The 72,089-nt window shown below is 44.2% G+C and overlaps 2 protein-coding genes across 2 annotated transcripts; both read right to left on the bottom strand.

Moving 5' to 3' along the window:
• Nucleotides 1–4,161: 4,161 nt before the first annotated feature.
• On the bottom strand, nucleotides 4,162–5,933 carry HOXB13 (homeobox B13; the record flags this gene model as incomplete). The annotated part of the gene is made up of 2 exons (XM_081272782.1): nucleotides 4,162–4,415; nucleotides 5,333–5,933. 2 exons carry the CDS (start codon nucleotides 5,931–5,933, stop codon nucleotides 4,162–4,164), a joined length of 855 nt encoding a protein of 284 aa, XP_081128908.1.
• Nucleotides 5,934–36,249: 30,316 nt separating this feature from the next.
• On the bottom strand, nucleotides 36,250–70,477 carry TTLL6 (tubulin tyrosine ligase like 6; the record flags this gene model as incomplete). The annotated part of the gene is made up of 14 exons (XM_081272564.1): nucleotides 36,250–36,361; nucleotides 38,602–38,870; nucleotides 39,655–40,024; nucleotides 54,597–54,875; nucleotides 55,830–56,007; nucleotides 56,902–57,090; nucleotides 59,427–59,602; nucleotides 60,900–61,125; nucleotides 65,299–65,384; nucleotides 66,006–66,149; nucleotides 66,951–67,107; nucleotides 68,604–68,734; nucleotides 69,158–69,269; nucleotides 70,362–70,477. The coding sequence occupies 13 exons, from the start codon at nucleotides 70,475–70,477 to the stop codon at nucleotides 38,602–38,604; spliced, it is 2,433 nt and encodes an 810-aa protein (XP_081128690.1). The 3' UTR covers nucleotides 36,250–36,361.
• Nucleotides 70,478–72,089: the final 1,612 nt, after the last annotated feature.

Genomic DNA, 72,089 nt, shown 5'->3' with positions numbered 1-72,089 from the left:
ACTGGAATCGGAGATAGAAAGAAAAGTTGGCATCGATTCTCCTTTGGATGTTTTAAATCTCTCCAGGCCCAGACCAGCGTCTGGGGAGAGGTACCCGGTGTCCTGCCCTTGGGCAGGAGGCCGAGGGCCGATCCAGTAATTTCTCCCTTCGTGAAAATAGAGAGCAACTGTTCAGGTGGGTGAAAATATCATATAAATTTCTTTCAAAAACGACGAAACCTCCTCCTTTCACCCCTTCCACAGCAGTCGCCTCCATGCTTTATGGCACGTTTACGGGAACGAGTTCATTTATTTAATTCGCGATTGTAGCTCTGGGGTTTCTGTTCGACAGGACGGAGGTGGGGCACAGAGCTTTCCCTGAAGGAACCCTAATTAAAGTCCAGCACTTAGGATCTTGAATAAAATTTTAATGAAAGGGAGGAGGGGAGCTCGGGACCGAAAGGGTTGCTCTGGATTGGGGGAGGGGAGCCGGCGTCGCTCCCCAGAACTAAGGGACTCGATGGTTTGCCTTTTTTTTTTTTTTTTTTTTTTTTTTTTTTTTTTAAATTTCTTGCTGCTAGGGCAGATTTCCAGCCCGGAACAACACCCAGTAGTGGTACCGGTGGAGGGGATTCAGGGCAGATTCCAGGCCGCTGTGGCCCCGCTGAGCGGTGGACGGCGGGAAGCGTTTCTCTGCAGCGGAGAGAAAGGCCCTAACCACGGAGCCTCGCAATCGTTCTCCGCTTTGCCGTGGCCGAAATCTAGATTCAGAAAGAGCTCCCGGAGGTCGAGACCACACATTTCACCACCACCGCTATTTATCGTCCTCTGTGAGGCCTAATAAAATCTACCTGGTTTGGAATTAGAAATGATTTTGGTCTTGGAGCCCAGGTAGATGCGGTGTTTCGTTCCTTGCTGAAAGTCTCGCCTGGAGGAGCACCTTTGACTCAGAAGGAGGGGAAGAGTGTGGAGGGGCGCTCAAAAGGAATTATGCCTTGTTGGTGAAAAGGCGTATTTTCCAGAGTTCAGGTGTGTGCCTCTGCGTCTACTTGTCCTTGAGAACGTCTGAAGTTACCTATTTTTGAATGCTGTGCTCACGCGTTTGTCTAAGTAATTTAAATAAAACCACGATTGTAGCTTAAATAGTACTTATTTAAAGGAAATAGCTGCAGGCGAGTGATTGAGTAGATTTTGTGAATGAGTAGATTTTGTTGTGATTTATGTAGCTTTTGCGTTGTGTGTGTATGGCGGCGGGGTGTTAAATTCAAGCCCTCGTTCTTGCTAGGCAAGCAAGCGCTCTGCCACTGAGCCCTGATGTGATTTGGACACAATAAGAGTTTCACCAGTCGGTGGTGGGTGGATATAATTCACTTTGGGAATAAAGTGGGTGTTTGGAAAATGATTCCATAAAAAGGTTTAATAAAAAACGAAATTGATATTTTTTTGCACAGGTTCTATACAAATCAGTCAGAAAAAAAAGGGGTCACCGTGAATTACTATGGGAGGAAGGTGAATATATTATTCCCGTGGAAGGAAGACGTGGACCAAAGGCAGATGGCGCCGCCGCCTTATTCTGAGTTCTGACCACCCTGTTCTTTTATTCGCATTGCCCCGTGCTGGCTCTCCTTGTTCTCCTCCTGGGCCTCACAGAGACTGACTTTATACATGAACCGACAGATCTGCGGATGGACTGACTAAATTGCAGGCAACTCCTGGTCCTGGAGCTCTTTACACGCAACGCAGGACCCTCCAACCCTGCAGGCTGGAAGCGACTGTAAGCCTGAAGCTCAGCTGGGCGGCCGACGGGTTCCCTTGAAATTTCGAACATCTGCCGGAAGGGGGCGCCCTTGTCTTCTTTATAGTCTAATCACACTGGTTAGCAGAATAAATCTCTTAAACCCTCAAATCTTTTGTTTGCTCTGAAATTACTGTGAGAAAAAAAATAGGGCCCCGAAAATTCAAGTCCCTGGCAGAAGAATGGAGGAGTTAGAGTCCTGGAAGTCTAGAAGCCCCTCATCGTCCACAGGCCTCTACCTGGGTCATCTCCATCAACTGAGGAAGCAGTCCATCTTGTGGCCTTTACCCCTCCCCATGTGAGGAGCATTCGCCATGATGCTCCCCTCATTGATCTTACACCCTTTCCTCGTGCCCATCGGCGCTGAAGTCTCGCCACTTCTGAAGTTAGCAAGGGAGAGATTTGCTAGCATTTGGTCTCTTTGGTCAGGTTTGGGTTGTATAGTGACAGAAATAAGAACCTGTAACATGAAAAGCTGCCCACACGTTGCTTCACTTGAAGGAGAATGTGGAAGGCAGAAAGTGATCTCCTCTGACCAGGGTGTGTAACCAAGGAGCTTAGACTAGACCACAGAGCTTGGAAGGAATTTTTCAGTCAGGAAGGGGAGGTCTCATTCTCCTCCTACCCATATCCCCTGCACACAAAATCTGAGACCCAGGGAGGGAGGCTGACCTCCAGCCTTCTGTCTTTTCCCTCATTCCTGGTTTTTCTGGTAAATTAATGTAAAAGAATCAGTGCTGCTTCCCTTCTCATTCTTTTCCCAGGAGACAAGCCAGGGCTGGGATCCTACCCAACCACGGCCAGACACTTTTGAATCCCTTGGCTGGGGCAGCCACCCTGGAGTTTCCTCAGGAACTGTGAGCCCGCTTGGAAAGAGAAAGCCCCCTGAAATGGAGGCTTCTGCCAGCCACTGCTCACCATCCACCCACCCACCATTGGAAATTTAGGTCCAGAGGGCTCTCCCTACTTTAGGGTCTGTGCACTGTATCCAGGGACCCCCACCAAACCAGAACTCAGGAAGGCCCAGGTTGGCGGTCCCATCAGCCACTGGGCTCATGTACAAGACATCAGGGAACCATTACAGAGGTGGAAACCAATGTCTCTCTCAAGGTGCCGGCTCTGCAAAAAAAGAAAAAAGTCTACTCCAAGTTTCCAGAATTTTGCACTATGTATCCCAACCTGGAAAACAAGGTTGAGATACATAGTGCAAACATTGGTGCCACTCTGCCTTCCACCCACCCAGGATTCAAAGTATGTGGACTGAGCTAGTGAAAAGGAAAGGAAGTCTGAGGCCAGTGGGATATTGGCCACCTGGAATTCCTCCACCCTGAGTCCTGGTCTTTACACCTCTACAGTCAGTAGTTCTTTCACCCACAAAGACCTGCACATCTTCCCAGCCTGAGGCTCCAAATTTCCTCTGGGTGTCTCAGAAAGACAAAGGAGAAAATGGGTGGTTTCTGCTCCTGCTGAGCTATCCCAGCATGCTTGGGACTGGCATAAGGGTAGCGTAGATTACTACTCTCTCTTCCATAACTACTGTGTCTGATAAGCACGCTCTACAATGCCACAAATATCTACTTCATGTGGCTCCTAAATGCCCAATAAACCATGGCCTACTTGGGTCAGAACCACCAGGGACTTTGAGGGCAGACTTGGTGAATTTGGGGGAGGAAGTGAGAAGCTTTGAATTACCCAGGCACTTCCTCAAACTCTGTTTCTCTGGAAGAAGGACAGACTAGAGCAGCCTGTGGCTTCATTTTCATGCAACTGAAAAACTGAAGAGTTAGAAATGGAGCTTCCCAATGGGCACGACCTAGAGGGTAGGTAGGGACATCCTGCACAGCTGTCATCTTAGGAAAATTCTGGATGAGCATCACTTCCACAGAGGAATCTGCCTTTTCGCCTCTCCCCTGCTTTCCTGATGTCACTGGAATATGGGGGAGGGGTGGAATGAAAATAGAAGTGGGTCTGAGAGGAAGCTGCCCTGCAAAGGGATCTCCTTCCAAGTTTATTCATAATCAGTTCAACTCATGAAAGCAGTTTCTAAAGTGCTCTACAGAGCTCTAGATAGAAAATATGAGACTAATTATCATGGCAACTAGTACTGGTTATCATGATTATCACCACTGTTAGAATGAATGATTATGACTGGGATGGATTCTTTAGGAACCCTGGCAGAGAGAACTGTAAGTCTAAACCTCACTCTCCTGGCACATACAGGATGCCCAGGCTGCACCTGAGGAATAGTCCAGGAGCCGGTGGACTGCAAAGAATGTCATCTCTGGGGGCCCCTCACGGAGTCCTTTGCCCAGTCAGGCCCTGGCAAGTCTTCTGGTCTCCTCAGGACACCCCACCTTCCCCTGCCCCCACTCAGCCAGGAAAATCCCTCACGGGGTAGCGCTGGTCTTGACCTTGGCGAGAACCTTCTTTTCCTTGACCCTGCGGTTCTGAAACCAGATGGTAATCTGGCGCTCCGAGAGACTGGTGGCTGCTGAGATCTTGCGCCTCTTGTCCTTGGTGATGAACTTGTTAGCCGCATACTCGCGCTCCAGCTCGCGCAATTGCCCCTTGCTATAGGGAATGCGTTTCTTGCGGCCACGGCGGAAGGCACAGCCTTCGGAAGGGTGCTGCGCGCTGGAGTCTGTGTGTCAGGAAAGGGAGGGAGGAAAAGCACTCTCAGACCCCCACCTAGCGCCAACCTAACTGCAGACCCTGGCCCCAAAAGCTCCGAGGCTACGTCATCTTGCAGGCGCATCCAGATCATCCCACTGGCGCATGTGCGCTCATACTCCCCCAAAGCACACTGGGGCACTCCCTGGATTATGGCTGGGTCTCTGATCACTTCTCAGCCTCTCCTCCCGCAGGCCACCCTCACCCATCACTGCCCTCCCACCCAGGAGTCTACAAACACACCCACCACACACAATCAGGCCTTTTACCCACCATCACATCCATCCACCCCCACAAGAATTTTCACTCTCGGTCACTTATAGATTCTACAAGCAAATTCTGTACAGGAGTAAACACGTTTCTACTTACACACTCACACACACACACCAATGCACACACCTTAGGTGGCAGGAAAAGTAAATTTTCTTTTGGAAATTGAAAACTTGCCCAAGAGAAAGTGAGATTAATATTCTCTAAATAATACTCAATGCCTCCTTTCCTCCTCTACCACCCTCACACTCACTGAATTGTTAGTCTTTGTGTAGAATTAGGCTGGGATTGTGTTGGGTAGGAAATCCTGGCCCCAACTCCCAGCAAAGGATTCCAAGGCTCTCTGACATATTGAAGAGCTAGTTCCAGGGCTTCCTGGGGGAAGTGAGGGAGGCTGGCTGACCTCAGGCTTCAGATAACATCCAGCTCAGGTCCCTCACATTGACCCTCTGGAGCCTCCACCCAGGCCCTCCAACAGGACCCTCCTTTAGAATCCTAATAAGTCACGAAGCTCCTCCTCATCAGCCCCAAGTATCCCTCCTCTCCTTCCTCCTCCCAGGCAAGTGCCAGCGTAGCCCACTCTCAAGAGCCAAGGGGACCCAGGGTAGTGGAAGTTACCTGCAAATGCCGCCTTCCAAAAGGGACCCGGTGGGTTCTGTTCACCCTGGCAACACATCTGGCTGTTCCAGCCACTGGCCAGGGCCCAAGGCTGGTAACTGTCCACAGGCAGCAGGGAGTCATGGCGAGGCTCCCCAGGGGCACCGAGGGTCTGCACCACCGACACATCCAGGTAACTGGCCATAGGCTGGTAGGGTCCCGGATACCCCGGATAGAAGGCAAACTCGGTGGGGCGACTAGGGTACTCCTCTCCAGCTGCAGGAGTCTCCGTGGGGTAGGCAGCCAGAGTGGCCGCCTGGGCACAAGGTTTCAGCGAGCTCCGGGACACCCGGCAGGAGTAGTACCCGCCTCCAAAGTAGCCATAAGGTACTGGAGCTGGGGATGCCCCCTGGGGCACCCCAGGACACGGGTGGCATTGCTTTGGTGGCTCTGCAGAGCCTGGCAGATCCAGAGGGCCATAGTTGACAGCGGGCATCAGTGTAGGAGCCGCTGGATGGCTGGGCAGTGGGGAGTGGGCGACTAGATTCCGACCCCCTCCTGCTCCCAGCAAGCCTTCGATATCCTTGGCCCCATCCAAGGTGGCATAATTGCCAGGCTCCATGGGGCCGAGGGTCCGCTCATGGGGCGCTGGGGGTGGGGGATGTAGAGGGTACCCAGCTCGCTCTCCCCACCCAGGCCCGGGGAATCCAAAGCGTTTTAAATCTATCCCAGCTCGCACGGCGCCTGCATTCGCCCTGTCCGGCGGTCTTGACGCAGGAGACGCAGGGACCCAGGCACGCGCGTTGATTGGCTGCGGCTTGGGGGAGAGAAGCTCATAAAATCCTCCCGGCAGAAATTGCGGAGAGAGAGGGGACGAGGAGCAGGGCCCCACCTCCGTCTACTCCTCTCTCTCCCTGGCTCTCTGTCTCCTGCGCTTTGGCAGGTTTAACGAGAGAATAAAAAGCTCTCCCAATAAAGTGTCCATCTCCTGGGGGGGGGGGGAGTCGGGGGGGGGGGGGCTGGGAGGCCGCTCCCGGCCTCAAAGGAGAACCCGGGAATGCGCCTAAGAGGAAGCTGGGAAATGAGGGTACTTCGGAAGCCCTTTGCTTTGGGGCCTGGGTACCATTCCAGTTCACTCCAGATGCCCCTCCCGTCCTGGATGCTCTGAAATGAGCTCCTCTGATGCCCAGAGAAGTGCCTGGGACACCCCTTCCCCAGGGACCCTAACTCCTGCCCAGAAGGCTCTGGTGGCCCCAATCCCGGGTGAGGCGGAGCAAGGGGGCGGGAGACACGAATTCAACCCAAGAACGCAGCGTCCAGGCCTGAAGGGGAAATGGGGCCTCTACATGTTGCCTGTGAAAGGGGGGGTCTGGATTTCCGTTTAAGGGTGGAGAGAGACAGACTCACAAGATATGACAGGAGGGAGGAAAGATGGGGGAGGGAGGGAGGGAGAAGGAGAAAGAGTGTGAGAGAGAAAGAGACATTCAGGGATTGCAGCACGAAGGGTGCTATCTTATAAAATCCTGAAGTGCCAGTTGGAAAAGAGAATCTTTTCTCACCCTCCTTCCCCTTTGCTTCTGGGGAATCAAAGCTTGGCTAACTGGTCATGAACCAAGTTTAGGGATCCTGGATCTCGAGAATTCGAGAGGCTGTCTTGACTGTGTGGAATTGCCAGCCCAGCCACTCTGCCCCGCGGTCCTCTCCCTGTGATCCAGGAGGGCCAGCAAATTGTCCCTAGAGCCAGGACACTTTCACTTCAGCTGAATGCCCAAAAAGCCCAGCACCACATCTGCTTTCTCTAGACTTTAAACTTCCTTAGAAGAAGAAGGGGAGCCCCAACCGCTGGCAGTATTGCTTGAGGCCCCTCTCTTGGGGCCTATTGAGCAGTTCATTCCAAAAGATTCAGTTTCATTTACAAATCTGTCTTTAGAGGTTTTCTGTTTTCCTTCACTATCCCTCCCAAATCAAATCCTTTTATCTGCTTTTTCTAGAGTCCCCTTCATCTCCCCAGTTTTTCTGAAGAAAAACAGGAACTTTTCTAGTCTACACTAGGGTCTTGGCAGTTACTACCCTGAGTTCTGACTGAGTTCAGCCACAACCTCTCACCAACCTGAACTTGAACTTTAGCTACCTGGTGGGAAAGGGCCCATGCAAGATGGAGTTACTTGGGAGTTGTAGGGTTGCAGTGTAATGTAGTTTGCTTTCAATGAATATTACTAATAATTGAGGACACCAAACATGGAATCCTAGCAAGATTTTACCACATTTGAATTCAACAGGAAAGGAGGGAAATGTCTCCTTAATGATTTTCAAATTCTCATCAAAGAATTTTACTTGTCTATGAAAGACAAAAAAATACCAGGATTTTTTCCTAAAGACTGATAAATGTCCAATGATTTTTATTTGATAGTTTAGGGATACATAGGAGGATTCCACAATTTCAGCATCCAGTAAGCAAACATATATACATGTACATACGTGTATGTGGAGGATAAAGCTTCCATGTGTAAATTTATTCATGGCTACACAGTACAGGCATAAATAGATTCTTAAATTTAAATCATATTTGTACTCTAAAACCCAAACTTTCTGGGCATAAACCCAACAAAAAACGAAAATTATTGTCTATCAGAAGGCATGTTTTAGAGCCTGCTTCTGCAGCACATGTGCTAAAATTGGAATGATACAGAGAAGATTAGGATGGTCCCTGTGCGAGGATAACATGCAAATTTGTGAAATGTTTAATATTTTAAAAAGGAAAAGATGAAGGAGGAGGAGAAAGAGTGAGACAAAACAGCAGAGGTGGTGTGTATTAGAAGATACATGAAACTAGAAACAACCCAAATGTCCATCAACAATAGGATAGGTAAAGAAATCAAGCTGGAATTAAACAATAGAGTATTATACAGGAATTTAAAAACAGAACAAACCACAGCCATACACAGCATGAATGCATTTCATAAATATGTGGGATAAAGAAGCCAGCCACAAAAAAATAATTTTTTGTATGATTTCATTTTTACACAGTTCAAGAACAACCAGAAAGCCAACCTCAGTGACACATTCCCATAATCCCAGCTACTTTAGAGGCTGAGGCATGAGGATGGGAAAAGTTCAAGGTCATCCTGGGTAACTTAGTGAGTTCTTGTTAAAAAATAAAAAATGAAAAGGGCTGGAAATACAGCTTGGTGGTAAAGTGTGAGCGGCCCTGGATTCAATCCCCTATAGAAGAGGGAGTAAGGAGGGCATGTGAAGGACCAACAAAATTAGTGTGTGATACCAGAGGTCACAATAAAAATTATCCTAGGGGGATTGCTAACAAAAAGGGGACACAAACAAGCCTGTGGGGTGCTGGAAATGTTCTCTATCTCAGTCTGCATGTGCTAGAGTTACATGGGTATGTCCGTTTTGTGAAAATTGCACAATTCTTATAAAAATTGAAAATTGTATGCTTGGAATTTTAATACTTAGGTATATCAGTTTTACCTCATTTTTAAAAGAAAAAATAATTAGAACAAAAAAATAAAAATTCATAGTAGCAGGGTTAGGGTGTAGTTCAGTGGTAAAGCACATGCCTAGTATGTATAAGACCCTGAGTTAGAGCCCTAGCACTGAAAAAAAATTATAGAAGAATTGTCTGCAACTAAGCTATTTTGGAGATACTATGTTTATACCCATGTCCATGGAAATAAGCATTAAAGTGCATATAACTCTGAATTGTTGTGGGATGAAGACAAACTTTGTCACAGAGACACTCACCAGCTGTGCTAGAGACTCTCACACAAACAGATACATTTCAATACAAATAATACTATGGGTTTTGTCTTGGTTATAATTCATTTAGCATCTACTATAGATTTGGGGGAACAGTTCTGGATCTCATATTTATTAGCACCTGGTTATGTGCTCCTATTTCCTGTGCTTGTCTATAGAGATATGTGCATCTATCCTATTGTATATGTCAGTTGGAGTCAGATAAGGTAGGATTATGCCTCCTTATCTGTAAAAATTGTGATAATAATTCCCACTTCACAGGAATGTTGTGACAATTTAATGAGATTTTTCACCTGAAAGCATTTCATAAACTGAATAAACATGACTTCGGCTTGTATTCCTATATATTTTTCTAACGAAGCCACCTGCTTTTATTTTAAAAGGACCGTTGTCCTAGAGAGTACCAGTCACTTGTCACTTACTGCTACGTAAGCCTGAATTTTCACATAGAGAAGCTAAGGCTCAGCCCCTCCAAGCCCTCTCTGAGACTACATGAGTTCAGCACCCAAATCCCTGCACAAATCAGGTGTCCTGGTCACCCAACCTGCCTGGGCAGAGCCTACCCTTCCCCCATCCCCAGAGAGGCCTTTGTGTCCTGCTGGGAGCCTTCAGGCAGATCCTCCGGGAGGAACCCAGAACCTCTCAGCCCCGTTTACTGACCCATCCAAACGCGCTGAAAGCCTCAGCATGCTCCTTTACATACCCGCCAGACACTTCCAGGAAGGTCAAGGCCAAGTTGAAAGTTAAGAGTCTGTTTACCTCCGGGAGCCCATTCAGTGCAGCCGGGCAGACCGCCTGTGACCTTTACAGCCCGGCCTTTGAGCGTGGCCGCCGCGCTCCCAGGGGTTCCGGCCACGGGGACTTGGCACCTCCGTGTCAGCTCCCGCCCCCCGCCGGGGCTTGAGACCCGCCAAGGAGGGGGAGGGGTCGAGAGTCGCCCACCCGCCCCGCTTAGGGGCATTTGTTAAATTATGTTTTATGTTTTGTGAAGTGAGCGCCCGGTGCCTTCCTTCTAACTGGAGCAATGTATGTGGTGGCGACGATGGCGGCCCTCAGGTCGGTCATGATGAAGAACCAGGGTTTATTTTGCGCTTCCTCCTCTGGAAAGAGCCGGGCTCCACTGTCCCGCCAGACTGAGTGGGCCTGGCCGAACAGCTTGGGGTCGCTTAGCTTCTCCCGCTTTTATGAAAATCATCTAACTTGGGTGCGCTCTTTCCTTTCTTTTCTCTTCGGTCCTTACCTTCCTTCTGTATTTTTTCTGCTTTTGGTATCTTTATTTTCCTTTTGTAATTGTGTTTTTCAGCCTTCAGTTTCAGAAATCTTATTTTTGCATGTTCTTTCATGATTTCTTTCTTTTTCTCTTTATCCCTTACTTTCTGGCGCCCCTGCCCCTTGCCTTATTTTTATTTTTTCCCTTTGTTTCCTTTCTGGCTGTTGTCACATATACTCTTTTTCTCTATTTGCTTCTCTTTCTCTCGTTTTTCCCCCTTTTGTTCGTTTTCTCTTTTTTTCCCTTCGTTCCATTTGGATCTTCCTTTCTCATCTGTTTCTTTTTCTTTCTTTCTTTCTTTCTTTCTTTCTTTCTTTCTTTCTTTCTTTCTTTCTTTCTTTCTTTTTTTCTTCTCTTGACTCTGTTTTACTTTACCCCAACACACATGTTTTTCCTTTTCTGGCCTTCTTGCATAATTTCTCATTGTTCTTCTCCAAATTCTGGAAAGGACCTGCTGGGCGACAACCCTCGGAGGCTGGGAGCCTGCACGGCACAGGGGGCAATCTGGTAGGGAAGACTGGAGCAGGGTGGCGGTTCTCAGGCCTGCAGAGCTGAGTTAGGCTAGATTGTCACAGCCTGGCTGGAGGTGAGGAAAATCTTTTGGACAATTTGATGGAAGGGTCTGAGAGCCGGGAGAGCCCAGAAGGTGGAAGCATGGCGGGTAAGGGAGGAAGCCACTGTGATCTGCACCATTCCCTCCCCAACCTGGGCATCCCTGAAACGTCCTCGGTATTAGGACCCTCTCAGGACAACCATAAGTGCTTCTGAGGCCAGGGTTGAGGATCCCAGCTATGAAATTAAAGCCAATGATGGCCTCAAAACATGGAATAAGTGGATCTGAGGAGGAGAAATCAACGCATGGGCTGCTGAGGGAAGAGGCTATGGTTGGAATCACACAGTAGCTGCTGCTGCTGCTGAGCACTCTGATGGCACCTGAAAATACAGGAGCGCTTAGCCCAGCCCTGGGAACGGTGAGTGGGGTTCCAAGCAGGTGGAGGGAGGAAGGGAGACACAAAACTGAGGTCCCCTGAAAAGAGACCAAGAGACTCCTGTTTTCCTGTCCTGTAGCTCCAACCTAACAATCAGCGTTCTTTGCCTGTCACACTGGCTCACTAGAATCCCCAGTCCCCTTCTTCAACCCTGAGCTTTATTGGGGTCAGACCAGTCACCTATCCTTGATCCCCAAAATAGAGAAATCCAGCCTGGACCTGGATCAAACCATTAGAAATTCTGGGCCTAGATGGTCTCACCACAGACTGAAAGTCTCATGCAGGGTTCAATTCTAGCTAGTGTGGACACTTGCATGAAGGATAGGAGGTCATTTCCCCTCCCTGTGCCTCACTTTTCCTATCTGAACTCTGTAAAAAGAAATGGGCAGGACTCATTTCCTTTTGAGTTCCCAACAGGGTTTACTTTGGGCCCTACAGCAGACACAGGCAAGAGAGAAGGCAGCTTTGCTGGAGGGAGAGGACATCTATGTGGAGGAAAACTGCAGAGGGAGCCATTAAAAACCCACTGATTTTTCCACGAGGGTTTAGGGAAGTACCCAGTTATTTGGGGCCTTAATGGAACCCAGCTCTGTCATCTAGCCCTTGTGGAGCAACCGTCTTGGACTGACTCAGTTGGAACAATGAGTCCCAGGGTGTAAATTCTGCAATAGTTCATTAAATGACACCAAATTGGCAGGGAAAATCTCCTCCATGCTTATCCTAATTCCCTGAAAAGTCCAGAGACAGATGGAAGTGGAGTAACAGGACAAGGAGCCACAAATGGGGCTCATGATCAGTGTCTTCAGGGTTTGCTAGAACTTTCAGGGGCCTGGAAGATTGGAATTCCTTTGTTTCAATTCCTGGGATTCTAGATGGAACTCAAGGATGAAGAATATTATCAAAAAACTTGCCTGTAGAACAAAACAAAACAAAAAAAGCCTACCTGCAAATTCAAGAAAACAATTTGAGTTGCTTACAACCCACCACCCACCATTTTCACCTTGTTTTTCCCTTCAGGGAATGTGGGTATGAGTGATAATTTCTAGGAAAGCACTGGCTATCTTTACTCCTTAAATCAAGAGGAATGGCTTGGCCCTTGAAGTCCTAAGCCCACTCCTGTAACTTGAGGTGGAGCTGTAGATTTGAGGTTTAAGAGAAAGTACAATTTGAAAGATTCTATTTGTTGCTCTGATTTGCATGTTTCCTTTGCAGAGAGTCCTGGTACCTTTGCAAATGCCCAGAATTTGACCATCAGAGACTCACCTCCCTCCTCTTGGTCCCCATCCCATAGCAAAATCTTATCCCTTCTCTTCTCTGTTTAAAGAAACAAAGTTGGACTGGGGTTGTGGCTCAGTGGTAGAATGCTCGTGGAGCATGCTTGAGGCACTGAGTTCGATCCTCAGCACCGCATAAGTGTAAAATAAAGATAATGTGTTCACTTAAAACTGAAAAATAAATATTTTTTTTTAAAAAGAAAGTTGAGAAAGGAGAAAGCTGGGCATTTTTTCTCACACACACATACACAGTGGAAGAAAGAAAAATGACCCATGAGCCATCCCTATTAATGTCTGTTCTGTACATGGTACTTACTACTCATGGATCCCTGCCCTTGAGTTCTGAAAAGGACTAACTCCATGGGCTTCAATAAAGACTTGAAAATAAACACCTGCCTCCAATAGTCTGTGTGAATATGAGATACTCCCCACCCCCACTTGCATTTCTGAATTTCAGCCTTAGCTTGAGATGAACATTGGGTAGTTCCTGGTTACTGCCCTGCAGACTCTGACCTGGGAGAAAGTCCATCTTAACCAAGTCCCTGAGGTTCTGAGCCAACCATTTATCCTACACCCTGACCTTCTGAAACCGGAGACAGGCTGATTGTACCCTGTGTGCACTGACCCTACTAGTTCAAAGCTGATCTTAGGCCATACACATGGGATCCTTTCATCAAAATGGAATTTAGGGTTGGATCAGAACTCTTATTCTGCTTTGTCTCTGGATCACATGGGTTTAAACCAGTCCTTCTTCCCCTATACCTCCTGCAGGTGGTTTCAGGAGTTCCAAGAGGGCAGGTAAAATGCTTTTCACTTTAAATTGTAAAATAACTTTTTTTTTCTATTTGGTACTGAATAGTCCCTAGCTTTGTCCATGATTAGAGAGGATTATAGCCACTATGGACCCCTGACTCTAGGAATCTTTCTAAAGAAACCTGCAGATCTTTACTGTCTTTTTGAGTTGCTTATATGACCAATCTTGGGAGCTACTATGCAGAAACTAACACCAGAGGCTAAGGATATAGAAACATAACAGAAACATAGACGTTTCTTTTAGGAAATCATTATTTAGGGTTATCTCTGACAGTGGAGCTCCCCCTCTTTCCCTTCTTAAAGAAGAGAAAGTTCCAAATTCCTTAGATACCCAAAGTAGTCAGTTAATATTTGGGGCTGAGAGAATCTTTATGGATTATTCAGTTCTATCCAGCTATTTGCTCCAGTGGCTGGATAGCAAATACCTACAGAAGGAAGCTGCTTTTCCCCATATCAGAGAGAACTGACCTCAGAAACTAGTGACCAACCCTGGTGCAGTGGTGCATGCCTGAGATCCCAGCTACTTGGGAGGCTGAACACAGGAGGCTCACAAGTTCAAGACCAATCTGGGTCACTTATGAAGACCCTGTCTCAAAATAAAAATGACCAAGGGCAGGGCTGGGGATGTAACTCAGTGGTAGAGTGTCTCTGAGTTCAATTCCTAATACTGAAAAAAAGAAGAGAAAAAAAATAGTGGTCAGTTCTGTAGTTCCTGGAAGCTCTGAGCTGCCACACTAGGAATAAGAGAAAGAATGAGGAACACAACAGACAAAGGCAGACAGCTCTTGCAACTGGATTCAATTTTTGGAGCTTCCAGTGATGCCCTGGCTGTGTTCCAGGCCTGCCCTAGGGAAGTCCAAAGAGTCAGGAAAAATGGTAGGTGATTATGTAGAAACCCACATGTTTGGGATCACTTTCTGGTCCCAGCTCTATGTCCACCAGGTCCTAAGGAGCCAAAGGTTGGTCTCAAGGAGACCTCTTCCCAGGTTGAGAACTGTTGTTCTGTACAGTTCAGCTGTATTAGGAAAAGTCAGGTCTCTTGGTTTCTTACTCTGACATCATCCTGGACACTTTCCAGAGAAACCTGTCCTAATCATGAGGCTGGGGGTGGAGTGTGGGCAAGAACAATGGGAAGCAGACCCCTATCTCTCCATCCTCAGCATCCACTCAATAACCCCTGGATGGTACAGAGCCAACCCGGATCTTTACCTGCTTGTGTGTGCATATGGGGAGAGCAAATGCAGTTAGACATTGGGGTGCTGTCCTTGAATTGGAATCCCCCACATCAGCCTACCCGAAGTTTCTGCCTTCTTTGTCCCCGATCCTCAGGAATTAATTGCCTGCTTCAGGAGTGCAGGCCAAGCCCTGGACCTGGGAAGACACAGACAAACTGTAGATCAGTCATCCTGGGTCCTGCTTGGCCCAATATCCATGCATGTCAGATGAGCAAGGTGGCTCATTTGCAGGTGGGAGAATTCATAGGAACCAAGGGGAACACTGCTACCTCTCCATCAATACTAGGGGTCAGCCTCAGGATTTGTTCCCCTTTTGAAAACAGATTTGCCTTCCCTCCACGTATGTAAAAACCTAGTCTTAGAGACTTTTGTGTGTGTGTGGGGGGGGGAGGTGCGCTGGGGATTGAACCCAGGGCCTAGTGCGTGTGAGGCAAGCACTCTACCAACTGAGCTATATCCCCAGCCCCTGGTCTTGGAGACTTCTTGGTAATGAAACTGAAGTCAAGGCATCAGCAGATTTACTCGCCTAATCTTGGATGGCAAAGCAGCCTGTTTGGCTGGTAAACTCTCTAAACTGAGAAAGCACAGCTGGAAGACGGGAGCCTTCACCCAGTTCCTTCCCTCTATCCACTGAGACACCTTCTCTCTATCCACAGGTGCACCTGCTCTCTGTGGATCACTCATTCTGATGCCAATGGTCTACCTTAAGACACTGCCGAGTATTCAAGCGTTGCACATTGCTGCCTGCCTGACCCAAGATTAAGACACCGCATTCCCTGACACTTTGACCAGCATTTCAAACCAACAGAACTTTTTGTCCCAAACCCACAGAACTTTACGTCCCTGTCCCACTGCCCTCCTTGGGACAGACTCTTCAGAATCCTCATCATTGTCACATGCCCTTGTGTCAGTGGGGTGTCTTAAATGCCCGGTAAGTATCTTTCATTTAATCCTCATAACAATAGAAATGGGATGGGTAAGTGTTACTCCTGTTTTTTATAAACTAGAAAACTGAGGTTTAGGAAATTAATTCATCCAATTTCTAGAGGATAAATACCGATGAAGACTGGAATCCAAACAGAGTTTTTTATGGCACCAATTCCCGACTGGCAATTTCACTTCTCTATATTCTTCTATTCATCTATCTTTTCTTCCTTTCCTTTTCTTTCCCCACCCCTCTTTTTTCTTTTCTTTTTTTTTAATTTTTTTATTTTATTATTATTATTTTTTTTAATTTAGTAAATCGCTTTTTTTTTATTTTTTTTTAGTTCTCGGCGGACACAACATCTTTGTTGGTATGTGGTGCTGAGGATTGAACCTGGGCCGCACGCTTGCCAGGCGAGCGCGCTACCGCTTGAGCCACATCCCCAGCCCCTTTTCTTTTCTTTTTTTTCTTTTTTTTAAGACACAGTTCCTATGTTACCTGTGCTCAAATTATCCTCCTACCCAGCTTCCCCCAGGATCTGGGATTATAAATGCATATCACAGCAGTTGGCTTCTTCCCTATTCAAATGCCAAGTCCTTGACCATTTTTAAAAAGGAAAAAAAAAAAACCTCATTTGTATCTTGAAATGATACAAAAAATAGACCTAAGTTATATGGGGAAATTACTAAAGGAAAAGGGGAAAATGATTTGTAAAATATCAAAACATTGACTCCCCTTTAACATTCAGTAATTTTCGCCCAGTGCTCCTCAGGACTTCTAAAACCACAAAGGTAAGTGATAAATTCTGCTCTCTTATCCCAACCTACTTTCCTGCCATCCTTCAGAAGCTTTCACTTCAGAAACTCAGTCCATATGAGCAACTAATGAACTCTGCCTGGAAATTTTCACCTCTAGTTGAATTGTGGGATACCCAAATTCGAATGGCCCTGTTGCCCATGCCTGCAGCACCACAGAGAAAAAAAAAAAAGCTTGGTTGAGTCAACCTGGTGCCAAAACATCTTTTAATTTTTTCCTTTCCATGGGGCAAAATGACATTTGGTGGGCACCAAGGATTTAAACATGATTCCACAGATGCTCTCAAAGGTCCACCCCTTAAATCTGAGAAAGTTAGTATGCACATGTGGTTTTCGGGGATATGGGTCCACAACTTTAGTGATTGTTTCCTAATGCCAAATTTCACATTTACAAAAAAGTACACTGCGAAGTATAATGAAATTTCTTATAGCCAGCGTCCTGCTTCAACAATGATCAACTCATAACCAACTTGAAATTTTTCCAAACGTGTTTTAAAGCAAATACTAAGATATCATTTCACTTTCAAAATACTTCATTTTGAATCTTTAACAGATAAGGAATTCTTTCTTCTCCTCCTCTTCCACCTTTCATTCTCTTGCTCTTTCTTTTTGCATAGCCTCCATGTAATTATCTCACAAAACAAACAGTACTTCCTTAATAATATTCATGATAGAATTTCCTCAGTGGCCCCCAAATGTCTTTTCATTGGTTTGTTCAATCAGAATCTAAACAAGTTCCACATATTACATTTGTTTGATCTCTCTGTCTCTCTGTCTCTCTGTCTCTCTCTCTCTGTCTCTGTGTGTGTGTGTGTGTGTGTGTGTGTGTGTGTGTGTGTATGACAGAGAGAGAGAGAGAGAGAGAGAGAGAGGGAGGTATGTGCTGGGGATCCAACCAGGGAAGCCACCAAAGAACTTTTTCTTACAAGTTTCTGCCCTGCTTGTCCCTAAAAGTGGTGCTAGGCCAGGCAATGTCCTATCCAGCCCACTAAGCTGCTAGCTGACTCCCTCTTGATCTTGTTTTTAGATTGGGGGGAACTTCTTTCTCTCTCCCAGCCAAAAATGGGATCCTTTGATGAGTCTTTGGATTATGTAGGTTTCAAGGAGTGTTGAAAACTGGAATAACTTATATGTCTGCTCTGGCTTGGTTGCCAGCTGTGTGTCCTTGAGCTGGTCATCTCTTGTCTCTGACACTCAGTCTTCTCATCTGTAAAATGGAAGTGATCATCTCCATCTACCCTTTCTCACAGGGTTGTTTGGAGACAAACAAGATGAGGGAAGTGAAGACTGCAAAGCCTATAAAGGATTGTTTCTCTCATAGTTGATGTCGAGAAGAAAGTATAGATTTCTGCAAGAGGAAGAGGAACCAGCTTACAGAAAATCGTGTTCTAATCACATGTCTATGGAGAAGCCTCACCCCCACACTACCTCTGCTTAATAGTGCCCAGCCTGTGTGACCTGCTAGCTTGGAGAAGACTGCCAAGATGCCCACTCCTCTTTCTCAGGATCTGCTAAGCAGCCTACATCTCAAGGCTGAGAAATACCCCACTGCCCTTTTCTTCTTTCCAGCTATCTCAGCTTTGGGACATAAGCCACCCTGAAACCCCAACTTCTGTTTCAAAAAACACTGGTTGGCACAATTACAGAAGCTGAATGAAGTCCAACTCACTGTAGTAAATTCATTCTACCTTTTGAAGCCAAAATCTCTCCTTACCCCAACTTTGCTCTCCAGGAACTGATGGGGAGGGTTCCCTGGAGTGCAGAATGCAAAGCAGACATAAGGAGGATCCTTACATTTTTCATTTCCAAACTACACCTCGCTCATAAAAAGCCAGTGAATATAATAAAGTCTCCCCTGCAGGACATGGTTTTAATTAATTATTGAGTTGTTCAAGGTGACTCATGTGTGAAACACAATTTGCAGCCATAAACCGAATCTCACATAATCCATTCTGAGTAACCGGTGTTTGCTATCCTCTCTGGAGACTTACACAAAATTAATATTCACCCTTTGAGGGTCTTGGGGTGAAATATAAATGAGACTTTAACCTAAAGAAAGCTCACTCAGCCAGTTCAGGGTACTAAGAGATTGGGTCTTATTTTTTTAACTCCTGAATTGACAAATTTTCTTTCTTAGAAAATCTGGTTTTGTGTGCGCACACACATACACACACACACACACAATTCACTTTGTTTTCCAGTATCTGCAAAGGACATGTGGAACCATCTAATTGCAGAATAGAAATTTATGCTGAGTTTTGCTTCCGCTGGTCCGACAGTTGCAGCTCCTCTTACTGTTGAGGCCTCCGAAATTCAGTCTTTATCACCCAAGATCCACATTTACCTCACATCTGGAGGTCTTTACTGTGCAGCATGCAATTGCTTTGTCTGAGATTTTACTTCTTTCTGTCTAACTTTAAAAGTCCTTTACTCCAGGATCCCATCTACAAATCTGGTTGCTGCCAGAATGGGTGTGGAATTCCCTGTAGGGCTGTTAGCACTGTGGGGCCTTGTAGTCCCCAACATTCAGGAATCTACATTTTAATTTAAAAACTCTTGGGGATGATGGTAGGATTGGAGAGTCGAAGCTGTTCACTTAAACAGAATCTGGAAATAAAGAGGTAGGTTACTATTCTGGGCAGTGCCACCTGTTTGCCAGCTCCACTGGACCAAACAATGCCAAGTGAGTGGGGGTGAGGTGGGGTGGGAGGGTTGGAGAAGGGAAAGGTCCAGGGAAAACTTTGAACTCTCCACCCAGAGTTCAACCAAAGGAGTGGAGGACTCTAGCATTGAACCTGGGGTCTGGCCCCAGAGAAGAAGGTTGGTTATTGGTAGGGGTGGGGAAAGAAGAAGAAGAAATTAAAGGAAAAACAGCAGAATGACTTATTTTCTCTTAGCCTTTGTCTGATTCCTGAGCTGGGGCCCTGAACGGAGCCAATTCTGAGCTGAGGAAAGTTCCATCAACTTTTTCTTGATTTTCTTTTCCCTTTTGCCTCCTTTAATTTCTTTTCTTGACCAGGAAGCCAGATTTTTTTTTTTCTGAAGTAAAAAATAGAGGCTGTACCCTGGGTTCTATCTGTAGCATCACAAAAAAGGAGAGGACTGAGTTCCAAACCCCCCACCGTTCCCTCTAGACCCCAGAACTCTGACCCGGCTGATCTCAGAAGTTCCCATAGGAATTTCCAAACATTGGGTAAAGTCTGTGTCTAGCTGAAGTCTTGACTTGGAATTTTTTCCCCCACTCACAGCCATGCCAAGGAGATTCCAAACTGAAACAAAATAAAATCCTCTTTCTCTCTCTAGACTATTTGAATGTTCAGCTTGAGGAGATAAATTTGATGTAGTTTCAAAGAATGCAGCAATTTTGAAAATGAAGATGGTGGACTGTCTCCTTCCCCAGGAAGATAAATTTGTCTGCTCTGCAAGGCATCCCCAACAGTGGCAATAAGCACTGGCCTTTCAAAGGACAGACTGATGGAACACGGCACAGCTGCTGTGTCCTCACCTGCAGACGATCTGACCCAGGCTTTGAATAAGCCAATTAACCAGTAACCAGTTAATCCCTTCACCAGACCTGGTGACCACAAAACCAGACCTGAATATAAAAGGTACTGAATATAAAAGAAATTCCCTAGGGAAATGGATGTTATCTGTGACATACAGACAGTGAGAGGAACCAAAGGGAGCACGCAGAGAAGGGTGACAGAAAAACTGGAGTTAAAAAGATCAGGGAATTTGCCAAGTGTGGCGGTGCACCACCCGTAATTCCTGTTACTTGGGAGGCAGGCTGAAGCAGGAGGATGGAAATTCAAAGGGGAGGCCAACCTGGGCAACTTAAGGAGACCCTGTCTTAAAATAAAAAGGATTGGGGATACAGCAGCTTAGTATTAAGCAAGCCGAACACTTGCGCAGCATTGCAAGGTCCTGCAACTAATCCCCAGGACTAAGAGAGAAATACAGAGCATAGAGTGGAGGGAAAGTCTTGAGGAGCTGGACAGAAGGACAGTAGGGGAGTAAGATTGTCCAGAACTCATCTGAGGCAGATATAAACCCACGCAGCTCAGCACCCACTATGTTGGCCAAAAAACCAGTCAGCAGGCCAGTTCCTGAAGAAATCAGCCAAAACCTTTCTTGGCTTTTCTTCAACTTGAGAATAGTTGCCTGGAATTTTTACCTTTCCTATGTTGTAGCTCCAGTGGGAGCTGCTCAGGGGCCCATGCCCTTATCTAGGATAGATTCCCACCTAGCTCTTCTCTCTATCCAAGCAAAAACCTTCCTGTAAAGATGGAGGGGGGTGGTTCTTTTGCTTTCATTTCTAATCGGGTTTTCAAGGGAAAGTGTTGTAACTTATTGCTTATAAACAAAATAACCTAGAGTAATACGGAAGGTTTATCAACTCTGATCTTGTCTCCTTTCCTTGAGTGAAGCCCAGAAAAGGGGGAGGGTGAGTCCCACTGGGGATGAAACTCTGGGCTTCACACCTGCTAGGCAAGTGTTCTACCCCTCGCCCACAATTTTAAAGTCCTAAAAAGCTAAAAAGTTCTTATTTTTATTATTAGTCTTATTCTTAGTCTTCTCTGTCTTGAACAGAGCCCTAGGTTCATTTACGACAAAACTGGAGGATTTGGGCAAATACTTAGATTCCAAGCTCCCTCCTTCACCTTCATTTAGCCACATCAGTCAAATGGGGTCAGGGAGTAGGATAAAGAGAGAAACAGATTCCAAGAGTCCTGAATGGGCTGACTCTGATTTTCCTTCATTTAGCAGTTTCTTTGGAGGGGACTGACAACGGGAGCAGAATCCACAGAAAGGGAGTGGAGGAGGTAGAGAAGTGCTATTAGAGGAAAGGAGAAAGAAGCAAAGAGTGGAAGCTGCTGGTTTGGGAGAGAAATTCAGCCAATCTATAATTGCTGAACTGTTGGATCATTTTAGTTTCAGTGGGGCTGCTTCTGAAGGAGACATCAGGAACCTGGGAGGATGGCTGGCTGGTTCTCAAGTCACAGTCCCTATTCCCAGGGCTCCTCCTGGCTCTGGGAGGGCAGGATCCCATGTCCAACATGCAGATGCCCTCCTGGCCCTGAGCCCACTCTTCCTAATCAGTATATCATTACCTGTCTGTTTCCCTTCCCAGAATTCATCCTTCAGGGTTGCAGAGGATCCTGGTGACCACAAAACCATCCCCAACGTGCCTTTCTTAATGGATTTCAGCATATCTTTTGAATCTTGCTATGCTTCAGTTTCCCTTTATTTTTAGTCAGGAGGCAGCAGAAACAATTGCCTAGGTAGCAAAGGGGAGGATTTGGGCAAAAGTGGGGAGAAGATTAGATCCCACACCCACGTTTCTCCTGCACAGGGTGGAATGGTTTCTGGTGGCTCCTGGGAGAACAAGCTCTAAGAGTCGCCTTCCCCAAGCTGGACCCACAGATGCTCCAGCCCTCCCTACACAACATTTTTCCCGGGACTCCAACATTTGCAACATTTTTCCCCCCGGACTCCAAGCTAGGGCAAGGAGCTTGAGAATCTCCCGCTGGCAGCCTGGCTTCCTCACCAAATTCTCGATAGCAGCCCTTTGTGCCGCCTGCGGTCTTTTGAATAATGAATGGGAGCCAGTCCAACTGGGTGAAATGACCCGAAGCTGGGCCCCCCGGTGATCCAGGCGGGTGGAGAGAGCAGGGGCTCCGGGTTTCCTCTCTCTGGCTGCTTGGATCCGGGAATCGCAGAGAGGAGCTGAGGGAGGCATTGCTCTCAAGGAGTATTTCTTCCCATCAGGGGTATGCATATACGATGAGCTCCACATCCGCCCATTCTCCATTCCCAGGTCCGTTTCTATTCCTCGAAGCATCCATTCGAACGACAGCCCCAGATTCCCTGGGTTGACTCCCACACCAAGTTGCCTTCTACTCAAAATAGTATCTCCTTGAGTGGGCTCCAGGGTCCCCGGGTGAAAAACTGAAGATCTACACAGCCAAGATGACCTGGAGTACTGGGGAAACCCAGAAATAACAAATAGATTTAAGCTTGAAAACAAACTGTTAGAATCTGTCTTTTTTTTTTTTTTAATCTTAATGGTACAAATATTTGCTCCCCTTCACTCTTTAGTTAGAGGTCTGAGCTGTACATACCTGGACTGGGAGGTAAAAAGGAATTAGTATCTACTCCCCGGCACCCAAATAAAATCATTTTACCCAAACTACCAGTTTAAGCATTCTTCTTATTGAAGCAAAGTTGTCTCAGAAAAAAGTTTTGCTTTTATTTTTTTAAAACGAATTATCAAGTAAACGGCCTGATTTTTATTAGTTATAATTCTATGACAAAAGTCTATGTTTTCATTGTTATAAGGATTGTGTAGATCAGAACTTTATAAACAGAAATGTAATTAATTATAATTTTTCTATATTTTATAAGTTGTCCATAATGTTTTCTATTAAGGACATAAATATTACTAAAATAGTAATTTCTTGATTTTAGTTTATCTTTAAAAAATGGGCAACGAATGTATGCTAAAGAAAAAAATTCAAAAGTTACAATGGTTCACACATTTAAAAGGAAAGTAAGCTAGGTAAGGTGGCACTCACCTGTAATCCCAGCAACTCAGGAGGCTAAGGTCGGAGCAGAAGTTCCAGATCAGCCTCAGCAATTTATGAAGACCCTGTTTCCAAAAAGAAGAAAGAAAGAAAGAAAGAAAGAAAGAAAGAAAGAAAGAAAGAAAGAAAGAAAGAAAGAAAGAAAGAAAGGAGGGAGGGAGGGAAGAGAAAAGAAAAGAAAAAAAAAAGAAAAGCTGGGGACATAGTAATAGAGCAGCACTGGGTTCAATCCCCAGTACTGGGTGGGGGCAGGGAATATATCTTCCTCCCATCTCCTCTCTCAGTTCCCCTTCCAGATCATCACCACAGAGGTGTGTGTAAATGTAGCATTTTAACACGAATGGCAGCATATCATATTCAAAGCTTTATGTTTTTACTTTTACTCCCACCACCACCACCACAATCCTGAGGATTGAACCCAAGGCTGCATCCCTAGCCATTCTTTTTTCTTTTTAAGATGTTGATGGACTTTTATTTTATTCATTTTATTTGTATGTGGTGCTGAGAGTCAAACCCAGTGCCTCTCACATGCTAGGCAAGCACTCTACCACTGAGCCACAACTCCAGCTGCTAGCCATTCTTATTCTTATTTATTTTGAGACAAGATCTCCATTTCCCAAATTGGCCTCCTGCTCCAATTTGTGATCTTCCTTGCCCCAGCCTCCTGAGTTGCTGGAATTACCGGAGTGCGGGACCACAACCAGCTTGGGCTTGACTTTCATTATTATTACTGGAGACTGAACCCAGAGGCACTTTGCCACTGAGTTATACCCCCAGTTGCTTCAGGCCTCACTAAGTTGCTAACCTTGAATTTGCAGTCCTCCTGCCTCAGAACTTTTATTTTAAAACTTCACGTGCTTAAAACTTAATTCCTCTTTTTTAATGGCTCCAGTTTATTGTATAGATGTGCCGTTATTTAATTAGATGAGAGAGATTTAATTATTGAGAGATGTTTAGATTATTTCCAATTTTCCTTTCCTCTTTTTTTTCTGCTGATGCACACCATATACACTATTCTGTGTATATGTACACTTCTCTATGATGTATTCTTATTAAATGAGCAATATTTTTTAAATTGTGGGGTTTTTTGTTTGTTTGTTTTCTAGCAGTACTGGGGATTAAGCTCAGGGCCTCCTGCAGATTAGCCAAGTGCTCTAGCACTCTACCACTGAGCTATCTCCCCGGTCCTTTGTAAAAAAAAATAATTAAAAAAATTTTTGAGACAGGGTCTCACTAAACTGTCCAGGCTGGCCTCAAACTTTCAGTCCTTCTGCCTCGGCTCATGATAAGTAGGGTTATAGGCATGTCCACTGATCCCGGCTAAGGTTGTACATTTCTAATTTTCATAGAAGTTGAACACATAGTATTTTCATAGTGTTAAAATAAATTTGTGTGCTGGGGATGTAGCTCAGTGTTCCCAGGGTCCACTGCAAACTCAGTGGTTAGAATGCTTGCCTTGATGTGTGAGGTCCTGGATTCAAAACCCATTGTGTGTATGGGGGAGGTTGTATGACCTTTTTTGGAGAGCTATTTGTGTCCTATTTTTTTTATTTTTTATTTTTTACATTCAAATTGTTACTAACTTGTTTTATGATATTTTGCTAAAATGTGAAATTGTGGTTTGGTTACTAAAGTTCATACTTGCTGTAGATGTAAAATTTTCTCCATGTTACATGTATTGGAGTTTTCCCGACAATTGCTCCAGAGAGGTTAAGGACAGAAAGAAAGGAATAGACAACTGCCCACTTGGATTCTCTCTCCCTGGTGGAATTCTGGTTTATGGGGAAATTAGGAGAGGTTTGTTTTTCGTTAACAGTTCTCCTCTCCTCTCTCTTTAAATGAAAAGACACAGAAAAGTCCCACGTTGAACTGTGAATGAAAAAGACTTTGTACAGAATCCAGTCTTTAGCTCCCTCACCCACCCTCAGCGCCTGTGCTCTAAACCTCCTCATCCCAGGGCAAACTCCCCTCCACAGGTCTCTAAATTCTCGCCCAGAAGCCTCAGGTTAACCCGCTGGAAGGAAATGAGGATAAGGTCTAAGATATGGCCCCTCAGGAACCAGGCAGAGGGGCTTTTCCAGATTCCACTTCCAGCAGGGGAAGGGGGGCGTCTTGGCCTCTAGTTACCAGTGAACTGAAAGCAGCCTGCCTCCCCTCGCGAAACCAGGACCTAGAGATCATCACCAACCTATTTACATTCTCGAAGGACAGCAAGGACTGGGTCTGAGGGATCCGCGGGGCTGGAGTTGCCTGTGAGGTAGGAAATTGAAAGGTCGGAGGGATGCCATCCCAGGGATCCCAGAGGCTCTGCCAGCTTCTGGGACCCGGTGTTCAGCGAACCGTCCCCAGAATTCCAGGAGAGAGATCCCTGTTCCCAGGGTCCACCGCAAAGTCAGGCTTTTTCAAAGGCACCGGATTTTCCACTAACAAGGAGTTGTTCCAGAACTTTGCGGGGGTTTATGCCTCAATCCCACATTCCCACCACTTTCAGAAATTCTCTGGAAGACAAAATGCTTTGTGTTGTTTATTCTACCCACCTGGCCATCATGAGAAACAGGGCAAAAACACACGAAGGCAAGTTTTTAGAAGGCAGGTCAAGGGAGAATTGCAGTCTTACAGTGTTCCGTGGGTCAAAGAGGGTTTCTCCAGGTGAGGAGAGGAGAGGAAGTCACTAACATTTTCTGAGCAGGTAGAGCAACTTGCTAACACTCTACACCAAATATCTCCTCAACAGTGCTTGAAGTTTGAAACACATTTATACTTTCCCCAAGATTTTGTTAAATTTTACCCCTTAGAATTGTTGGAAGTGAAATGTGGATTTATTTTTTTAATACCTTTATTTTATTTATTTATTTTATGTGGTGCTGAGAATCGAACCCAGTGCCTCAGACGTGCTAGGTAAGCACTTTACCACTGAGCCACAACCTGGAAATGTGGATTTAGTAAATTAAATTCTAAAGTTTTTGTTTAAAAATTTTTCAGATGATAATCATCATCATTATTATTGCCAGAAGACATCTACCAGAAATGGCCTGAAGGGCTAATTTCTGAAAAATGACATTTAATTTTTTTGGTCAAGTCACTGCAAGTGAGAAAATGTTCCAATCTGTCTAAACAATTGTTCGAATTCATATAAACGGCTAAAGGCGTCTGCTCTTGTCTAGAAAGGGAAGTGGAAGGAGAAGGTCTGCAGGCCCACTCTGGGGACCATTTTTCTCTTCCCTGTGGGTGCCACTGTCCTTGGGTATGCCGTGGATGCCCCTTCCCAATGCGCCTGCCCTGACCCTGGGCAGAGTCTGTCTTCCAGAGGGTCTCTCCAGGACCCTTCCCTTAACCCATCCCTGAAGTGTGGGGCCAACGGAGGGTAAGTGGAAAAAGAATCTGCCTGAGAGTAGAACCAGTGAGTGTTATAGGGGTGACAGAGTGGGGACCCCTGAAGCGAGCAGCTGTAGTGAAAGACCAGATTTCTAATGACAGTTCCCTTCACACTGGACAGATAATCTTAGAACCTGGGACCTTGACCTACACAGGCACTGTCTACACTTCATGATGCCAGGGGGAAAACATGATTATCCTGCTGTTGCCTAGCAACAGTTGCTTCAAGTGTAGACTCTCTCTCTCTCTCATCAGTCGGATCCTCATTTGATTGTGAACAAAACCAGAAGAAGCAAAGAAAAATGACTTGAGAACATCATTTGGCTCTTCAGTCTCAGTGGGCAGTTCAATCCTTCCCCCCAACACCCCCATAGTCAGGGTTGGATTGAGAGAGATTTTAAGCTTCAGTTTCTGAAACCTTTGTTGACATTCTCTGACATCAATTTCTCCTTTCTGTCTCTTAGTTTTTACTGTTTCCTGAAGCTACTCAGAGGCAGTGTCCACATGGGCAAGGTGAGTTATGGTGGAGAAGATGGTGAGGGGGCCCTATTTTAGCACAATTAGGTGATCCAGAAATTTGGTTCCCGGGGCAGAAACTGAAGAGGGGGAGTAAAATGGAGAGCAGGGGGCCAAAGGCAGAAAGTTGTATTGGCCAAAGAGAGCACTATGGTATACTGGAGTCCAGCGGCCTAGGAAAGTACAGAGACACCCCAGGCGACCCCCGGCCCAGGGGTCGGGGAAGGGACAAGCAGAGAAGTCTAGAAAGGCAAAGAAGTTAACGATGTTTGGTCGTCTGGGGGCTTATCAGTGCGCCGGGGTCAGACTGGGGCCGAGCCGACGCGCTGCAACAGGCGTCGGCCAGGGTTGGGGTTGTGAGGGCAGGGAGGGGCTGCCCAATCCGCTCAACTGACTCCACCTGGGACCTCAGAGCATCTGGGCTCCGAGCCCCAGGTGGAAGAAAAGGGAAGAGGGTAGCTGTTGAATTATTAATCCTGTCGTGGTTCTGAGGGTAGGGGGGCCCTCGCTACAAAACACGGATGGAAAGAGGGGGAGACTGAACTTCCCTTTCTTCCATGCTCACTTCCAAGCCCCTTGAACCCCAACTCCTGGCTGGTGGGACACAGCATGTATCTTGGTTTTCTCTGTCTCCTGCTTTTTCCTCCTCAAGAGTGGGGTAAAGGGGGCCTGCGGGGGCAGGGAATGCTCCAGAACGGGCTCCTACAAGCCTTATTATGCAAACCACCTTCTCCTCCCCAGCCCTGAACCTCGATCCCGGACAGACGGTGGCAGTGACAGGGCGGGGTTGGGTGCCGGGAGCACCCAGTGTCCCCTCGGAGGAGTTCTACTTGGAGGGGAGCCTTTGGGAGAGACAGCGGGGTCACAGTAGGGATGCCTGGGAGGCGGGGGCATTTCTTGGCCGGCAGGGTAGGGTTTCTGAGCCTCGGTCTCCACCCTCCGCAGAGCTTGGGCCGCTGGAGGCCGGACTCGGGTGTCTCCCGGTAGTGAATCAGGCTTCTGACCTCAGCGCCATCCCGGCCTCTCTCCGCAGGGTAAACATCCTCTGCACTTTGGAAACTGGTGGGACGAGAAAGTCCAGGGGGTGACAAAGAGAGGGAGGGAGTAAAGGCGGGATTCTGGAAGGAGGGGAGGTCCCGAAATCCAATCCCCCCACCCCATCCCCCTGGAAACCAGCACTGGCCTTCCATTAGGCTGCCTTGCTGCCCACTTGAGGCGGAAAAAGGAACATCCCAAGGGATGTTGTTTGTGGAAACCTTACAATGGAAATGGTGAGTAAGTATGAAAGGAGGAGGGGAGCAAAAAGGGCAGGTTCCCATTTTTTAAAGAATCATTGTAAAAAAAACGTTTCTCTGAAGGGAGACCAGGCATATTTGGAGGGTTAAGGGTAGGAGCAGTGAGTTTCCCCTAGGACAAGAGTGGAAATCTGCACTCTTTAAGAAGGGGCCTAAACATATGCCTATAATCCCAGAGGCTCACTCATGAGGCTGAAGCAAGAGGATCGGAAGTTCAAAACAGCCTTAGTAATTTAGCAAAACCCAGTCTCAAAATAATAAAAAGGGCTGGAGATGTGGCTTAGAGGTAAAATGTCCCTGGATTCAATCCCCAGTAAATCCACCCCCCACAAATAAGAAACTTAGTTACTAAACTTTAAGAGAATGGTTGCTGCCGCCATCCTTCTTGATGTTGAAAACATTGTGAGGAACCGGTTTTGACTCCCATTGCCAAACCATTTTTGTGTCACTGGCCAGCAGAGCAGAGAGAAGGAGCTATGAGGTTGGGTAAACTGAATATAGACCCCCTCTGATCCCACATCCTGCCAGTTTCAGGCTCCAGCAAGTGTCTTTATCTCCCTGAGAATAGTATCCCCATGAATATAAGAACAACTACGGAGTTGATGCCAGATTCAAATCAACGCAGTGGCATGCCTACCACAACACAGCCTAGCACTTAGTGGAAAAAAAAAAAAGTTCTGCCTGCCTCAGCTTCTTCTTAGATCTTGCCAAGACTAAACTGTCTGTTACCCAGAAAAACCATGGTCATTTAACACATTCTCAGTCCTAGCCAAGGGACTAGAGTCTGAGAAGTTCATTAAAGGAAAGAATCACACCCAACCAGCTCTTCTTCACAAACCCCTGAGTGGGAAGAATGGGGGTAGGTAGGAGGAAGCAAGGAAGGGAGGGAGGGAGAGAAGGCCGGAGAAAGGGAAAGAGCTCAGTGCCCTTTTCCAGCAAATAGCTCTCCACACGAAGAGATTAAACTGCTCTGAGTAGAGGTAGATCAGAGTGAAGCCTCCTTGTGTGGGCCGCCATGCTCCTAACAACAGCCCGTTTCAACATTCCATTTCCTCTGCAGATGGAATTTCAGAGGAAGAGCAGAAAACTCAGATGTCCCTGGATTTGCGACTCAGAAGTTGCAAATCTTTGGAGCTGTCTTCTGTATTAGCTATGAGCTGGACTTCACCGAGCCACAGTTTCCTATACTGAAAAGTGATCGCTGGAAGTCCTAATGGGAGCAGGGACAGAATGGGGATGACCACGCTGGAATGTGCAGCTCTGCTCCCCTGCATGGCTACACTGATGTACATATTAGAAATGAATTCTGTGTCTTCAGGTCAACTTCAAACAACTGTGGTCAGGGAAGGGCGGGTGGCGAAATCACCCTCTCGCTTCAAACACATTCTGGCTTACACTATCTCTTGGGGGCAATTTTTTCATCTGTAAATGGGGCTGGTGTATCCCTTATAAGGTGTTTGGAGGATAACAAGACTCCCTTAAGCGCTTTGCTCCAGTGCTTAGCACATAATACGCGCCACGTAAGCAGCAGGGGCGCGGGTTCCTAAGCCCATTTTGTGCTCTTTGCGGCTTTGGGCATTCCAGTGCGATAATTCTGGGGACGAGTGGTCAGAGGGAAGCTTCGCTTGGTAACCCATTGTCTGACCCTTCCCTGAGCATTTCTACTGGGACTACTGTCCTACTTCTTCCAGTCTGGCCGACCCGGCTGGGGCGAAAGCGGAGCTCCCTGGGGACGCCCTTTGGCCCCGCGATGCCTGCAGCCACCTTGCGGTGCCAGACAGTAGGTTTTAGCTGGAAAACTCCAGCAGACGGCCGCCGGGACCCTGCCTGGAGGGACCCTCTGCCTGCAAGGCACAGCGTCCTGTACGTTCTCAGAAAGTAGCTGCCCACACGGAGTCTTTCTCTAACTGGAGCGCGGAGGCACAGCATCCCGGGTCAGCCGTATTCCTTGGAACAGCAATGTGGACGCGGGGAGACGTACCCCCACGACCCCCTCCATGAAGCCTTTTTTTCCTCTGTGCGTCCTGATCTCCAATTCTGAGAAAATAGTCAGGCTGAGTTTTTCGGAAGCATGCCTTCTCTAACAGAACCTCTGAGGCAACCCCACATAGACCTCTGAGCTGTTTTTTGGGAAGCCCCGACGACCCACAAGTCACCTAAGTCCGCCCCATCTACATTTTCCCACTATTAAGGAATGGCATTTTCCCTAGAAGCAGAGCAAATGAAAACCCTGGGGGCGGGGAGGTACTAATTAATTGACACTGAATCCAGTGAATGATTTTTCTTTCCTGTTCTTCCCTCTCTTCAATCCGAATCTCAAATAATCATTTTCGCTTAGCAGAAGCCCAGGCCTTCCACTAGATATGAATATAGCTACTGTGCATCTCCTCATTAAAGTTCCTAACCAGGTGGCAAGGAGTTTGACTTTTCATAGGCACATTGCACCCTAGAGACAGCGAGGGGCTGCAGGTCATAAAGGGGGCCTGTTCAAGCTATGTCAAAACAGTCAAGTTATGACATGAAAACTGGAGGTATTGATTCAGATCTTTCATGTTTAAATAAACAGGGAGACGTACTATTGAAATATCCAAAGAAATTTTTTTTTAATTGTAAACATTCTTCTCTCTGGGGCTCTATTTGTATTGGAGGTGTGGTAGACAAAATTAGGGATCTCAACTAGCTGTTTCCTGGTTTAAAAACAAAAATAACTGCCCCTCCTTAAGTTTCTGCTTCTCAGCTATGAAATAGAAAAAAAGAACTCAAGTCCCACTCAGACTGGAGGACCTCTGCCTGTGAAGGGACTGTGGGAATTGACAGAATTTGGGGTGGAGAGGTGAAGGGATAGAGGGATTGAGAAATGGAGCAGACACGGAGTTAGAGGCCCAAGACCAAGGTCTGCCTCTGTATCCTTATGTTCCCAAGCCTCAGTTTCTGCTTCTGTAAAATGGGATAATATTGATCTCACAGAACTGCTTGGAAGAATAAATAACATGTGGAAATGGTTTATCATTATTAGCTTTTCTTTGGCATGGGCCAAACTGAAAGGAGTCCTCAGCAAGGAGGGCAGGGGTCCAGCTTGGAGTCCAGCCCTAGAATGGGTATGAGAATCCCCATGGCCACTGGATTTCTTGACAAGTGAGTTTAGCTGGCTCATTCTAACTCTTGGCAGCATCCAAGGGGAAGTGAGAGTCCACCGCAGCAAGGCTGTCTCAGTCCCTGTTTGCTTTGGCCACATTGTGATGGCCTTGCTGGTCTTGCTGGCTTTGCAAACAGGATTTTGGTGTTTGCTCTCCCGCTTGGCATGACTGCTGAGGCAGCTGGCATTCTGCTCCTGATTACCAGGATTCTGGTCCTGATTACTAGAACCAGAACACCAGACTGGCTCCAAGCTGGTGTTGCTCCAGGCAAGAAGAACATCTCAGTGCTGCCTGCTTCCTCCAACATCCTGCTACTTCTGCCCCTTTCTCAGATGAACAGGTCCCATTTCATTATTGTAATGACTCCTAGGCTTGTGTAAGTAGGACAGAGGAGGGGTACCCTCAGTCTTTCCTTGTTTTTTTTTTTTTTTTGTTTGTTTTCTGCAGTATTAGAAATTGAACCCAGGGCCTCATGCATGCTAGGCAAATATTCTACCACTGAGCTACATCCCCAACTACAGCATTTCCCCCTTTAAAATGGCTGCCCAAGGAGTACAGAACCAAGCACTAAGAGGAATCAGGAAGTAAGCCAAGAAAAGAAATGAGATAGAGAAACCAGGCACTGATCCGTGATCTTAAAAGGATTTGCTTTGCTTTCCCACATTTCTTTTCTCATGTTTTCTGGGGTCAATGATAGATATGGGAGCAAAGAGGAAGGGAGGTTCTTAGGTCACCTCAGACCAGTCAGAATTCTCATGGGGAAGAGCTGTGGTGGGAGCATGATTGGCAGGAAGAACATGTGCTGAGATCATCCTCTCCCACCCTGAGGCAACTCCTGGAGCCACCAGTCCCTCCCCAGCACACAGTGTGCATCCAAGAGACGTGAAATACCCTCCACATGACACATTGCCTGTTTGGCTTTCCCAGGCTGCTAGTTAATAACTTAGAATCATGGCTGGAGAGAGCGAAATAATTGAAAGTAATGCTTAGTCAATTGCAGTTTCAAGGTCTTCATTGCCTTCCTAACAATTTGCAAAACCCATTTTATTGCATTTTTAGATTCCTCAAGTTGAAATACCACTGTGTGCTGTAATTAAGCTAAGTGACATGCCAGCTGTAAAGACAAGGGCTGTGAATGATTACATTCAGTTCATGTAATCATCCAGTATGGGTGGGGGAGGACATTTGGAACAGCTGCCAATCTGCCAGACTTATACTCCCTGCCAGGGTAGAAGGAAAACTGGAATTTGCAATCACCCTTTTAAGGCTAACAGAAGTTACCCGGCCTGTTTGAAGTGGGTTGGGGTTATCCAGTGTGGGGTGAGCCATGCATCAGAATCCCCTGGAGAAGATTTATTTATATTTATTTAGGTGTTGTGGATTGAACCAAAGGACCCACTCAAGCTAAGCACCTCCTCTACCATGGGTCTATACTCCCAGTCCAAGTAACTTCCTCTCCTCCAAATTGGTTCATCTGATTAGGGAGAACCACATGTCTTGAGAGCTGCCCAGCTAGTTCTGAGTCTAGAGATCAGGAAAACCTGTCCAGTCCAAAATAGATAGTTTTAATAACTTGGTCTTCAGGAACATCACTTTTGTTCTTGGAAACTTTTCCATCAGTGGTGCTCTTTTAAATCCATCTGGGGATTGGAATTCGTTCAACTGCTTTATGAAACAAATAACCCTGATCTCTATCCCTCAAAAGTTCCTTCTCCCAAAGTTCTTGTTTTCTTTCAGGGGGCTCCATTCTTTTGGAGCCCTTCCTTTCCCTCCACCCTTCTACTCAGCTGCCATGTCCCAGCTCTCTGATGTTTTTGTCATCTGCTTCTTTGTCATTTTCTTTTTATTCTTCTGATTTATTGGGCTGGGATACAGCTCAGTTGGTAGAGTGCTTGCCTCACATGCACAAGGCCCTGGGTTCAATCCCCAGCACCACCAAAAAAAAAAAAAAAAAAAAAAAAAAAAAGTTGATTTATTGAAACACTTCTGCCTTCTTTCCTTTCTAGTCAGTCATCCTGTTTGGTGCTGCAAGCGCTCAAAGGCAGGATCACCTTATGAACCTCTCAACAGCTCTCTGACCCTGGATCTCTTCCCCTTGCCAATCAGCCATTCCACCATCTATACAGACTCGTCTTCTTAACACAAAACAAAGTCTCTCCATTCAAAATCCTTCAGTGGTTTCCTATTTCCTACTGAATTAGGCAGTCACTTCCCAGCGTAACATTTTAGATCTCCACAATATTAACTCATGCAGCAAGCATTTACTGAATAATGTCCCAGTTACTAGGTTAAAAAGAATAAAACATATAAAAACATGATACATTCTAGTAGAGAGAGACACACACAAACAAGTAATTATCATATGGAGCAATAATGGTGATTGAAAGAGAGGGTCCCTGGGTCTCTTAAACCATCTTTCCATCTTCAACTCCCAATTTTCCTTTCTAATTTGGCAAAGTTGGACTAGATCTTAGGTCTTTATCACATTGATGGCAGTTTTTATTTTATTTTAGGTCCATATACCAGTCCACACTTCATATCCACTTTTTAAAATCCCATTTAAATCTCACTTTTTAAAATCTCCTGCGACCTTGAAGATCACCTCCTCTGATGAAGTGAACTTCAGTCATCAGCTGCATAGGACAGTGTTTCCTTCTCCTGTACCGACACTCTGTTAGTGCCACTTAGCTTAAGCTAGTTATATGAGGACCTGTACATTCCACAGAAGCAAGAACTGCTGCAAGCATCCTTTGTCTTCCATCAGGAAAAACAGACAATTGCTCTACATAGCCCTTTGGGTCAGCAGACAGCATAGGTAGGGCTAGGAAGGTAGCCAGACATTTTGCCTTCTCATTAGGTAACCAGAGCTGTTAAGAATCTCCAGGTAGGACCTGCTACATAATTTGGCAGGCCCAGGGAAAAATGAAAGTGCAGGACTTCTTGTTCATAAATTATTCAGAATTTCAAGAATTAAATAGAACATTAAACCAAGTACAAGACCCTTTTATGTGTGAGCCCCTAAGTGACTGCACAGATTGCCTGTCCATGAAGCTGGCCCTGTCTCTAGGAGAAAAGGTACTGGCACCAAAATGTCCCTTAGAAAACCAAAAAAATTGTGATTTTACCTTATTAAGTGAGTTCCTTTTCATCAGTTCAGGATGCCTGGCTGGCTAAAACTAGTGATGAGGGAAGAAAGGGGAGAGATGTAGTACTTCCTGCAAGTCTTATATCATTTGTTTAGGCTAAGATGTGCTCTATGACAACTTTATAGTATTAAATACCTTGGATAATTAAGGTCTTTTGCTTGAGGGGTTCAGTGGAGTTCAAGTATCCCAGACTTTCCCAACATCCTTGATACCAGACATTCATTTCATTGGGAATCCATCGGCAAACCTGGATCACCACTGTGAAGCAAGTGCTGGTCTTCAGATCTCACTTCTACCCTCCCCATATTCCCCCTGCAAAGCTCTCATGTGGGATCAACTCAGAAAGAGCAATGAGGCAAAAATCTTGAATCATACTCCTGGAGAGTCAGAAAGTTAACTGTCAGATAAGGTGAGATATTATACCTATGCCCTTCTGATGATTAATCTGGATTGTCAACTTTAGTGGGTTTAGAGATGCCTAGGAAACACCTAAGATTAAGAGAATTCCACCTGTATCTGTGAGGGTGTTTCCAAAGATGACTGACATGAGGAACAGCAAATTGAAGGGGCAGACCCACCCTGAATATAGGAAGCATTGTCAAATAGGCTGGGTACCCGGATGGAACAACAACAACAAAACTAGAAAGAAGAATCTGCAGCAGATGCAAGCTTAATTCTTCTTGAGAAGCCCAATTGTTCTTGGGTGGGTTTCTATTGCTGCTACCATCATCACCTGTGGACATCAGACTACATCTCCTTCAGGCTTCCAACATAGATTCTCACCAGCAACTCTCCAGGGAACTTCCAGGCCTTCATCCTCAAAATAGGGCTCCATTGTTGGTCCCTTTTGCTCTGAGGCTTCTAGCTTCTTGGGCCGAACAGCTACTGGTTTATCTGGCTCTCCAGCCTGCAGACGGGACTGTCCAGCTTCTGAATGTTTAAGTCAAGCTAATAAATACCATATATATATCTTGTTGGTTCTGTCCCTCTAGTGAATCCTAACTAATATAGCTGGGCAGAGATGGAGGTGCCATTGTACTCCAAAGTAGGCTGTCTTGGGCTCTGAGCTCCCAGCCCAAGAATTTCTCAGACTCCTGACATATTTTCAATAGATTTGGAGCTTCCTTAGTAAGGAGTGATCAGAAGAACTATCTTCCCACTTCCCATTCCCATCCTCTCTCTGGATCAGTCTCTTTGTGCCGGCATTGAACACAACAATTTATTTTATTAATGTATACATGAGGGGAAGGCATATAATTTCTGCAAGTCAGTGGAAGAAACATCTACGGGCACTTTCACCTCACCTCTGTCTTTGCCATCAAGATTGAGCTGGGTTGGAACGGGAAGTAGCAAGATGATGTCTGGGCACTGAGGTGGTGGGGATTTGGGCTGGCTGGAGTGGGAGGAGGTCTGATCTTTCACCGGTAGCAGCTGCTCCAGTTCTGCCACTCAGGAATTATCCATCATGTTCAGTCCTATTCCTGATTTTTATCTTTAGAGATGAAGACCAACTGGCACAGGCCTGTTGGAGGACTGAGGGCTTTGGACTCCTGGAGATCATGAGCCCTCTAAAACACTCATCCCCCAAGTTGCTCTGCTTGGGGGAGTGTTCTAGATGAGAATGCAGAGGAGTGCCACTGCTGAGGCAATTGGGATGTGAACTGGGGCAGCACCAATGACATCTAGAAGTCATGGTCCTGTATTTTGGGAGGTCACAAAATACAAGGGTATTGGCCTTGGTGGTGCTAATGGGAGGTATTTATCAGACCAGGATTTCTATATGAGGAAATGAAACTTTGGGTTAGTTCTGTGACATTATATACATTGTGGGAAGGACAAATAATTTCCTGGTAGTAAGAGGTGAGAAAGGAAAAAAAAATGGTAGAGAGATCCAATCTGATTCTGGAAGAAAAAAAAGAAGATGTCTCTTAGATTTTCTTTTATAATGGCCTCCATAATGTTAAAATTAATTAACTCATCATCACCATTCCTACCTAGTGGGTCAGGAGGTGCTTAGATGATTCACATCCACAATCACCAGACATTCCTTTTACCTGTATAACATTCATCTTCCTTCAGCCTTACCAACTCATATATTTGATATGGGTCATTTAAGAGCAGCCAAGATGGCTGGCTGGAGACAGTATGGGATAGTAGTTAAAGAAACTGTGTGCAGCAGGGCACAGCAGTGCACACTTGGAATCCTAGCAACTTGGGAGGCTGAGATGGGAGGGTTGCAAGTTCAAAGCCAGCCTCAGCAACTGAGCAAAGACTCTAAATAACTTAGCAAGACCCTGTCTCAAAATAAAAAGAATAAAATAAAAATAAAAAGGGCTGGGGATGTGGCTCCATGGTTAAGCACTCCTGGGTTCAATAAAAAAAAAAGAAGAAGCTATGTGCCCTTGGATAAATTACTTAACCTCTCTAAGTTTTGCTTTCCCTTATTTGAAAAAAAAAGGGAATAACAATGCCTTGAGGACTGAGGTAATTGTGCAAATCTTTTAGGACACCAAAAGTAAGTGTGTCTTGGTTCAATCCATGCCAGGCTCAGCAGCAGTAGCAACACAATATCATCATCATCATCATTGTCACCACCACCATCATTGAAGCTACCCTCTCTACCAAGACTTAGTTATCCTCAAAATCTTACAAAATTGGTTATTTAAGCTCTAGAGTTCAACTCTTGTAAAGATCTGCACCCTGGGGCTCAGTGACCAACCCATTGTAAAAGTACATCCAAAGGAAGGATAATGAGATTATAGTGACTTTGGCAGAACAATGGAAGAATTTTTCAGGAAGGACAGACTTTAAGTTTGTGGCAGGGTGATAAAGAGGAGGAAACACTGGGTGATTTGTTCAGAGTCTGTCACTCACATGAGGTTGGGCAAATCATATAATATTCTCAACCTTGATTTTCTTCATCTGCAAATTGGGAATCAGGTAACAACTGCTGCTTTGTCAACCTCACAGCACTGAACAGAGGATTCCTGAGCTATGGTATGTAAACTTGTTACATGGAAGGCCTATTATTACTACACTCAAGAAAACCCCTAATCCACCACATGGACTCTCTACCGCCCTTTCCTTCTTTCATTCAATCATCATTTACTATGCAAAAGCCCCTTTCTCAAGCTTCATCCTGATCCATTTATAAATCAATGCAAACCCAAAATACCTGTTCAAAGGACAAATCCCTAGGGTCACGTTCCAGACCTCTGGTCAGAATTTTCAGGGGTCTGTCTTGGAAACTCTAGGTATAACAAAGTTCCCCACATGATTCTGGTCCTGTGGGATGTTTGGAAAAGAACAGACCCAGTTCTTTTGGCATGGTAAAAGGATTATCAGAGGAGCTTCATTCAAATACAGATTCCTGGGCCTATTACTCAGGACCTACATATTCAGAATTTCGAGGTAGGCCCAGTGTTATGCAATTTTACAAATACTGAAGGTGATGCCTGTGGGCTACTATTTATTCACAGGCTCCCCCTGCAGTGTGAGCTACTGGTCACCAGGGGGCCAAGTCCGTGTTTGGTGACATTGTGGTTTAGGCTACAGAGGGAGGTGACTCAAATGCATGGCCTTCTTCTATAGACAGCCAAAAGCAGCACATCCCTCTTCTCCAGGCAACACTATTTAGTAGAGTTCTCCTGTGTATATAGGACCTGCCTTCAGAATCCCTAAAGTTCTGACAAGGAACCTCTTACTACCTTCTCAGTCTTTTTACACAATGGAATCAAGCTGGTTCCATGGGCCTGTTTTTCTGTCTCCTGCCATTACAAGGTTAGCTTTTAGAGCAAGTGATGTAGGCTGGAGCCAGACTGGCACAGCTCTCGAAGGATGTGATAATCAACTCCTCAAAGTCAGTCTGATTCTTTCTCTTTCTGGGACCTGAGTTTATGACTTTCTCAATGTTAGCCATAAGTGAAAGGCAAAGCAAAGTGCACTTTGTGGTGAGGACAGTTCAGTCTTAACAGAAATACACGACACAAGGGGCTCACATTTTGACAGAGGCAAGTCTTGATGGTTTATTTGCCTGTATGTCTGTATCAATCCATCTGCCCTCCTACCTACTCAACATTTCAGAAAGAGTGAGAATATACCTGCTAAGATACCAACATATTCTGGAAATATGAATAGCCCACCTAGTTCCTTTCACATCCTTTTGGGCCAGAGATCAGGCAGTGGCTGTATGCTTCTTGCTCCTGTATATGGGGGTTCCTCATAGCACCTGTATGGCTCCTGCAAGGCCTTGGATCCAGTCGGGCTGGAGTGGCAACCACCAGAAGGTCCTTCAGAGAATAGTCAGAGCTGTGAGGGTTCTGCAGGAGGAGGAGGGAGGGCACATCCATCTGCGTCTTCTCACCAGGGCTGTGGCTAAAGGAGAAGCCCTTCCTTGGTAGGAAGGATTTTTCTGGAAAGGCAAAGTCATTGGCATCATCAGTCTGTGCTGCTGGATTTGGCACTAATTCCTGGCAAAAATGCACCTCCAACTAGGGTCTTGTGGCCCCAAACTGACTGAACCAGAGTCACTTGTTGCTCCTCTCCTCCAAATTGTTCCTCTTCCCTATAATTGGTACAAACTCATCTGAACAAGAATCAGGAAGTGTCAAAGAGGGTCCTCAGACTCAACATTCTATTCTATCCTTTGTCTTCTTAGGCAAGAGATTCCCTAAGAGTACCAACAGATGGATTTCCCTGAGGGCAGAGTCTAAGAACCCTTCCTCATGGCTGGGGATCCCCAAAAATTAGACTTGGTTCCGTTTGTTTCTCTCTCCCCTAAGGCTACAGTTTGGATGTTGAGCATCCCCCAAAGGCCCATGTGTTAAAGGCTTGGTCCCCGGGGTGCTATTGGGAGGTGGTAGAGTCTATAGGAGGTAGGGACTAGTGGAAGAACCTTAGTCACTGAGAGCATGCCCTTGAAGGGAACTGTACAATTTTAACCCCTTCTTCTTCCTCTTTTTGCATTCTAGCCACAAGGTGACCAGTTTTGCTCCACCACATGCCCCCCACGATTGTCATCCAATGCCCATACCCAGAGGTCTAAAAGCAATGTGTCCCCCGATCATGGACTGAAACCTTTAAAAATAAAACTTTTCTCTTTATAAGTCAGTGATTTCAGGTATTTTGTTATAGTAAAGGAAAGCTGATTAACATGCATAAGCTCCTGACATACCCCTGCATACATTGGCACTCACGTGACATGTCACTCAGCACCTGCTTCGGGCTGCAGTAAGCTGGGAACAAGGAGAGCTTCCCTCTTAACCGAAGCTTTGCCAATAGCTCTGACACCAGATGCTTCTCCTTCGTGTCATTCTTTAGCAAAGCCCAGCTTGGGTTCAAATTGTGCGAGAAGCTCCAGGATTTTGTAGGCACAGAAGGTTTTGATATGTTCTCCTGGATGAGCTTCTGGGGAATCTGCTGCTGCTTATATTTAAAGGATACTATCCTGACAATTTCTGGGCTGCTGCATTCAGAGCTGGTGGTCAGTGTCAGGCTTGGTAGCAACTCTGGAGAGGTTGAGTCCCAGGTGGTAGATTCAGGGGTAGTTTCTACTGAGGTTAAGGGCTGAAAGAGAAAACAGTCTAAATTGGAATTGTAGAAAGCAAAGGCCTCCTTCTTCTGCTATTCTTGAATGAAACAAACAGTAATGGTTAAAATAGTAAATTAAGAGCGGGATTCAGCCTCAACAAGAAAGATTTAGGTTAGAAGAGTTTCCTAGCCACAATTGGTTAAACACTAGGGCAAAAGATAAGATGATGGGGAAAATATACAGCTTCCTGTAGAGGTCTTTAAACATGAGAAATTGTAAATACTAGAGATTGCTGCTAGGCTTATACACTAAATAAGTTAATAGATAGCTCTTTAAAAATTATGTACACAATGGGGCTGAGGCTATAGCTCAGTGGTAAAGTGTTTGCCTTGTATGTGTGAGGCACTGGGTTCAATCCTCAACACCACATAAAAATAAATAAAGATATTGTATATTCATCTACAACTAAATAAATATTTTTAAAAATTATGTGCACCAATGTTCCCAACAGCATTTTCCACCAAAAGGTGGAAACAGTTAAAATGTCTACCAACAACAGGTGAGTGCATAAATAAAACATATACATAGAATAAAATCTTATTCAGTCTTAAAGAGAATTCTGATGTATGCCACAATCTCAATGAACCTTGAAAATATCATGGAAAGTGAAATAATTTAGACATAAAAGTACAGATATCATATGATTCCACTTATGTAAGGTAGCTAGAGTAGTCATATTCGTGGAGACAGAATAATAAAGTAGAGGTTATCAGGAGCTGGGGGGAAGGAAAGCATGGAGAGCTATATTTACTGGGGACAGAATTTCTGTTTAGGGTGATGAAAAAGTTCTAGAAATGGACAGTAGTGACAGCTGCACAAATTAATGACTAACCTTAATGTCATGGAATTATACATTTATAGTGCTTAAAATGGTTATTTTGTTTTGTTTTGTTTAGGGCATGCTAGGGATTGAACCCAGGGGAATTTTATCACTGAGGTATAACACCAGCTCTTATTTTGTTGTATTTTAAGACAGGGTCTCACTAAGTTGCTAAGACTGGCCTCAAACTTTTGATCCTCCTGCTTCTGTCTCCCAAGGAGCTGAATTATAAGCATACACCACTGTATCTGGCTTAAAGTAGTAAATTTTATGTTATATATTTTTATCAGAATTTTTAAAACAGAAGGATATTCACTTTAGTGTTATTTGTAGTGGGACAGAACTGAAGGCAACCTCCATGTCCTAACTTTGGAAAACTGATATGATGAAATGGATGGTTGGAAATTATTCTTGGGGGGAAAAGAACTGCACTTATTTGCAGCTTTGCAGCCTTTTGTCCAGGGACACCCTTAATCCACATGGCTTGGACAACAGAAAGCCACAGCCTTACAATATAGAGAAGCCAGAGGAATGGGGTAAATTGTGAAAAGGGGAAATCTTTCATGTGCAATATGACTGCCTAATAAACTACACATACCAAAAGCAGGGGGGCGGGTGATGAAGAGGAAAGGCCTCCAGGGGACTCAACAAATAAGCAGCACTGGAGACTGAACTAATCAAAGAGATTTCAGTTGCTGCTGATCACAGTAGATTCAGAATTGGGATTAATGTACTATCCAAATAAAAATCACTCTTTAGAGGAACAAATAGAATCCAGAGACTCTACAATGAGTCACAGCATCACATATAATTTATAATGTCCAGCATCCAAATGAAACTGCCAGAAATGCAGAGAAACAGAAAAATATAACTCACACTCAAGAGAAAAAGTAGTTAATAGAAATTGACTCTGAAATGACCCAAATTCGGTGGTTCATTAATATATAAAGACTTGAAAGGAGGCATGATAAATATTGTCAAGGAGTTAAAGGAACATATGCATGAGAATTTAAAAAAAATTTTGTGAATACAAGCATAGAAACCAAAACTATAAAAATTATTTGTATTATGTATAATTATAATGTTCCAATTAAAAAAATAATTTAGAGTGGTGGTGCACATCTGTAATCTCAGTTACTTGGTAGGCTGGAGCAGGAGAATCACAAATTCAAGACCAGCTTGGGCAATTTAGGGAGACCCTATCTAAAATTTAAAAGGACTACCCACTTGAATCAATCTGTGAAATATGGTATATTAAGAACTATGTAATGTTTTGAACAACCAACAATAAAATAAATAAATAAATAAATAAATAAATAAATAAATAAATAAAAATAAAAGGACTGGGGGTATAGTTCAATGTATCCTTGGGTTTAAATCCTCAGTACTGAGGGGAAATATATATATATATATATATATATATCTCCAATCTGAAGAAATAAATAGAAGCAAGACTGAAGAAAAAATAAATAGAACCTAAGAAGTCTATGAGAGAATATTATATGATTTAATATACATGTTCTTTTTTAAAATATACATTTTCTTTTTTAAAATATACATGTTCCTAAAGGAGAAGAGAAACAAAATAAGGTAGAAAAAATATTTGAATAATAACCATAAACTTTTCAAATTTGGTAAAATACCTGAACTTACAAAACCAACAAGCTCAAGAATCCCAAATAGAATAGCTACAAATAAAAAACATGCCTAGACACATCAAAGACAAATTGTTAAAATTCACAGATAATGACATATTATATACAAGGCATTGCTATGAATACAGTTGATTTCTCATTTCATTTTATGTTTATTTTAATGTTTTTGCTACTGAGGACTGAACCCAGGTATATTTTACCACTGAGCTACATCCCCACCCCACTTTTTAAAAAAAAATATATATTATTAGTTGTTGTTGGACCTTTATTTATTTTTATGTGGTGCTGAGAATCAAACCCAGTGCCTCACACATGCTAGGCAAGCGCTCTACCACTGAGCCACAACCCCAGCCCCATCCCCAACCCTTTTCATTTTTAATTTTGAGACAGGGATCTTGCCCAGGCTTATCTTGAACTTGACACCAGGTCCAGCTGAGTTCTCATGTTTAAATAAACCAGAAGATAATGAAACAACATCTTTCAAGTGCTGAAAGGAAAAAAAATGAACCAAGAATTCAATTCTAGTTCCCCCCACCCCACAAATCCTTCAAAATGAAGTCTAAATAAAGACATTTTCAGATAAATAGAAATAGAAAACTTTATCAGCAGGTAAATGTGCACCATAATAAATAATAAAGAGAGATTTTGCAGGCTAAAAAATAACTTTAAAATATACATCCTTTTAAATATTACAGCCTTTTAAAGCAAGAATTTTAACACTGTACTGTGTGATTTATAATGTATGATAACCAAATATAGTTTTCTATATTTAAAATTAAGTACAACATTAGATACACATTTTGATAAGCCAAAGATGCTTATTGAAATCCCTAGAACAACCACTGAAAAAAGGCAAAAAGTTATAGCTAAAAGGGCAATCTAGAGTTGAGATTTATAAATATCTAATTTCAATTTAACCCAAAAGAAGGCAGAAAAGAAAGGATGCAGGGGGAAAAACAAAAACAAAAAAGAAATTAATAGAAAACCAATAACAAAATTTCAGCCCTAACTATAATCATATTAATGATATTAAATGAAAATGGAATTAAAATTCTAATTAAAAGGTAGAGCATGGGACTGGAGTTGTGGCTCAGCGGTAGAGCGTTCACCCAGCATGAGCAAGGCCCTGGGTTTGATCCCCAGCACCACATAAGAAAAATAAATAAATAAAATAAAGATATAAAAATAAAAGATAGAGCTTGTTACACAGAAAGCAAGACTTACTTATATCTGTCTAAAGAGAGAGCCTTTAAATACTCAATAACTGCAGAATACACTTTTTTTTTTTTTTTAGTGCACATAAAACATTCACTAAAACAAATTGCTGGGGCTGGGGATGTGGCTCAAGCGGTAGCGCACTCGCCTGGCATGTGTGCGGCCCGGGTTCGATCCTCAGCACCACATACCAACAAAGATGTTGTGCCCACCGAAAACTAAAAAAATAAATAAATAAATATTAAAAAATTCTCTCTCTGTCTCTCTCTCTCTCTCTTAAAAAAAATTGCTGGACCATAAATCAAGGCCTGTGTGTGTGTGTGTGTGTGTGTGTGTGTGTGATGCTAGGGATAAGACTCAGGACTCACATATGCTAAGCAAGTGCTCTACTATTGAGCTACACTCTAAGCCCTATATTTTTCTTTCCAAAATTTGGCCTTGGGATGTAGTTCAGTGGTACAGTGCTTGCCTACCATGTCTGAGGCCCTGGGTTCAATCCCAGCACCACATTAAAAACAAAAAACAAAACAAAAACACCACCGGAGGGGTTCCAAGATGGCCGGCAAGAGGGAGGCTGCATTCTGTGTCACTCTGTGACCTGGGATTCAAGTAGTGGGAATATTGTTTCTCTGTGAGTTATTAGAGAAACCCCAACAGCTGCTCCCATGCAGGAACCACGGCTGCAATGCTGCACAGGAACTCCGGCCACTGCTCTCATGTGGACTCCCATCTACCAAAGTGGAGCTTCCCTCAGTTGCCTCCATCTCGGGACACTACAACCACCACCATAGTCCTCTACACACTCTAGCCTGCACCTGGGGACAACACACAGGGTCTGGAGACAGCCACCAGCCACAACATTGCATGCCACAGAGCTACATCTCTGAACATGCCGCCTACTGCCACCACCTAGCCCCACCCAACCCGACACCCCAAAGCTAAAAGCAGCTGCCTCCATTCTTGGACATCTTAGTCACCATCTTTAGTTGGGACAACCCCCAGCTTGGAACACCAGCTGGAGCTTAGAAGCAATATCAAGGAGAGATATTAGAACCCTGCAGGGACACTACAAGCCTAGAGGGTAAAAACTGTAATGTCTTGAATCCACAGTGCTAGAAGGGAAGACATATGAACAACATGAAAAAACAAGGGAAGAACGTGCCCCAAACAAACCAAGATACAATGTTATTAGAATCCATGGCCAGCACAACAGAAGAAATGGCAAAGAAGAAGCTCAGGATGTACATAATTTAAATTCTCTGTGAATTAAAGGATTATATAAGAGAGCAAATACAGGCAGCAAAATATCTTTTTGATAAAGAGCTACATACAAATACAGCAAGCAGAAGATTACTTCAATAAGGAGATAGAGGTTCTGAAAAAAACAAACAGAAATCCTTTAAATGAAAGAAACAATAAACCAAATTAAAACCTCACTGAAAATCACCACCAACAGATTAGATCACTTGGAAGACAGGACCTCAGACAATGAAGACAAAAATATAAAATCTTGAAAAGAATGTTGACCACACAGTAAAAATGGTAAGAAACCATGAGCAGAACATTCAAGAATTATGAAATAACATAAAAAGACCAAATTTAAGAATTATTGGAATAGAGGAAAGCATATAGTTCCAAACCTATCAGAAAATTTTCCATACATGAAGAATGAATTGGAAAATCAAATACAAGAGGCTTATAGGACACCAAATGTTCAAAATTACAATAGATCCACACCAAGGCACATTATAATGAAAATGTCTAGCATACAGAATAAGGAGAGAATTTTAAAAGCCACAGGAGAAACGAATCAGATTACATATAGGGTGATACCAATTGGGATATCTGCAGATTTTTTCAACCAATATCCTGAAAGCTAGAAGATCCTGGTACAATATATGCCAAGCTCTGAAAGAAAATGGATGCCAACGAAGAATCTCATATCCAGCAAAATTAAGCTTTAGATTTGATGACAAAATTAAAACCTTCTATGATAAACAAAAGTTGAAAGAATTTTCAACTAGAAAGCCTGCACTACAAAACATCCTCAGCAAAATATTCCATGAGGAGGAAATGAAAAACAACAATGAAAATCAGTAAAGGGAGGTATTACACCAAAGGGAAAATCAATCAAAGGAGAAATCAAATAAGTTAAATACCAAAAGTAAACAAAAATGACCGGGAAAACAAATCATGTCTCAATAATAACCCTGAATGTTAATGGCCTAAATGTGCCAATCAAAAGACAGACTGGTAGATTGGATTAAAACAAAGACCTGCCAGGCATAGTGACTCACACCTGTAATCCCAGTGGCTTGGGAGGCTGAGACAGAAGGATCACGAGTTCAAAGCTAGCCTCCGAAAAAGTGAGGTGCTAAGTAAAAGCAAGGTGCTAAGTAGCTCCGTGAGACCCTGTATTTAAATAAAATATGTAAAAAATGGCTGGGGCTGGGGCTCAGGAGTCCAGTGCCTCTGAGTTCAGTCCCTGGTGCCAAAACAAAAACAAAACAAAAAAAAACAACAATATGCTGCCTTCAAGAGACTCATCTCCTAGGAAAAGACATCCACAGACTGAAGGTAAAAGGTTGGGAAAAAACATACTACTCACATGGACTGTGGAAACAAGCAGGGGTTTCCATTCTCATATCAAATAAAGTAGAATTTAAGCCAAAGTTAATCAAAAGGAATAAAGAAGAACATTTCGTACTGTTTAAGTAAACCATACATCAACAAGACATAAAATTTATAAATATATATGCCCCAAACAATGGAGCATTACGTTCATCAAACAAACTCTTCTCAAGTTCAAGAATCAAATAGACCACAACACAATAATCCTGGGTGACTTTAACACACCTCTTTCACCACTGGATAGATCTTCTAAATTAAAGCTAAGCAAAGAAACTATAAAACTCAATAATACAATAAATAACTTATATTTAACAGACATATATAGAATATTTCATCCATCAATGAATGAATACACTTTCTTCTCAGCAATACATGGATCCTTCTCTAAAACAGACCATATATTGTACCACAAAATAACTCTTAGCAAATACAAAAAAGTAGAGATACTGCCCTGCATTGTATCAGATCATAATGGAATGAAATTAGAAATCAATGATAAAATAAAAAATAGAAGCTATTCTAACAATTAGAGACTAAATAATATGCTATTAAGTGAACAATGAGTTACAAAAGACATCAAAAAGGAGATTTAAAAATTCTTAGAGGTAAATGTGAACACTGATACAACATATCAAAATCTCTGAGACACTATGAAGGCAGTACTAAGACAAAAGTTTATTGCATGGAATTCATTCCTTCAAAGAAGAAAAAGTGAACAAATAAATGACCAAACATTATATCTCAAAGCCCTAGAAAAAGAAGATCAAATCAATACCAAAAGCAGTAGAAAACAGGAAATAATTAAAATCAGAGCTGAAATCAATGAAATTGAAACAAAAGAAACAATCGAAAAAAGTTGACAAAACAAAAGGTTGGTTCTTTGAAAAAAATACATAAAATTGATAAACCCATTAGCCATGCTAACGAAGAGAGGGAGAGAGAAAACTCAAATTACTAACATCCATAATGAAAAAAGAAATATCATGATGGACACTACAGAAATGCATAAGATAATTAGAAATTATTATGAAAGTTTGTACTTCAATAAAATAGAATATATTGAAGGCATCGACAAATTTCTAGAGTCATATGATTTGCCCAAACTGAATCAGGATGATATACATAAGTTAAACAGATCAATTTCAAACAATAGAAAGATGCTATCAGTAGCCTACCAACCAAGAAAAGCCCAGGATCAGATGGATACACAGCTGAGTTCTACAAGACCTTCAAAGAAGAACTAATACCAATATTCCTCAAATTATTTCATGAAATAGACAAATAGAAAACTTTCAAACTCATTCTATGAGGCCCATATCACCCTGATTCCAAAACCAGAAAAATACACATCAAAGAAAGAAAACTTCAGAACAATATCTCTAATGAACATAGATGCAAAAATTCTCAATAAAATTCTGGCAAACTGAATACAAAAACATATCAAAAAGAGAGTGCACCATGACCAAGTGGGGTTCATCCCAGGGATGCAAGGTTGCTTCAACATATGAAAATCAATAAATGTAATTCATTGGGCTGGGGATGTGGCTCAGGCGGTAGTGCGCTTGCCTGGCACGCGTGCGGCCCAGGTTCGAGCCTCAGCACCACGTACAAACAAAAATGTTGTGTCCACCGAGAACTAAAAAAAATAAATAAATATTAAAAAGATTAAAAAAAATAAATGTAATTCATCACATCAATAGACTTAAAGAATCATATGATCATCTCAATAGATGCAGAAAAAGCACCGCTTCACGTTCAAAATACTAGAAAAACTAGGGATAACAGGAACATATCTCAACATTGTAAAAGCTATCTATGTTAAGCCCCAGGCCAACATCATTCTAAATGGAGAAAAATTGAAAGCATTCCGTCTAAAAACTAGAACAAGACAGGGATGTCCTCTTTCATCACTTCTATTTAATATACTTCTTGAAACTCTAACAACAGCAATTAGACGAAAGAAATTAAAGGGATAAGAATAGGAAAAGAAAAACTCAAAGTATCACTATTTGCCAACAACAATATGATTCTATACCTAGAAAATCAAAAAAATTCAACCAGAAAAACTTCTAAAACAAATAACTGAATTCAGCAAAGTAGCAGGATATAAAAATCAACACCCATAAATCAAAGGTATTTCTATATTTCAGTGACAAATCCTCTGAAAGAGAAACTAGGAAAACTACCCCAATTATGACAGCCTCAAAAAAATAAAATACTTTCTCAAGACCTCTACAATGAAAACTACAACACACTAAAGAAAGAAATTAAAGACCTTAGGAGATGGAAAGATCTCCCTTGTTCTGGGATAGGCAGAATTAATATTGTCAAAATGACCACACTACCAACAGCACTATACAGATTTAATGAAATTCCAATCAAAATCCCAATGACATTCCTCATAGAAATAGAAAAAGCAGTCACGAAATTCATCTGGAAAAATAAGAGACCCAGAATAGCTTAAGCAATCCTTAGCAAGAAGAATGAAGCAGGTGGCATCATTATACAAGACCTTAAACTATACTACAGAGCAATAGTAACAAAACCAACATGGTATTGGCACCAAAACAGACTTATAAACCAATAGTACAGAATAGAGGACACAGAGACAAACCCACATAAATATAGTTATCTCATATCAGACAAAGGTGCCAAAAACATATATTGGAGAAAAGATAGCCTCTTCAACAAATGATGCTGGGAAAACTGGAAATCCATATGCAGCAAAATGAAAATAATCCCCTATCTCTCAACATACACAAAACTCAACTCAAAGTGAATCAAGGACCTAGGAATTAAACCAGAGACCCTGTGCCTAATAGAAGAAAAAGTAGGCCCAAATCTTCATCATGTCAGATTAGGCCCTGACTTCCTTAATAAGACTCCTGTAGCACATGAAATAAAATCAAGAATCAATAAATGGATGGATTCAAACTAAAAAGCTTCTTTTCAGAAAAATAAACAACAGGTTTATATAGCTCAGTTGATAGAGTGTTTGCTTTGCATGCACAAGGCCCTGGGTTCAATCACCAGCACCACCAAAAAAATAAAATAAGATAAACAACCAGTGAGGTGAATAGAGAGCCTACAGAATGGGAGCAAATTTTTACCACACGCACAGAGCACTAATCTCTAGGATATATAAAGAACTCAAAAATCTTAATACCAAAAACACAAATAACCCAATAAATAAATGGGCCAAGGAACTGAACAGACACTTCTCAGAAGATGATATACAATCAATCAACAAGTATATGAAAAAAATGTTCAACATCTCTAGCAATTAGAGAAATGCAAATCAAAACTACTCTAAGGGGCTGGCTCAGCAGTAGAGCGCTCGCCTCGCACATGCAAGGCCCTGGGTTCGATCCTCAGCACCACATAAAAATAAATAAATAAAGGTATTGTGTCCAACTACAATTACAAAAAATAAATATTAAAAAAATACTCTAAAATTTCATCTCACTCCAGTTTCAGAATGGCAGCTATCAAGAATACAAATGACAATAAGTGTTGGCGAGGATGTGGGGGAAAGGCACACATTACTGGTGGGACTGCAAATTGATGCAGCCAATCTAGAAATGGAGATTCCTTGGAAAACTTGGAATGGAACCACCATTTGACCCAGCTATCTCATTCCTCGGTCTATACCCAAAGGACTTAAAATCAGCATACTACAATGACGCAGCTACAGCAATGTTTATAGCAGCAAAATTCACAATAGCTAAATCGTGGAGCCAACCTAGATGCCCTTTGGTAGATGAATGGATAAAGAAAATGTGGTATATGTACTCAATGGAATACTACTCCGCATTAAAAGATAATAAAATCATGGCATTTACAGGTAAATGGATGGAGTTGGAGAATATGCTTAGTGAAGTAAGCCAATCCCAAAAATACAAATGCCAAATGTTTTCTCTGATATGTAGATACTGATCCATAATGGGGATGGTGGAGGGAGCATGGAAGAAACAGAGGAACTTTGGATAGGGCAAAGGGGAGTGAGGGAAAGAGAGGGGGCATGGGGGTGAGAAAGATGGTGGAATGAGATGGACATCATTATCCTAAGTACATGTATGAAGACATGAATGGTATGACTTTACTTTGTGTACAACCAGAGACATGAAAAATTGTGCTCTATATGTGTACTACGAATTGAAATGTATTCTGCTGTCACATATAACAAATTAGAATGAATAATTTTTTAAAACACCACCAAAGAACTAGACTCCTCTTTTTTATTTTATAGTGACCAGCTTAACAAACATATATGAAGCGATGAAGAGATATTTTGTGGGCTTGATATGCATTTCCCTGATGATTAGTGATGTTGAATATGTTTATTGGCCATCTTCTTTTTTTTAATTTTTTTTTTTTAATTCTCGGCGGACACAACATCTTTGTTGGTATGTGGTGCTGAGGATCGAACCTGGGCCGCACGCATGCCAGGCGAGCGCGCTACCGCTTGAGCCACATCCCCAGCCCTATTGGCCATCTTCTTTACAGAAATGTTCATTCAAGCCCTTTGCTTTTTTTAGGGGTGGGGGTTCTGGGGATAGAACCCAGGGCCTAGCACATGCTCATCAAGCACTCTACCACTGACTTGCACCCCTAGCTCATGCCCATTTTTCAATTCAGCTGTTTTTGTTGTTGAGTTTTATAGTCTGACTGTATGCATATCCCCAAATTCATATCAGAGCCTTCATGAGCCTTATAAATGAGGCCAAGAGAACTAGCTAGCTCTTTCAACCACAGAAAGACACAATGGAAACATGCCTTCTGTTTAAAAAAAAAAAAAAAAAAAAGGCCATTGAAAGACATCAAATCTGCCTGCACCTTGAGCTTTGGGTTTCTCAGTTTCCAGAACTCTGAGAAATAAATTTCTTTGTTTATAAGCTACTCAGTCTGATGCGTTTTGTTCCAGCAGCCCAGACTAAGACAAACTCCTTATCAGATATGTGGTTTGCAAATATTTTCTCCCATTTAATAGGCTACCTTTTCTTTCTGTTGACTGTTGCCTTTGCTGTGCAGAAGGTATAAGTTCGATGTAGTCTTGTCTAATTTTGCTTTTGTTTCTTTGGACTTTTGTTGTTGTACCCAAGAAATCATTGCCAAATTCAGAGTTGTAATGCTCCAAAGCATATTCTCTTAAACATGCTTTTCAAACTATGGGTTATAAACCAATTTGTAGATCATGAAATTAATTTAGTGAATTACAATTGGTATGTTTTAAAATAATAGAATACAACAGAATAGAAAATATCTAATGTGTTACACCATATGTAGTATGGCTAAACATTGTTTTGGAAAGTTTTTTTTCCCCCAGTGTGTGTATATGTGATGGGTTATGAAATAAAATAGATTTCTTACTGTGGGTTATGGTTTAAAATTTTGAAAAATTGGGCTGGGGATGTGGCTCAAGTGGTAGCACGCTCGCCTGGCATGCGTGCGGCCCCGGGTTCGATCCTCAGCACCACATACAAACAAATATGTTGTGTCCACCGATAACTAAAAAATAAATATTAAAAAATTCTCTCTCTCTCTCTCTCTCTCTCTCTTCCTCTCTCACTCTCTCTTTAAAAAATTTTTTTTGAAAAATATTGAACTACTTTCTACAGCACTTGGACCAAACAAAGTCCCAACACTGCTATCTGTCTATATTCTAGTAGTTACAGTCAAGCCATTACATGGCCCTCAGTGGGCCTCAATGTAATAAATACAAAGGGACCTGTACTAGAGTGGCAGGGACTACATCATGTGGCAACTTTGTTTCTGCAAAAATAGAAAAGCAACTGCTACATTAAATTAATATTTTTTTAAAGAGAGAGGAGAGAGAGAGAGAGAGAGAGAGAGAGAGAGAGAGAGAAATTTTTAATATTTAATTTTCAGTTTTTGGTGGACACAACATCTTTATTTTATTTTATGTGGTGCTGAGGATTGAACCCAGCGCCCCACGCATGCCAGGGGAGCGCGTTACCGCTTGAGCCATATCCCCAGCCCTTAAATTAATATTTTTATTTGAATTATATTGGTGCTATTATTTCAGCTTCCTTCTGTTATTGCAGAAGATCTGTAAGTGCACTCATCCTTTCTAATCCTAGAAGAATTGGTTCTAGGACCCCCTATGGATACAAAAATCCACATATCCTTAAGTCTCTTACATAAAATGAAATAGTTGGGCACAGTAGCACATGCCTGTAGCCCCAGCTACTCAGAAGGCTGAGGAAGGAGGATTGCAAGTTTGAGACGAGCCTGGAAAACTTAGTGAGAACTTGTCTCAAAGTAAAATAAAAAGGGCTGGGGATGTAGCCCAATGGTAAAGTGCCCTTGAGTTTAATCCCCAGTACTGCAAATAAATACATAAACAGAGTCAGGATGTAGCTCAGTAGTAGAGTGCCCCTGGGTTCAATCCCAGAATAGCAATAAATAAATAGAAGTTGAATTTGTATATAACTTACATGCATCCTCCCATATGCTTTAAATCATCTCAAGATTACTTACAATACCTAATACAATGGAAATGCTACGTAAATAGTTATTACACTGTACTGTTTAAGAAATAATGACAAGGGGCTAAGGTTGTGGCTCAGCCCCTGGATTCGAGCCTCAGCACCACATAAAAATAAATAAATAAAATAAAGGTATCATGTCCGACAACAAATAAAAAATAAATATTAAAAAAAGAAATAATGACAAGAAAAAATCTGCATGTTGAGTACAGATGCAATTAAATTTTTTTCTTTTGATTTGCAGTTGGTTCAATCTATGGAAGCAAAACATGTGAATACAGAAAGATGATTGTATAAAAATTTTATTCATAGTTTTTTGCTTGCCTATGTTTATAAAAATAACTTTTTTTGGATGGATCAAGCTGACCCTGAACTCCTAAGCCCAAGCAATCCTCTTGCCTTAACCTCCTGAGTAGCTAGGACTATAGGTGCATACCATGCCTCATGTGTAAAAATAATTTAAGACTACAATGGGGTATAAGAGTATTTATTTTTTTCAAAAGGTCCATGTAGCCAGGTATGGTGGTAAATGTCCGTAATCCCAGTGACTTGGAAGTTTGAGGCAGGAGGATTGCAAGTTTGAGGCCAGCTTGAGCAATTCAGTGAGACCCTGTCCTAAAAAATAAAAGGACCAGAGATGTAGCTCATCAGCACCACACACACACAAGTGTCCGTACATTGATGGAATTTGAGAAACACTGTTTAGGTGGTATACTAAATTGAAAAGTGTCCACCAAACTTCATTTCACCTAGAGCCTCAGAATGTGATCTTATTTGAAAATAGAATCGTTACAGATATAGTTAAGTTAAAATGAGGTCATACTGGATTAGGGGAGCCCTAAATCCAGTGACTGGTGTCCTTAAAGAAGATCAAGTAGAGCCAGGTATGGTGACGCATCCCTATAATCCCAGAGACTAAGGAGGCTGAGGCAGGAGAATTCCAAGTTTGAGACCAGCCTCAGCAACTTGGCGAGACCCTGTTTCTAAAAACTAGAAAGGGCTGGGGATGTAGTTCAGTTGTAAAGCATGCCTGGGTTCAATTCCCAGTCCAAAAGAAAAAAAAATAAAGAAGGCCATGTTTAGATATATAGGAAAAAGACATGTGACAACAGCAGAGAGTTATGCTACCACAAACCAACAATTTCCAGCAAGTAGCTAGGACTATAGGTGCATGCCACACCTCATGTGTAAAAATAATTTAAGCCTACAATGGGAGTATAAGAGTATTTATTTTTTTCAAAAGGTCCATGTATGATGGTGAATGCCCATAATCCCAGTGACTTGGAAGTTTGAGGCAACTTAGTATACCAACAGAATCTAACAAAGAAGCAACCTCTCTCTTGAGCCTTCAGATGAAACCTATCCTTCAGACACCTTGGTTTCTGCAGGAATAGAGAGAGGTTATTCTTCTATGAGAAGAAATCATGCAGTTTTAAGCCACCAGGTTTGTAGCAATTTGCCACGGCACCCAAGAAAACTAGTACAGGGGGTAACCTGCTAAGAACAGGAGTACACAGAATGACCCTCCTTAAAAGCCATCCCAGGCCCATCCTCCTAGCAAGTGTGCCATGCCACAATATGGTCTTCACAAGTTGGGAAAACTGAGGCCCAGAGAGAGCCAATGGCTTACTCAAAGGGCCATAACATGTCAGGGGAAAGAAAGGACCAGAAAGCAAAACTTTAAGAGTTTCCTCCTAGAACTTGGCCCTCTACTTACCATGGTACTAGAAAATATGTTCACTTCATTGACTGACTTGGCCATCTTGATTCTGGAATTGGTTTCACAGCACTGTAACCCAGAGGAACTAAGTCTTAACTGCCTCATGTCAGGTACAGATCTGCAGTGTCTTGCAGAGATAGGCTTGCAGGGAGCAGAATCAGTCTTCTTCTTTGCGGCCTCCTTGTCAAGGCTACTGCCTGTTTCATTCTTCTTTACATCTTTGACACTTAAGAGCAACTCAGGTGTGCAGGACACTAATGCCAATGGCCGGAAGTACTGGGAAGGAGGAAACCAAACACACAGCCAGTGGGAACTCAGCTCTGGCCACTTCCAGATTTGTCTGCACCCAAGGGTAGGTGCAAAGGAGATAAGGAGAAGGAAAAGCAGTTGGTATCGAAGTCTCTCTAATATGAGGATCTTAGACCTGGGGTTCTGGGACTCCTTAGAGGGCCCATGGATGACTTTAGGGTATCTTTGAGCCACTTGAAACCAGTTTTAAAATAGTGCATTGTATATTTTACCACAAGAGATTCCAGAGCTTTTATCAGATTCTCAACAGGTCTTGAACCTTAAAGTTAAAAAAAAAAAAAAAAAAAACTCTGCTCTAATTCTGTCCTTCCAAGTAAGTCTTTAAGATGAAGCAGATGGGCTGACAGTCAACTGAGGTGGACTGAAAAGTCATCTATCCAGTGAGCTAGAAGAAAGTACTAGGCAGAGAAAGCAGAAGCTAGAAACTTAGGTCACAGGACAAGAGGGCAGCTACCCACAGCCTGGAGGTTGGGCCACCCCATGCAGACAGCAGGAAGGACCCCGCCATGACCAGTCATCCCTGTTAATGTTCTGAGGATTCTGCCTTCCAGAAGCTCTCCCAGTGTCCCACTGAATTAGGGCATTCCCACCCCAGCTGGAGTTGAGGATGTGGGTCCTGGAACCTGCTCTCCATATGATATCATGCCCAGTCTCCCAGCACAGCCTGCCTGCTCTTACTTCTAAGGAGACAAAAAGGACAGATGAGTGAGAACCCTCTGCTGCCTGAATGAAGTGATGCTCTGATGGACACTCAGCTCTCTCTGTGTGGCTGCCACAGTTCCCTTCCTGTGGCCCAGCCCTCCAAGTAGCCTGTCAGTATGTCTGGGCTCGGAGGAGTGGTCTCCGTGGCAACCCCCGACAGACTGGCCCCAGCCTGGGAAGGGTGCCGGGTATGCACATTCCCCTCCCATCTGGGTTTACTTGTTTGGGGCTGTGGGCGGTGGTCTTGCGTTTCTGTTGTTTTTTCTGCTGGTTCTTGGTGCTCTTGCCCCTTGCTTTCTCGCCAGCTATCTCTGACTCTCCCTGCATCTCCACCTTCTTCTCTTTCATTTGGAAGGATTGCTTCTCCTGTTTCAGTCTCAGCTCCTGGATCAGTTGCCTGCCCATTGAGGAACAAGTGATTGTCACAGAGGTTAGGGACAGGTGGTGAAGGTGGGCATCCTCCTTGGGCGATAGACAAGTTAAAATGGAGAGGCAGAGTGCCCCCACTTCCCTCCCCCAGTGAATCCAGTCTGCACAAGTGATTGAAGGTCAGAAATCAAGGTGGTAAGAAAGAAGTCATCCCTTTAATTATCCAGTGTGGGGAATGGCATCATTTCAAATAGAAATGTGCAGTAAAAAGAGCTATGTTTCTTTCCACCACAACCCCATCTCTTCCCTACTTCCCAATAGACCATCTGCATGCATGGCAGGTGCTGGGAAGAGGATCTGGGTGGGAGACTACAGCCAGGGGCTCCCATGTGGGACCATTTCATGTGATGAGCTCTTTGGCCAATGGATCAGGAGAGTGCTCTAAAGGTGACACAATATAGTGGAAATAATATGGTCAGGCAACTGGGAGTTCTAATCCCTCTCCTGATATTATCTTGTTATATGATCTCCTCTCTGATCCAATTTCCCCTTCCATAAAATGAGATAGTTGGTGGGGACTAGACTCAACAGGACAATTCCCTTCCAGCCCTTAGATTTTATACCTGCATGAATCGATGAAGCAGCTCTGAGGAGGTGTTCATCCTGGAATGGGGTGGGGGTGTCTGTCTCTATGGTCGGTTTCTCTATGGTCAGTCACCTATCTACTTATCTACTTAATACCCCATCTTAGGAAATCTTCCAATTTATGGCCCTTGTGAGACCACAGCAAATGTTCCCCAAGCAACTTCAAGGTTGGGAATTGAAGCTCAGGGACTTTCCCTGCCACCCCAGGACAGCTGCCCAGCAGGTCAAGCACAATCCCCAGAACACACCGCCCACCTCATCCTGGGAGCCTTCCTACCGGGCATACAACTCCCGAGCCCTGGAAGCAGCAGTATTCTGGAAGAGGGAGCAATTGTGCTGGAAAAACTTGTCGTACTTCTCCAAATTCAGAGTGGGATAAATCAGCCGGAACCCGCCACAATTTTCCTTCTCATATTTCTCTGTTTTCTGTAACCGCACTGCTTGGAAACCCTTGGCTTCCTCAATCCTATTGGGATGCAGAACACAGGGATACAGTTTTTTTTTTGGAAGGGACATATCCAAGCTGGATGTCATCTAGGGCCAGAGGGAGGCCTTGCACATAATAGTGGTTAATCAGTATTTGTTAAATAAAAGCAAAAATGTTTCCTGGAAAGGAGATTCTAGCCCTCCTGGGACAACCAGTGTCACAATGCACTAAGAGCTGGTTGGAAGAGCCTTTCTGACAGCTCACCAAATTCTCTCCCCTTACGAGTAAAACCCATTTCCCCCTTGGCTTAGTCTGACCAGGCAGACTGTCTCCACCTTCCCATTCATTACCCTTATTACTCTTCTCTGGAGAATGGCAGCTTGTGTTTTGCTAAATTTGAGGGCTTCTTGGATGAGCTTAATGAGCTTTATGAGCTGTAATGATCTCATTCTTCCTCATAGCCCCTTGGGGAAATGGAGGTCAGGTAGGGAGGCATGATAAGCCCCCTCTACAGAAGGGGAACCAAGAGACACTGAGAGATCCAGGACAAAGTAATGAAGGGAGACAGATGCAGAGGAGACCCTCTGTGTGATGGGTGTGATGGAGTAATGTGGTCTCCTCCTCAAAGAGTTGAGACAGCAGTACAGTGGAAAGGTATCCTGGCACCCAAGCTGGCACACCCACTGGGCTCTGGGTCCAGAGCTGTCACCAGTAAGGTGATCTCATGAAAGTCAGTTCCCCTTCTGGAGTCTTGGTTTCCTCTGCTTCAAGAACAGCACCACACCACACCACACTCCTTCTACCTCCCTCCCTGCAGGGGAGACAGTACACATGAAAGTGCCAGAGAAACACAGTGCCATCTGGACACCAGTACAACACATTGCCCCTGTTCCAGAAGCTCGGTCCCAAAGGATTCGATTGGCTCTTTTTCTGGGAAGGAAAATAGGCAGAGGTGGGGGAGGGTCCTTAGTGGGATTTGAAAAGCAACCAGGGCACCTCCTTGACCAGGCCCAGAGTCTTAAGATACTAGAACCACTATGCAGAATGAAGGCCCCAGTGACAATGCAAATGACGCCCTTCAGACATTAGCTCCTGCCAACATAGTAACATGGGAAAGGACTGACAAGCTTTTCATTTTAGTAAAAATAAAATATTGATTTTATTTTTTTATATTGGTAATTCCTAAATCTTCACATATTAATCAATTCATATCCGTTATATATAGTTACATGTGTATAACTTAATCTCCTATTTCTAAGAACAAAAATTATCCATAATCCAACTGTTTGAATTACTACATTCTGCAACTAAAAACTCACATTCCAGCCAGGCATGGTGGTGGTGCACACCTGTAATTCCAACAGCACAGAAGGCTGAGGCAGGAAGATCACAAGTGCAAAGCCAGCCTCAGCATTTTAGCAAGGCCTTAAGTAACTTAGTGAGATTCTGTCTCAAAAAAAAAAAAATGTGAAAAAGTGCTGGGGATGTGACTCAGTGGTTAAGTACCCCTGGGTTCAAACCCTGGTACCAAAAAAAAAAAAAAAAAAAAACCCACAAAAAAACTATCACTTTCTAAATAGGATCATAGTTTGCTAGAAATAATCCACCCCTTTCCCTACCAACTCCAGGCAAGATTCTTCTCTTTTTAAATTTTTATTTTCTGTCTTTTTTCTTTTTTACTTGCAACCATTGATCCTCACTCCACCTCACAGGCAAAATTTTTGATAGCCTCTAAAAAGTTATGGTGCTGGGCACTATACTAAGACTCTATATGAATGATCTTATTTAATTCTCCTAACAGGCTGAGTGTGGTGGTGCCCACCTGTAATCCCAGTTAGTGAGGAAGCTGAGGCAGGAGGATTGCAAGTTTGAGGCCAACCTGAGAAAGTGAGACTCTGTCTCAAAATAAAAAGGGCTGGGGATGTGGCTCAATGGTAGAGTACCCCTGGGTTAAATTCCTAGTACTGGAAAAAAGTAATTATGTGTCACTAGCTCCATTTCACAGAAAGATCACTGAGGCTCACAGAAGTGATGAAAGGCCACATAACTAGCAGGATGTTTTTTTAAAAAAATTTTTTTTAAGAAAGAGGAGAGGAGAGAGAGAGAGAGAGAGAGAGAGAGAGAGAGAGAGAGAGAGAGAATTTTTTTAAATATTTATTTTCAGTTCTCGGCAGACACAACATCTTTGTTGGTATGTGGTGCTGAGGATCGAACCCGGGCCGCACGCATGCCAGGTGAGCACGCTACCGCTTGAGCCACATCCCCAGCCCCAACTAGCAGGATGTTGAGTCGTAACTTTGACCAAGACAACTAGTCTCCCCGAGAGCAAGGAAGTGAGAGAATGAGGGCCCTGGGGCCAGAGGGTGCTGCTATACCTGACCTCCCGGGAGGGACACTGCTGCAGGAACTGTCCCCGCTTTCTCTCCTCCTCCAAGACTTTCTTTTTGTCACAATTTTCCAGGTTGATCAGTACCAGGGTATCATACAGCAGACTGTCTTTCACATCTTTATCCAACCGGGAGTCAGTAGAGAAGCTTGGAGAGTGGTTGACCTGTGAGGGCAAGATGACAGCTGGGGACAGGACCATCCAGGGTAAAAGTGAGGGGTAAAGCAGATGCTACCTCCAGATGCTGACAACATCCACCTCAGGGCCCTGGCTGCCCAGACCACCCAGAGGTGACAAACAGTCTGTCCCTGAGACACAGTAAAGAAAGCAGAAAGCAGAACTCCCTCTAGGTTAGTCTATTTCATCTTGGTCCTGTCTCCTCTGGAAGCGTGAGGTGTGCCCCTCTTTGGTTTCCCCCCATCTGGTGTGTGTTCTCTTACATGCAGCGTGTGTGTTATACAGAGCAGAACAGAGGAGGGGTCTGAAGGATTGGCTTGGAGGTAGGAAAAAGAAAGGAGGGACACTTTCTGGAGCCTCATCAGGCTGAGGGGGAGAACAGGTGGGAGGAGAATGAGAACTTATTCCTGCCCACAGCAAAGTCCATCCTGTTCAGAAGCACTGGGTGACATTGGTAAATTTCCAGCAGTTTTTGAAGGCTTGCTCATGCTGGCTCATTCTGTTTGTGGGGTAAGAGCTCTAAGTGGCCATCTCTCTATTTCCCTCACACCTGAGAACAAAGGTGAAGGAAGGCAAATCCCCAGGAATCCAATCTGCAGTTCTGAATTCTCCACGCTAAAATGTGACTCTGGCATCAGTACCTGGCACTAGCACCTCAGATGTCACCTCACGTATACACTTTGCTCCTCATCATTCATGCTGAATGGACACTTGAGAAGGTTCCCGAGCATCACTCCAACCAGGAAGAGAGATAGCAACTTGGAAAGATTCTCTTCCTCCTCCTACCCGCCCCCATGGAGGCAGGAAACTCACTGAGTGTCTCTGCCACCCGTTCCTAGGGCAGCAGACACCAGTTTGCTCTGTTGGTGCTTAGATCTGAGTCATGCAGATCTGCCGGAAGCCAAGGGAGTCAGCTCCCATCTGATACTTAGCCTCACCCACCCAGCTTTGATGAAGAACACTGCCTTTCTGGAAGAGAACTCTGTTACAAAAGGTAGAATTATCTTTAGAATCACTCTGTGTCTGAGATTAACAGCAAGTCTGTTTGCAAGTCTGGCTGGACCTCAAGAAGACACAAGGAATTCTCTAATTCCCAGCCGTCTACCCCCCTCTGGTGGCCACTTCTCAGCTAAGAGGGAAGCCCCACAGGCAGCAAGCACCGTGAGAGGAAGTGGCAGGGGAAGTTGATTAGAACAATCCAGGTGAGCCAGGAGGGCAGGGTCCCTGCAACTGGCTGACTCTAGTAACAGGGCACAGTTCTCACCCCTCGCCTGAACTTCCCTACCTCCAGCAGCCAGGGTTTGAGTTTGTGGTCCAACAAGATGTCAAAGCCCAGGATTTCAAAGCAGGCACTGTTAAGTGTGTGGCCGGGGAAGCAGGTGTGGTAGTTATGTTTGATGACTGGGTAAGCAGAGATGATTGTCTTGATGATGACATCCTCGATAGCCCTCCATATCTGTCCCACGTTGAAGCCGTGGTTCTCCATGTACGTGTTGAAGGTAGAGAGCTTCCTGGAAGGGAACCACAGGCCACCAGGCAGGGCAGCTGGCCTCTGACCATTCAAGGCCATGGCATGCTGAAAACCAGAAATTTCTAGAGAAGATAAAGCTCTAGAGCTGGTGTGGATGAATACCCAGGACCTAGCATGACCACAAGGCTGGGTCAGCTTGAGAGGGAGCCTAGAAGACACCTGTGAGCTGGGGAAGGGATGGGATATCTGGGTGGAAAGATTAATGGATTGCAACCAGGTGTGGTGACACATGCCTATAATCCCAGCACCTCCAGAGGTGCTGAGGCCAGTGTGAGGCCAGCCTCAGCAACTTAGCAAGGCTCTAAGCCACTTAATGAGACCCTATCTCAAAATAAAAAGTTAAAATGGCTAGCGATGTGGGTCAGTGGTTAATGGCCCCTGGGTTCAATCTCCAGTATGGGAGGAAAATGGTTAATGGATGAGAAAAGAAGAAAAAAAAAAACACCCTATATCATGGTTGTGCTTGCGTAGCAATGGTTTCTCTACCTCTGGTGTTATCTACTTGGGGAGTCTTTTAAGAATACTGGTACCTTGGATCTACCTCAATCATCCGAGGGGACAATGAAAACACAGAAATCTTGTTTCAGGGTTGTCCACAGGGAAGACAATCCCAGAACATTTCCACAGAAAGGTTACCATTAGTCTCAGGCAAACTGAACTGTTCCTACTTTTGAACAGAGAGCCCTGCATTTCAGGAAACCTTAGTCAGAGGCAGATCAGTATGGCTGTTGACCCAATTGCTGAGGAAATCAAGAATCTCTCTACCAGAGATGTCCATGAGGAAATATCTGAGTGGACGGATGCTCCATTAACTCTAAGCTGGGCAGCACAGAGAAAGGATGAATCTAAGAGACCGTAGAGGCAGTGGTGGGGGTGGACACTCAACCTCTCATACATATGTACCTGCATGTCCCCCAGAGAGTCAAAGTGGAAGTGGAAATACAGAAGGAGAAGATGTAAGAGAATGGTGATCTGAGAAGAGAACAACGAAGACAAGAGACAAGGCTCCCAGGCAGTTCAAAAAGCTCGCTGGAGCCCAACTGAAGTGGTCAGAAAAGGAGGAAGCAGGTCTACCAGCCAATGAGCACCTGCTAAGGGCCTGCTGTGCATGCAAAGCTTGGTGAAATGAGGAGACACAGAGGAACCACCACCTCTGCCATGGGAGGCCTGGGCACCATTTGGGAAATCAACACACATACGAAACAACTAAGGATGCATTTATATAAAGACAGAAAAGGAAAGGTCACTCAACACAGAGACCACCTCCTCTACCTGCCATTGTCAGGGTGCACGTAAGTGGATTTTCCAGATCATCTGAAGTCAATCCTTTCAAGTGGAAAAAGAAAAAGTGTGTTTAATTTGCCTAAATTGGATGTAAATTTTCCTGAAATAGATCATGTACTTCCCTGACTTCTTATAATAGACGTTACAGAACATAACAAAGCCTTCTTTTGATGACTCAGGCCCCATCACAATATACAATATTGTACAATTTCTTGAGGGCCAGCAATTAGTGAACTCACTTTAACAACAGCTAAATGCCAAGCACACAGAAGAGGAAGAGAACTGGTGTCTGCCCCAGAGTGCTGCCAGGTTTGCAGTTCTGTCTTCTCTTTCACTCTGAGGAGCACTTTTCTAGCTGAGTTTGCAACCCACTTGGGGGGACTAACCAAAGGGTTTAACAGTTGGCCTTAGCTGCCAATTTTGGGGCAGGGGAAACAGCATGAGGAGTAGGTTTTCCCAGAAGATGGGGAGGAACTGGGTGCACGCCTGTAGTTCCAGCAACTTGGGAGGCTGAGGCAAGAGGTTTGCAAGTTTGAAGCCTGTCTCAAAATACAAATAAAAAGAGCTGGGATGTGGGTCAGTGGTAGAGACCCCTGGGTTCCCCAGTAGAAAGAAAGAAAGAAAGAAAGGAAGGAAGGAAGGAAGGAAGGAAGGAAGGAAGGAAGGAAGGAAGGAAGGAAGGAAGGAAAGAGAGACAGACAGAGGAGGAGGAAAGGAAAGGAAGGGAAGGAGGAAGGGAGGCAGGAAGGGAGGGAGGAAGAGAGAAAGACAAGATGAAAGAAGGAAAGAAAGAAATGGAAAAAAGGAAGGAAGGAAAGAAGATAGATGGATGGAAGATGGGAAGGAGGAACAGGAAGGAAAAAAGCAAAAAGAAAAATAGGGGAGAAAGAAAGAATTCCTCTACCTGGCCAAATGGAAAGCACACCAAAGTCCAGGACATGCTGTGGTTTGTGTCCCCCAAAAGTTCACGTGCCGTAAATTTGCCCCCAGTGTAGCAGTTTGAGAAGCAGGGCCTTGAGAGGTGATGGGATCATGATGGCTCTGTCCTCGAGAATGGATTAATCCATCAATTATTAGGGGAGTGGCTCTGTTATGAAACAAGCTCTCTCTGGCACACTTGTTGAGGAGATGGGCTGCCAGCAGACAGAGGCTGAGCCAAGAGAGGGCACAGCCCCCAGGCCATGGGGGCAGAAGACTGCTCCACAGAGAGGGCACACAGAGAAGAGCGGAGTGAGAGAGAGGTGAAGAGAAGGAAGAGGAGGGAGAGGGGGGAAGCTAGGGCAGCAGAAGAATATTTGAGGGTTGCAGGTATAGCTCAGTGGGTAGAGCGCTTGCCGAGTATGCCTGAGGTCCTGGGTTGCATCCCAGCACCAATAAATAAATGGAAGAAAGGAAAAAAGAGAATAATACTGGAAATCTTTACACCCTTGCTTTAGTTTTGTGCCCAACAACACCGCCTCCATTGTGGCCTGAGGGCCTGAGGTCTGTTATTGGGATATCAATTCTCATAAAAGGGAAATGAGACCAAGGGAAAACAACAGTAACCGGAGCACTGTACTGCCAACAAGTCATCTGAGTCTCACAGAGGCCCCACGAGGTGGGCAGGAGAGGACAGGTTTTCTCATGGCCCTCATCTTATAGAAATGGAGGCTCAGAGAGATGAAGTACCTTGTCCAAGCTTTCTCAGCTGGCAAGCAGCAGAGCAGGGATGAGTAGCCAGGCCCCCCTGAGCGTTGACGTTCCACATGCACCACTGGCGCCCAAAGTTTGGGTGGGGACACAGGCAATACAGAGGGGCTGACGTCCTCTGAAAAGGGGGAGGCTACCTCCTCCCAGCCTGACACATCCCCTCCAGCAGGCATAACCTAGAGATTTTCTGTGTGCTGAGATGCCACACATTTCTCTGCTGCTCTGACACCAAATGGATTCCCTTTTCCTCAGTCCCTTGAGACCTGGTTCAGTAGGAAGAGGGTGAGCCTCAGAGCATGACAGGCCCAGCTTCTTGGCCCATGCTAGCAGTCAGAGCTGGGTGACCTTGGGCAACTTAACCCTGCAGAGATTCAGTTTCCTCATCTATAAAATGGAGATGGCACCTAATTCATGGCTCTCTACCTACAAAAAGCAGATGATAATGGCTTTGCCATTGTATTGTGGTGAAAATTCAAGAACGAAAACTGCACACAGGTGCCAGGCACAGCACCTCTGAGGCCACCAGAAGTACCAGAACACTGTACTGCCAATAAATCATTTGAGTCTCACAGGGGCCCTATGAGACTGCCTGGCCCTCTGTCTGGCCAAACTAGGTTCCACAGTCTTCCTTTTTCTTAAAACTCAAGTGAGAGCTATTTGGACTCAAACACAAATGGAAAAGCTGCTCATGATGAGACTCATAAATTCCTTTCATGTCCCCGCTTCTGGGGAATCTTAAGGGCCAGCTAGCCACACGTCATATGGCACCAGGGCATCCTCATGACATATATAGCTTGAGAATCTCTAATGGAGCAACACCCCAGGGAACCACAGACCAAGAAACCACAGCCTGGCAAGTCCTTCTCAAATGGCAGACTTGCGATCAATAAATGTCTGTTGATTTGGAAATGTCAGAAGGGCAACTGTAACAAGGCTATGTTTTGGTGTGTGTATGTATTCTGCTGGGGAAACGGTTTGTGTTTATCTCTCCTCCTCCCAGCCTCCTAGGGTTTACGATGTGGCCTCCTTTTAATGATTAACAGTCCAGAGAGCTGAGATGAGTTCTGGATTGAGAGGCAAAGTCTCTTCTGAGGCCACGTGACCCAAGATGGAAACACTGACGGAGACTGACAGGGTTTGGGTAGAATCCTAGAAAGAAGAGTAAAAACTGCTCTTTTACCTCTTGCTGCCACAGTAAGCATCTTGAATGAAGTTGGAACTGTGCTTATTAATGGAATAATTGGTCAGGTGCATGCAAATATCATCCTGGGAAAAGAGAACATAAGATGTGGGGTCAGGCTGACATGAAGGCCTCCTGCATTCTCTCTGTGCCCTCCCATGGCCCCTGGGGATTAACTGCATGGAAAAGAAAGGGAAGTCTTAAGATGTACTTAAACTGGCAAAATTAAGGCAATAAAAAGGGGAATCTTAGAGCCTGGACAACTTAACCCTGTATAAGCTGGAGTATAAGAAACTCCAGCTCCTCCTGAGAGTGAGCGCTGCCTTGCCTGAGGGAAACTTCAGGAGTCCTAGGGGACTTAGAGTCGGGGGGGATAGCAAGATAGCTCACTCCTGAGCACTGTGGACCTGGTGTTGGAGTCAGGCAGACTTGGCCACAAGTCCCAGATGCACCTCTTGCTAGCTGTGTGACCTTGGACAAGTCCCTTCTACTCTCTGGGTTTTAATCTCCCTCTCTGTAAAAGGGAATAATAACTCCTATGTCTGAGGGTTCCTGGGAGGGCTCAGACTAAAGAATATATGCAACCTGTCACATAGGTAGTGCTCAACAAATGACAGCCAGATCCATGATGTCTCGAGGAAGGGTATTAAGCAGGACTTTTTATCATGCTAAGGAGGAAGGGGAGGCATCATGTCCCCTCAGCTCACCAGGTTGTCTGTGCAGGGGTAAGAGTAAGAAGTGGTAGCAAAGCGGACCAGTCCTTCTTTGTACACAAAAATCCTGAGAGGGTCACATGATGTCACCAGCACATAAATCCGTAGGTCAAACTTGAACCCATCAATAATAAAGGGCTGGGAGGAGAAGAGAGAAGTCAAACAAGCAGCAGAGGAGAAGCTCATACAAAAATCGCCAGCCCCCATCTTGTTTTCATGGATAGAATCAGTCCAACACTGTCTAGTATTGCCAAGTGAAGGCTTGGCCAGGCCTGGGGAGCAGGATAAGGAGAACTTGGTTTCTGTGACTTGACTTGTGACCTTGAAGAGGTCACCAAACCACACTGTGCCTTGATTTCCTGATCTCTTCATTGGCACAAACAACTACCACCAAGAGATATCTTGGCAACTAAATAAAGTAACAGTAAAAGTCCTTTGATGAAAGGACATATGGTCCTCATCCAGGGCTGCGTTATACTTGTGGTTCTATAAGAGATTTCCTGCAATCAGTAATCCTGGTCATTTTGCCTTGGGTGGGAGGTGCAGTGCTTCTCCCTCTTCTCACACTTCTAGAAGGTTCCCTCCATGCAGCAGGTTATACTGTGACCTGTGGCACTCAGGGAGGGAATCTGTTTACCATGAATCCCTCCAGGATGATTCCCTTCTCCCAAATAAGGTAGGGTATCCACAAACTAAGGTGTTCTCCCAGCTCTCATCTATTTGAGCAAAGGGGCTAGCCTGGTGAGGTCAGACCAACAGGCAAGTGTACATGGCAGCACCTCTGCTCAGGAAATTCAGTCTGACAAAGGCCAAGGCAGAAGACAGTCTCAGCTGCATCCCTACTTCCACCCCCCATTGACTCATTTCACATTGTATCCAGTGCAGCTAGATCCCGAGGCTGCTATGGGCAATAAATAAATAATCACAATAAAGAAGTACCTTTGAAATATAGAGCTGACAGATCATATCCTCCTCTGGTTTGATTTCTTTCACAGTGCGGGTGATGAATATACCTCTCCCTTGGCAACCCGAGTCCGGCTTACAAATGTATGTCTTATTTTTTCTTGACCTGCTATAGGTCTGCAAATCTCCCCAGCTACCAGACAGGGAAGGAACAAGATACACCATTAGCTGGAGAGCAATGAAAAGAAAGACCAGTTCCATATGAAAAAACAAACCAACAACAACAACAAAAAAAAAAAAAAAAAAAAAAAAAAAAGAGTAAAGGTATCTGAAGTACAAAGTCCTGGCATTGATAGACAGAGGCCCAGAGGCCAGCAACGAGAGAGATAATAGAACTGATAAAGTGGAGAGTGTGTGTGGGCTTCGGAGGGAATTCGGGCCTAGATTCAAGCCCAAGCAACACCACCCACCAGCTGTGTACCCTGTGCAAGGACATGACCTCTTGAAGTCTACATTTCATCATCTAGGAAATGTGGATAATGAAACCCATCTCATGCAGTGGTTAGTTAAGATGACATAATGCAGCAAAGTGATGATCTGTGCTACCCACCCCACGAAGGTGGCCATGACCCAGACAGTTTGGCATTCTGGATTTACAGATAGGAGATTTGGAGTTCTTGGTCTGGCTCAAGCCCTGACAAGTGATGTGACATTGAATCAATAGGTCTCTTACCCTCTCTGGGCTTCAGTGTTTCATCTGTGATGCCGCCACCCCAGCCAGAGGATGGGAGGGCAAATAAAACCTTTAAATGTGCTTTTAAGACAGTATATGCAGAAGAAAGAAACTAAATTAATGGATTATATATATCAGTCTTGCTATATTTATTGTTTTGCATCTTAACTCAAAAGAACCTTGTGGATTCTTGGGAAAATCACTTAGCCACAATGTTCCTCAGTGGCCATGAAATCTGGAGGCTCCTGTTAACTGTACGGTGCACACATTTCCTCCTAAGTTGCTGCTAAGCCTTGGAAATTGTTCCAGACTAAGGAAAGGCTGGGAGCTCCTGGTTTAAGGAAGTCTTGGGAGGAGAGGGGAGAGTGGGATTCCTCTTCTGCCCTTGCCATGTGAGTGTAAAAACAGACGGTGGCCTGTCACACTACCCCTGCCTTGTGCTCATGCCATCTCAAGTTTCTCCAGAGCATTTTGCCTATCAGGAATGGAGGTGCAGCTTTGAAATGGATAAAATGAGAGCAAAAAGGGAAAGGGCTGCCCGCCCAGCCGGGCACTACATGAGACAGAGGCCAGGCAGTCCTCCCTGCTCCTACCCTGGGTGCTAATCAAACACAATCCCACTATCTCCAGAGGAGCTCCTGGTCCTAAAAAATTCAGAAACAGAACAGTTAAATGGTTGGAAGGAGTTAAAGATCAACATCCTTCAGGGTCAGAACAAACTCTCATCCAACTACAGGTACAGGCTCCAAGGCACCCGGCCCTTAATTGTCATCTCATTTTATAGGCAGAGCCCTGTGTGTTCTCAACCTTGGACACACCCTTTATCCTTTCTCTTCCTGGACAGTATATAGAGAGATGGGAGATCTTATGGGAAGGGAAAGTAGCAACCAGGGAATCAGGGCAGGAGGGAAATGTAAATAGGGGTGGGGAAGAGAAGGAAATCTGGGCTCACTCACTCAGCAGGAAGACACCAGGTCCTAGGGAAAAAGTGGAAATCTTTAGGGAACATCTTTAACATGCGGCTCATATTCCTGGCCAGCAAGTCCTTGCGGCAGATTTCACTCATCCCAGGGAAGTGATTGATCTTCTACGAGGGAAGCAGTAATTCATGATCAATGGGGGGACATGGGAGCACTTTGAGATCCCCTCAAGAGTCAGTGATTAAAAATAGGGGCCCTTGGGCTGGGGATGTGGCTCAAGCGGTAGCGCGCTCGCCTGGTGTGCGTGCGGCCCGGGTTCGATCCTCAGCACCACATACCAACAAAGATGTTGTGTCCGCCGAGAACTAAAAAATAAATATTAAAAAAATTCTCTCTCTCTCTCTCCTCTATCACTCTCTCTTTAAAAAAATAAATAAATAAAAATAGGGGCCCTGGATGGGGATATAGCTCAGTTGGTAGAGTGCCTGCTTCTCGAATGCACAAGGCCCTGGGTTCAATCCCCAGCACCACAAAAAGAGGGTTGGGGGGGGAGTACTGGGCAGATATCACACTTAAATTGAGGAAAATACCTGGTAGCTCTTCATGTCCATCACCCTCTCCAGTGATACCGAGTAGTCTGTCCAGTACAGAGTCCAGTCATCGTTGTCACCTCCCTCTCGAAGGCCATACTGTTGGGCCACCCTACGCACTGCAATGGAATTGAAGAAAGAAATGTCCTGTTCGCCCAGGAAGCAAAGAAGGAGCAAAGGATGGGGAGGTTCCTTTTCTAGGTAGTTCCAGACCCAAGTACTGGAACAAGAGACCCAGCTCCTTAGGACTGTAAGCCATCTTTCCCTGTCTGGATGTACCACTACCAAGAAAGGAACATGGAGAGTTGGAAGCTGTTGAAGAACACAGCCAGTATGCAGTGATTGCCACAGAAGGTTATCTGGGGTGAATGTTTGACCCACCTTGGCTTCCCCTTGCCAGAAAGCAAGCCTCTGGCTTTCTCCTAAACACCAAGCCCTGAATGTTCAGACAATACAAACTGAACCTTAACACTAAGCAGAGCTAAGCTTAACTAGTGAGGTAAATTGGCAGGAAAAAAAATTTAGACAATGTATTTCAAAACCATATATACCACTATCACATCTTTCTTTCCTGCCTCTGTTAGTATTAATAGCTAAAAGCTGATTTCAACACAGGCCAGATGCCTTCCTTCCTAGGCCTAAGAAGGAAGGAGGACCTGCAGTAACCAGGAGAGGACAAGAGCAGCCCAGAACATTAGAATTTGAACTCAAACACAAAGGCAACAACACTGTGCTCTGTAGTACAAAGCAAGTCTGTAGACCAGGGTTAGCCTCAGACTGTTGGATTGTGACATATGTTCTAAAACAGAGCCATCAACTGCAGCAACAGCTGCCTCTTCTACAATGAGATCCTCAGTCACAATATATAAATATATTTGCACCAGGGATTGAACTCAGGGGCTCAGGGACACTTGACCACTGAGCCACATCTCCAGCCCTATTTTGTAGACAGGGTCTCACTGAGTTGTTTAGTGCCTTGATTTTCCTGAGGCTGGCTTTGAACTTGTGATCCTCCTGCCTCAGCCTCCTGAGCCAATGGGAATACAGGCGTGCACCACAGCACCCAGCCCCAGTCACTGTAAGCATTACAGATAGCTGAAGGACATGCCACTGGGATCAAAACCCATAATTCTTGGAATGAGATTCCCAACTCTCTCAAATAGTCTGTGGAGCCAGAGGAACCAAGAAAGAGGTTTGAAGACACTCCTTTTTCTCCTCAAGAATTCTCTCAACATCAAGAGTGACTCTTCCCAACGACACAGGGGGAAGTGGTAGGTCCTTGTCCCCGATCCTTTGCATTGAAATGCTCACCGCTCTCATACCGGCAGCTGGATAGATTAATCACCAATCATCTGGAAAAAAGAAAAAGGAAAGCACAAGACAGAGACAGACTGCACCCAGAAACATCCTGTCCCAGGTGGAGCTGCATGAAGCCTAAGCTATCACACTAGGCCTGATTCAACCATTCCCATCACTGAGGACATGAATGGGTACAGACTGGCAGAAAGCATGAAATCAGTACTGTTACCCTATCCATGGGGTATAGAGTCTATATTGCAATTATAGCTAATTTAGCATACAGCTTCGTATTAACATCATTTTCTTAGTCCTTTTACTCCAGTAGTCCATCGGGAACAGGAATTTAAAATATTTTTGGCCAAAATACTTGCTTCTCTCTTCTTCTGCACAGTAAGGGAAGCTGTCAGTGAGAAAGCAGACAAGCTTTCAGACACTAATCAGTCTGAATGGAGCAAGACCTGGCAAAATATTAAACAAGAACTGGAATCCACAAGGTAAAGTCAGATCCTAATTCAATAGCATGGTTCTATATTTAAAGTGTATTAAATTCTCAGAACAAATACGCACTTTTAAAAAATACCTTTTTTTAATTTTTATTTTATGTGGGGCTGAGGATCAAAGCTCACATGTGCAAGGCAAGCATTCTACCACTGAGCCACAACCACAGCCCTAAATAAGCCCTTTCTTATACTTATGCAAGGAAATTCTCTCTTTTCACTCATTTTTGAAAGGCACTCTAAACATAAATAGAATGAAAATTAGGACAAGGTGCAGTTTTACACATGATTATTTGATTCTATAAAACAGACCATCAAAAGAGCCTTCTTTTTATGCGAACTGAAAAGCAGAGTGGGTTTGACAGCTTTAGCCCACAATTTTCCTTTACTCTATCAAGCCTCCTTCCCTCCAGGTCCTTCCTGTTCTCACCAACATGGAGCCCCATTCCCAATTTCCAATCCTAACCTCTTTTTCTTCCTCTTCTTCTTGCTTTGCTGACAGGCCTCCTGAAACCCCTTTTGTGTGTTCTCTCTCACAAAAGCCAGGGTGATGATTTCTTTTAGATCTTCTATGGAACAATTCTCCCTCTCTTTGGAGTCTGCTCTTTTTTTACCTTCAGAAGTCAGGCACTGTGGCATCTTCCTGACTTGGAAGGAGGCTCTGGGGAAATACCAGCTACCCCTGGAGAAAGAGCAGAAGGAATGGTACTTACACAGACCCACCTGCAGGGGGACCCCCTCCCCTGCGCATGTGGGTAGTGAACTGGAGTTCCAAGACAAGGCAACAGGTTGTATAAAATGCCAACCCACCTCCCCAGTTAGTGCAAGCTCTGGGAAGGAGCCCATTTCACCTTTTGCCATTAACTATGTCCTTGGGGACTTAACCCAGCCAACCCTGGCCTTGGTTTTTGCCTCCTAGGGTTTTCCAGAGCAGGCTGAGATGCTGTGCATGACACTACTTGGTAAACAATCTTATTATTAAAGTGAGTAAGTGTCTGGAGACAGCTTCAGAACCAAGCCTGAAGCCTTCCTAGCTGAGGGAGCTTGTCCCCTAGGGTGCAGCGGAGGTGCATTTAAGCCTTTTAACTCTTTCAGTATTACATCCAACTCCCCACATAGTAATCTTCAGGCCTGAA

This window comes from Spermophilus citellus, assembly GCF_964194105.1.
Source record: "Spermophilus citellus genome assembly, chromosome: 17".
In the NCBI taxonomy this organism is placed as follows: domain Eukaryota; kingdom Metazoa; phylum Chordata; class Mammalia; order Rodentia; family Sciuridae; genus Spermophilus; species Spermophilus citellus.
This window is presented reverse-complemented; position numbering and strand designations above follow the sequence as displayed.